Genomic DNA, 70,214 nt, shown 5'->3' on the forward strand with positions numbered 1-70,214 from the left:
GCACCAACAGTGGTGATCTTGACAAGTCCTTTCTATGACGTGCCTCAAAAAGACGTATTGTAGTCTAGGATTAAGAGAACACAACACATGAACACATCAAGATTTAGACACACATACACGAGGTAGATTCAGATAGAAAATGAAATGACTTTCTTTCATGATCATCGTCATAATTACAACTTTGTTTTGAGGGAAGCTTGACAGCTGCTATAAGCTGTTTAAAGGTGTAGTGTGTGATTGTTGTGTGAGATTTAGGTTGGCAGTACTTGAGATAATGATTTAAAGATGTTAGAGGTGTTTAATGATCATGCATATCCATTCAAATAAATTAACAACAGTTCCTTTATTTTTGGTTAAAAAGTGCTTGATTAGCACACAACAGTCAGAGATTTGTCATTAGAAAAGGCCAGCTGAAAGGCAGGTCACTTTTAAATGTGTCAATCTGGGATATTTTAAAATACTGAGCTCAGGTAGCAGACAATAACCCATGTAACTTAATTCATATTTCAAAACATAAAAACAGTTGCTGAATAAAATACCATTACTATGTCATTTTAAGTTATCTTGTAATCAAATATATGTTACTAGCGCTTTCACTAGTTAGCTTCCATCAAGCAGAAATGACCAATCATACTATAAAGAAAAACAACAATCTGTATGTCATTGAAAAGGCATCGGGGTTCATAGTTGAATAAAACTGTCATAATCACTGTTATGAACGGTTATAATCACTGCTGTCTCTGCCTCCAATTGTCATATGATTGAACAATCTGATTTCATCCACCAGGCGTGTTTGCTTAAAGAACATCAATGCTGTCTCACACTTTTAACTCTTCAAACATCAACCGAATGAGATTCATTCCAACTCACGACGGGCAGAAACATATCCATAACTGGAGATTCTTGATATTTCTGCTAGCTCAACAGGTAGGCCTATGAAATTAGGTCCATCATACTGTATGTCCAAGTGACTGGTTGTAGTCTCCTCCAGGAATGACCTTGAATAACCTCAATAACAGAGCTGGAAAGAGTTTCTTTTGTTCAAGGGCCTTGTTATAAAGTCTGGCTCACGCCACCGATGCTGTGAGAATTTTACTCCTATAAAAGACATAAAAGAATGTATCAGGCATTGAAAACACAATCTCCTGTGGGTGCATATCAAGAGGTGGTGAGATGCGTACAAATAGAACTGTAAAAATAAAGCATGCATATCCCATGACTTCATAGGTGCAGAGTTGTCTATGTAAATACAAGGGGTAGAAGAATATAACCCATACCAGTAAAGGAACTGCTTGGTCAGATCAGATGCAGCGTACAACTGAGTGGGACACAACAACATTCTTTCTCCCTCTCTTTAGCGTTGGATGCAAACCAACCAAAACATTTTCCTTAATGTGTCTACAAAAGAGACAGATCCTTCTTCCCCATCTTTAACACATGGTAGGGAATTGTAACATTTGTTTATGACTTGATGCTGTCAGTTTGTTTGTTGAAGACTTGACTTTTAAAACTCTCTGATTCCATTTCAATTCATTTGTTTTGCAAATACTTCTGAAAATAGGTCTTCCAGTTTGCATGTGATAAAATTTGAAATATAAAGTATTAAGTGCTAGATTTGAAATGTTATTGAAAAGAGTTCCAACAAGTAGACAATAAGTGAATTCAGAGCAGAGTGCAGGGCTTTAAGCAAGCGCAGGAATAACTTCTAAATGTCTTTAATAAGTATGCATTGGGAAAAAGTTTTTTTATCCCCTCGAAAGTTTCCCCTTAGACTCACTGGCTCTCTCTGACAAAGGGATTTCTTTCTTTCACAGAGCCCACCCCTCTCTCCCCCTCCCTCTCTCTCCCTCCCTCTTTTTCCCCGGCCTCTGTAACAGCTGCTGCTCAGTGCTGTATCCTGAGAGAGTGATGATCAGTGTATTTTTTTTTTCAAAGTGTTTTTTTGGAACAGATGGCCAGGGGAGAACTGGGGAATGTGCCAGTACCGCACTGGGGAATGTGCCAATTCCTGTAGCGAGTGAGTTCTCTGGGCCCCAGCTCGCGTGCCTTCACCCTGCCCTCTGCCCTGAGTGGCGCCAGCAGGACTTCCCAACTAGCGTTACGAACATCTGGTGTCTGGGACTGCCAGGAAAACAACCGCTCAGCTATTGAATGTGCTTTATGCTAGGGAAACACATTAGCTCCCAGTGAGGGAGAGAGAGCTAGAGGGAGCAGAGAACTGGGAGTGCAGGGAAAAGTTGTATGTGTGTAATTATGTTGGATATGTAATCTATGAACAAACACCTAATTCATCATTATGTTATTTTAGACAAGTTTTTTTATCTTTAAGAAAAGTGTTTAAATGTTTGCATCAACTTTGATGTAATTTGCAATTTACAAAATGTATAGATTACAATAGTTATTTTAAGTGAAATACAACTTGTTTACAGTTTTTAAGTTCAGGGTAATCAACCTATTGTGTGATGTTACTATGTTATGTTATGAGTTTTGGCAATAGGTGAAGAGTTGCTAAATGACATTTAAAACATTAAATTACAGATATGACTAAATGTGTGTTTAAAATGTAGATTAAATTATTTCATTTAACCTTTATATAACTACACAATTATAGATTCAATTATATTCATTTATAATGTTGTTTCACCATGAAAGATGGGAGGAAAAGGGGGATGGATGAGAGGGTGACAGAGGAGAGGACTGACAGGGGACAGATGAAGAACTGGGAGGAGGAGAGGACTGATGGGACAGTTTGAAGAACTGGGGGAGGAGAGGACTGACGAGACAGATGAAGAACTGGAAGGACAGTAATTGATAGATCAGTGTGAAGAAGTTAATGTGTAAATGAACGTTCTCCATACTTGGGTCTCATCCATGCATTAAAAACCTTGTTGATTTATAGAGAGGCCATGGAGATGTGTGGATCCAGAAGAGAGCTGGAGGAAGTTCAGCCTCAGTTTACATGACTCCCAGTGTCATAAAACACAAAGGCATCAATCACCCCTTTTATTCATCAGGGGCACTTTTTATTCTGTTCTGGACAAAAAACTGGCAAAACACCCAGTTCCCTTTCAAAAACGAGTTGATGATGATTTAATTTAATGGGATCCTTAGTAGGCAAAGGACTGCCCGTCTTAATTGGAGAGAGTGTATTCTTCCCTCTTTTGTTGTCGTTTTTGTTAGAAATACCATCTCTCTGTCTGTCACACTGCCCCATGTTTTTCTATTTGCAGCTTCCTGATCAGTCAAAGGGAAGTTTTCGCTGTATATCATTAGTAGATAGGGCAGATCTGCCGGTTTTGACTAGCAGGTTAGGGGAACTTACGCAGCAGGTTATCTTTCGGATACAAATGCCCAACTGACTGGAATAATTGACCTATAGAAATCAGGGCATTAAAATCAAACTGTTTGTGTTTTAACTAATAGAAACATCACCATGTGAAGATATTTGTAAATATGAATGCATATATTATAGTTACTTAGTTTTATTAGTTGTATTAGTAGTTGCAGCAGTAGTTTTATTCGTTCTAATAGTAGTTTTATTAGTTGTATTAGTAGTTGTATTCGTAGTTTTATTAGTCGTATTTGTAGTTGTATTAGTAGTTTTATTAGTTGTATTAGTAGTTGTAGCAGTAGTTTTATTAGTTGTATTAGTAGTTGTAGCAGTAGTTTTATTAGTAGTTGAAGCAGTAGGTTTTATTAGTTGTATTAGTAGTTTTATTAGTTGTATTAGTAGTTTTATTAGTTGTATTAGTAGTTGTAGCAGTAGTTTTATTAGTGTTATTAGTAGTTGTAGCAGTAGTTTTATTAGTGGTATTAGTAGCAGTAGTTGTATTAGTAGTTGTAGCAGTAGTTTTATTAGTGGTATTAGTAGTTGTAGCAGTAGTTTTATTAGTGGTATTAGTAGTTGTAGCAGTAGTTTTATTAGTGGTATTAGTAGTTGTAGCAGTAGTTTTATTAGTGGTATTAGTAGTTTTATTAGTTGTATTAGTAGTTGTAGCAGTAGTTTTATTAGTTGTATTAGTAGTTGTAGCAGTAGTTTTATTAGTTGCATTATTAGTTGTAGCAGTAGTTTTATTAGTTGTATTAGTAGTTTTAGTAGTTGTAGTTGTAGCAGTAGTTTTATTTGTTTTATTAGTAGTTGTAGCAGTAGTTTTATTAGTTGTATTTGTAGTTGTATTAGTTGTAGTTGTAGCAGTAGTTTTATTAGTTGCAGTAGTTTTATTAGTTGTATTTGTAGTTTTAGTAGTTGTAGTAGTAGTTGTAGCAGTAGTTTTATTAGTTGTATTAGTAGTTTTATTAGTTGTATTAGTAGTTGTAGCAGTAGTTTTATTAGTTGTATTAGTAGTTGTAGCAGTAGTTTTATTAGTTGTATTAGTAGTTGTAGCAGTAGTTTTATTCGTTTTATTAGTAGTTGTAGCAGTAGTTTTATTTGTTGTATTTGTAGTTGTATTAGTAGTTGTATTAGTTGTATTAGTAGTTGTAGCAGTAGTTTTATTAGTTGTAGTAGCAGTTGTAGCAGTAGTTTTATTAGTTCTATAAGTAGGTGTAGCAGTATATTTTATTAGTTGTAGGCCTATTAGTAGTTGTACAACAACTTTTTTATACTGTTAATGTTAGTTGTTTTATTTTAATTCTTATTATTTCATTGTTATTATTATTAGACAGTAGTTGCCATATTATTCTTGTGACTAAGTGTTGTTAGTTTGTTTAGTTATTTTTTGATTTGGACACTTGAAAACGAGAATGCATGTCAAGAGATTTCATCCTGCAAAATGTCAAATAAAATAAATCAATAATGCCATTCTGCTAAGTTTTCAATGCTATGATGTTATCAATTTACCAGTCCTTCTAAAATGTCTGATAGATTTGTTAGTATGTGACATGACAGTGTAGGAGGAAGGATGTTAAACGAGCAGAAAGAAAAGCTCCATTAATTTAGCTTTATTTTAAAGTCAAATATCGATGACCAATTATTTAATTGGCTTTGTATGGTCACCTGTTGCTCTTTATCAACGGCCTTGTTTATACGCATAGTTGAATCAACTGAAATATGTTTCATGTTATTGATATGCTATATTGCAATAAACACGTTTGAAGGAGAAGCTGGCTTTGACTTGGCTTTCCATTCCCTCTCTGTAACTACTGATGCCTCAGAGGCCATGCTCTTCTTTTGATAGCCTTTAACTTTAAAGCAAACGTATTGCAATGCTTCAGCAATGTCTCCAAACGTGTGCTTGAATACTTTTCACTTGCAGGAGTCCATTTCCATGTCAATGTCTCACCCCACCTAGTCATTGCAACATGAGGCCTTCAGCCAAAGAAGACATGCACAGGATAAAATCTCAGGCCAGACCGTCGTCGGACAGTAGCCTAAATACTGCACAAACCTCCCCCACCCCCGCCACCCCCCCCCCCCCCCCCCCCCCCCCTCCTCCTCTTCCATAGATCCAATTTACCTTTCTCTTCTTGGAGCGTCCCTCGGCCTGCAGGGTGCGGGTGCACTGCTCCACGCACTCTCTGAAGCTCATGTTGCCGTGATCTGGGGTGTAGTCCAGGTCTGCCAGCTGAGCTAGCGACAGGATGTAGTTACAGGCGATTCTTAATATAGCCAGCTTTGACAACTTCTGTCCATAGGAGTAGCAGGGCACCTGTATAGGGTTAAAGTTTGGTTAGGTTAAGGAGGCCCATCATACTGATATGAGAGGATGGTAGAACCAAGTTGAGGAAGTTTTCAGTTAAGCTACGGTATACATGCTCTTTAGATACTATTGCTGGTGTCAGTTGGTGTCATGTGACAGTTTTCCACCATATCTTTCTAAGTGCCAAAACAGCTGGTGATGACATGACCCAGTAAAATTGGTTCACAACAACTTCCCTGATTTGTTTTCAAAGGATAGATATTCCATGTTGGTTTTGGTCAACTAAGAGTTAGTTGTAGTTGACATTGATATTTCATAGTACACCTACTAGTATCAGACCTACTGGAGTACCTGGAGTGTGAAGAGCTTTGTCATTAAGAAGCCTGTTCCCTGTTTCATATGCATTTGACATATTTTTCTGTCATTGTGAGAGGTGTCATGTGGATATGATTTGCACTGATATTTTGATTGCATATAAATGACATGAATAGACTATTACATAGGCCTACAGAAGGGGAACATGTTTTTGGGGGGGCCAGACAAATAATTGTGTATGTAGAACAGAATAAGAATCAGAGTGACAATTTAACTGTTTGAACTGACCTGTCTTACAGACTGTTCTTTCTCATATCTTTAATGTAGCAAACTGAGCACATATTTTGAACATAATGTCAATAATACCAAATTGTAAATTGTTGACAGTAAAATTAATTTAATAAATTATCTATAGAAGGGGCCTTACAATTTATACTCAAGTGGGATATATTAGCCTACATTCATACTCAAGTAGGATATATTATGATGACATTCACAGTTATTTTCATAATTTCCATATCTCCATACAGTGGCATACTGAAATGGGCACTTAAGTGCAACAAGTTACACTGAGTTCAGCATGAACATCACATTTTGAACAAGAGGCGACATTGTACGGATTGTTTGTTTAGTGAATTAGGTGTTAATACCTGCTTTCTCAGCGCCTCAAAGGCTGCACTGATGGTATGCACCCGGGTCCTCTCTCTGGCATTCGCCAGTAGCCTCCGTGTCTGCTGAACGGCTTTGATCTCAGTGACGACGCCAGACGTTTCTCCTAGCCGTTTCTTTGGCGATTCAACCGGGTCGTTGCTATTGATGTAGGCTGTCTGAGAGGCTGAAGAGAGGGACTTCTCGGAGCGCTGGCACAGGACAATCCGGGACTGTAATGTGTGATCAGTCCCAAATGACTGTTGATGGCCATAACTTGTAACATGCGGGAATGTGCTGAGAAAAGAGTCTCTGCTTGTCGCTGTTGACTCGGATAAAGGCTGTGACTGTGATGATGGGAGCTTCCCAGTAACTGTTGATGGTGAAGCATTTATCCTCATGTCAAGAGCAGTATTCGGGTTTCCAGATGAAATAATGGATTTCTCCACAGATAGAACTGAACCAGGGTCCTGTAGTCTTTTTTGGACAATGTTTCTACATGTCTCTTCCATCAGTTCCCCCATAGAATCGTCGTCCATTATTGAATCATATTGGAAATGTTTGACTTCGTCACTGGTGACACGTTTGGGGTCCCGACCTTTCCGTTTAAACTTTTTATTCCCAGTTGAATCCTTTGCATTGATTGTCTTCCAGCCATCGCTGAGTAGATGTGGATTCCTCATTTCTACACAAAAAAGGCACTATTGAAAACCGACAGCACTGCCTTAAACAATATCGTGCAAAAGTATAATAATATTATATTGTAACTTAATCAATAAAATATAGCCGGACAAATCACTATGCAATGCAGCACTCTGATTACAAGCATCGACAAGCTTACTTTAAATAACACAAATAAAGAATAGACCGCATGTGCAGGCGCGTGTTTCTCCCGTGAATTCCGCGTCTTCTGGAGCCATCAAAATTGGCAGCATTTTTTGTGAATGTGCTCTGAGTTTCATCTGTTTTAGTTTTGCCTCAGTTTACATAGAAGCCCTTGTCGGTGAGATAAGTCGCCACGCCGCCTACAGCGAGAGACCGCCCAAAATATCTCTCGCCGTGCGTAATAACATATTAAACCACTGATTACGCGCATGGCTACTTGGTGACTTTTATGGACAGGCCAACAGAAGGACAATTATAATTGCATTTCAATATTTATCGTCATAAATTCAGTATAATAACACGTTTTTTGATTATTATTATATCACAATCTGTATGCCTTACAACTTAGGTCTAGGCTATAGGCCTCCTAGAGCTGGGGAGCATACCCATCATATTATTTTTGGTCTTCATTTAGCAAGCAAAATTTGTAGTTAAGTGCACTATGGTGCACATGGTAACCGCTAACAGTGTAACCTAGACCTTTTGATGTGTCTAGATAGCAAAGATAGTTTTTGGAACAGGGCAGACAACGGGGGACAGTCCAGGAAAAACCCACCCAAAACCACTCATACCTATAATTTACAGTGTTACATAACACTAACATGTGATAACAATATTTTTTGGGAACACATTTTTCATTTTGTCGTTATAATAAGTTTAGTAGCAAAAAAATGGTTGTGGAGATCTGTTGTAGCTAAATCGACTACAAAACCCACAATGCAATGCTCTCTCTATGGGCTGGCAAGCTAGCTAGCAAACGTAGCTACAAAATAATACCAAAGTCAATATCAGTAGCTAGTTAGCTCTAAAATCGCCTAAACAAACTGCACTGTCAATTTAGTGGACTACAATCTCACCATGTTCAACCTGCAGATATATGTTCCTCGCCGAATGTAGTCTGACATTCGCAAAGGTAATGCAATGCACCCTGGACTGTGGACACCCTGGACACCCATAAATGTGTTAGATCCTCTGTTAAATTACAAATTCGTCGTGGTAGGAATATCGCAAAAAATATGGTCAATGGCTCATTCGAGAGAAGACAACCTCCCGCGTTATGACATCGGCCAGTATTGACACCTGACATGTATGATAGAGGTTTTCGCGATCTGAAAGTCGTATTCTTATTAACCTCAAGTGTAGTGAGAGTGGCTTTATCGCAATCATAAACTATCAAACACATGGTTTGATGACATTCCGTTCCAGACATTTTTATGAGCTGTCCTCCCCTCAGCAGCCTCCATTGTAACACTATATATACAAAAGTATGTGGACACCCCTTCAAATGAGTGGATTTAGCTATTTCAGCCACACCCGTTGCTGACAGGTGTATAAAATCGAGGACAGAGCCATACAATGCTTTTCTTTCTAACAAGTCAGTTCCTCAAATGTCTGCCCTGCTAGAGCTGTCCTGGTCAACTGTGAGTGCTGTTATTGTGAAGTGGAAACATCTAGGAGCAACAACGGCTCAGCCGCAAAGTGGTAGGCCACACAAGCTCACAGAACGGGACCACCGAGTGCTGATGCTTGTAGTGCGTAAAAATCACCTGTCCTCGGTTACAACACTTACAACCAAGGTCCAAACTACCTCTGGAAGCAACGTCGGGAGCTTTGTCGGGAGCTTCATGAAATGGGTTTCCATGGCCAAACAGCCACACACAAGCCTAAGATCACCATGCGCAATGCCAAGTGTCGGCTGGAGTGGTGCCAAGCATTGGACTCTGGAGCAGTGGAAATGCGTTCTCTGGAGTGATGAATCATGCTTCACCATCTGGCAGTCTGACGGACAAATCTGGGTTTGGCAGATGCCATGAGAACGCTACCTGTCCAAATGCATAGTACCAACTGTAAAGTTTGGTGGAGGAGGAATAATGGTCTGGGGCTGTTTTTCATGGTTCGGGCCAGGCCCTTTAGTTCCAGTGAAGGGAAATCTCAGCGCTACAGCATAATGATATTCTAGACGATTCTGTGCTTCCAACTTTGTGGCAACAGTTTGGGGAAGGCCCTTTCCTGTTTCAGCATGACAATGACCCTGTGCACAAAGCGAGGTCCATACAAAAATGATTTGTCTAGATCGGTGTGGACGAACTTGACTGGCCTGTACAGAGCCCTGACCTCAACCCCATCGAACACCTTTGGAATAAATTGGAACATCGACTGCGAGCCAGGCCTAATCACCCAACATCAGTACACGACTTCACTAATGCTCTTGTGGCTGAATGGAATCAAGTCCCTGCAGCAATGTTCCAACATCTAGTGGAAAGCCTTCCTAGAAGAGTGGAGGTTGTTATAGCAGCAAAGGAGAGACCAACTCATGGGTCTTCCAAGATGGCGTAGCAGTCGGACGTGTGTCTTTGTCTTGTCCCGTCCTTTACCTTTACACCGGATCATCGCAGCTAGCTAGCTGCTATCCGAGTGGCTACTCCTGGCTAACGTCTCTCTGTCCCGAAGCAAGCACCAGTTAGCCTGGAGCTAGCCTCGTGCTAGGCCCATCTCCCGGCTAGCCAAAGAGGTCAACCAGCCAATTCTTGGGCTACAATACCTCTTTTGCCAATTGACCTGAACCCTTTACTGCCGACACAGAGCCCCGCCAATCCATCACGACTGGTCTGCCGATGTAACCGGCCAAGGTGGTCTCAATAGGCTCTTCCGTTGCGACATCGCCGGATGCCCATCTGCTATCCCCGGCCCGCTAGCTGTCTGAATCTCTGTGTCTCCAGCTCGCCTAGCGTAGCAGCGACTACAGAATTGGCTCCCTGACTCATCTAGTGCTACTCATTGGACCCTATAATCACTCGGCTACACATGCCTCTCCCTAATGTCAATATGCCTTGTCTATTGCTGTTTTGGTTAGTGATTATTGTCTTATTTCACTGTAGAGCCCCTAGCCCTGCCCAATATGCCTTAGATAGCCCTTTTGTTCCACCACCCACACATGCGGTGATCTCACCTGGCTTAACTGGTGCCTCTAGAGACAAAACCTCTCTCATCGTCACTCAATGCCTAGGTTTACCTCCACTGTACTCACATCCTACCATACCCTTGTCTGTACATTATGCCTTGAATCTAACGCACTAGACGACCAGTTCTTATAGCCTTTAGCCGTACCCTTATCCTACTCCTCCTCTGTTCCTCTGGTGATGTAGAGGTTAACCCAGGCCCTGCAGCCCCCAGCACCACTCCCGTTCCCCAGGCACTCATTTGTTGACTTCTGTAACCGTAAAAGCCTTGGTTTCATGCATGTTAACATTCGAAGCCTCCTCCCTAAGTTTGTTTTATTCACTGCTTTAGCACACTCCGTCAACCCAGATGTACTAGCCGTGTCTGAATCATGGCTTAGGAAGACCACCAAAAATCCTGAAATTTCCATCCCTAACTATAATATCTTCCCGCAAGATAGAACTGCCAAAGGGGGCGGAGTTGCAATCTACTGTAGAGATAGCCTGCAGAGTTTTGTCATACTATCCAGGTCAAGCTTCTACTTTTAAAAATCCACCTTTCCAGAAACAAGTCTCTCACAGTTGCTGCTTGTTAATAGACCCCCTTTAGCCCCCAGCTGTGCCCTGGGTACCATATGTGAATTTATTGCCCCGCATCTATCTTCAGAGTTCGTACTGTTAGGTGACCTAAACTGGGATATGCTTAACACCCCGGCCATCCTACAATCTAAGCTAGATGCCCTCAATCTTACACAAATTATTAAGGAACCTACCAGGTACAACCCTATATATGTAACCATGGGCACCCTCTTAGATATCATCCTGACCAACTTGCCCTCTAAATACACCTCTGTTTTCTTCAACCAGGATCTCAGCGATCACTGCCTCATTGCCTGCGTGCGTGATGGGTCCGCGGTCAAACGACCACCCCTCATCACTGTCAAACGCTCCCTAAAACACTTCAGCAAGCAGGCCTTTCTAATCGACCTGGCCTGGGTATCCTGGAAGGATATTGACCTCATCCCGTCAGTAGAGGATGCCTGGTTGCTCTTTAAAAATGCTTTCCTCGCCATCTTAAATAAGCATGCCCCGTTCAAAAAATGTAGAACTAACAACAGATATAGCCCTTGGTTCACTCCAGACTTGACTGCCCTTGACCAGCACAAAAACATCCTGTGGCGTTCTGCATTAGCATTGAATAGCCCCCGTGATATGCAACTTTTCAGGGAAGTCAGGAACCAATATACTCAGTCAGTTAGGAAAGCTAAGGCTAGCTTTTTCAAACAGAAATTTGCATCCTGTAGCACTAATTCCAAAAAGTTTTGGGACACTGTAAAGTCCATGGAGAATAAGAGCACCTCCTCCCAGCTGCCCACTGCACTGAAACACTTTCACCACCGATAAATCTACAATAATCAATCATTTCAATAAGCATTTTTCTACAGCTGGCCATGCTTTCCACCTGGCTACCCCTACCCCGGCCAACAGCTCAGCACCCCCTGCAGCAGCTTGCCCAAACCCCTCCCGTTTCTCCTTCACCCAAATCCAGACAGCTGATGTTCTGAAAGAGCTGCAAAATCTGGATCCCTACAAATCAGCCGGGCTAGACAATCTGGACCCTCTCTTTCTTAAATTATCCACCAAAATTGTTGCAACCCCTATTACTAGCCTGTTCAATCTCTCTTTCGTATCGTCTGAGATCCCCAAAGATTGGAAAGCTGCCGCGGTCATCCCCCTCTTCGAAGGGGGAGACACTCTAGACCCAAACTGTTATAGACCTATAGCCATCCTGCCCTACCTTTCTAAAATCTTCGAAAGCCAAGTTAACAAACAGATCACCGACCATTTCGAATCCCACCGTACCTTCTCCACTATGCAATCTGGTTTCCGAGCTGGTCATGGGTGCACCTCAGCCACGCTCAAGGTCCTAAACGATATCATAACCGCCATCAATAAAAGACAGTACTGTGCAGCCGTCTTCATCGACCTGGCCAAGGCTTTCGACTCTGTCAATCACCGCATTCTTATCGGCAGACTCAATAGCCTTGGTTTCTCAAATGACTGCCTCGCCTGGTTCACCAACTACTTCTCAGATAGAGTTCAGTGTGTCAAATCGGAGGGCCTGTTGTCCGGACCTCTGGCAGTCTCTATGGGGGTGCCACAGGGTTCAATTCTTGGGCCGACTCTTTTCTCTGTATATATCAATGATGTCGCTCTTGCTGCTGGTGATTCTCTGATCCACCTATACGCAGACGACACCATTCTGTATACATCTGGCCCTTCTTTGGACACTGTGTTAACAAACCTCTAAACAAGATTCAATGCCATACAACACTCCTTCCGTGGCCTCCAACTGGTTTTAAATGCTAGTAAAACTAAATGCATGCTCTTCAACCGATTGTTGCCTGCACCTGCCCGCCCGACTAGCATCACTACTCTGGACGGTTCTGACTTAGAATATGTGGACAACTACAAATACCTAGGTGTCTGGTTAGACTGTGAACTCTCCTTCCAGACTCACATTAAGCATCTCCAGTCCAAAATTAAATCTAGAATCGGCTTCCTATTTCGGAAACAAAGCCGCCCTTCCCTCATGCTGCCAAACATACCCTCGTAAACCTGACTATCCTACCGATCCTTGACTTCGGCGATGTCATTTACAAAATAGCCTCCAACACTCTACTCTGCAAATTGGATGTAGTCTATCACAGTGCCATCTGTTTTGTCACCAAAGCCCCCTATACTACCCACCCCTACGACCTGTTTGCTCTCGTTGGCTGGCCCTCACTACATATTCGTCGCTAAACCCACTGGCTCCAGGTCATCTATAAGTCTTTGCTAGGTAAATCCCTGCCTTATCTCAGCGCACTGGTCACCATAGCAACACTCACCTGTAGCACGCGCTCCAGCAGGTATATTTCACTGGTCATCCCCAAAGCCAACACTTCCTTTGGCCACCTTTCCTTCCAGTTCTCTGCTGCCAGTGACTGGAATGAATTGCAAAAATCACTGAAGTTGGAGTCTTATATCTCCCTCTCTAACTTTAAGCATCAGCTGTCAGAGCAGCTTACCGATCACTGTACCTGTACACAGCCGATCTGTAAATAGCACACCCAACTACCTCATCCCCATATTGTTATTTATCCTCTTGCTCTGTTGCACCCCAGTATCTCAACTTGCACATCATCATCTGCACATCTATCACTCCAGTGTTAATACCAAATTGTAATTATTTCACCTCTATGGCCTATTTATTGCCTTACCTCCCTACTCTTCTACATTTGCACACACTGTACATAGAATTGTCTATTGTGTTATTGACTGTACGTTTGTTTGTAACTGTGTTGTTGTTTTTGTCGCACTGCTTTGCTTTATCTTGGCCAGGTCGCAGTTGTAAATGAGAACTTGTTCTCAACTGGCCCACCTGGTTAAATAATGGTGAAATAAATAAATAAAATAAAAACTCCATATTAATAATGCCCATGATTTGTAATGAGATGTTCGATGAACATGTGTCCACATACTTTTGGTCATGTAGTGTATGTTATACCCACCTAATTTTTGCCTGCTTGAACGGCAATAGCTCAGATACACATGAAAACATGAAATGACCCAGGGAATAGGTAGAACATCGCTCAGAGATGCACAAAAACAATGGAACATTCAAAATGGGTGAACCTTTACTTTAAGTACTATGGAAGAAGTTAGTACAATGCTGCCACCTACTGCAGAAGAACACAAACAAATCAAATTTTATTGGTCACATACACATGTTTAGCAGATGTTATTGCGGGTGTAGCGAAATGCTTGTGTTTCTAGCTATAACAGTGCAGTAATATCTAACAATTCACAACAATACACACAATACACACAAACCTAAAAGTAAAATAATGGAATTAAGGAATATATAAATATTAGGATGAGTGGCATAAACTAAAATACAGTAGAATAGAATACAGTATATACATATGAGATGAGTAAGGCAAAAATATGTAAACATTATTAAAGTGACTAGTGTTCCATTATTAAAGTGGCCAGTGATTTCAAGTCTATGTATATAGGGCAGCAGCCTCTAAGGTGCAGGGTTACGTAACTGAGTGGAAGCCACCTATTGATGGCTATTTAACATGGCCTTGAGATAGAAGCTGTTTTTCAGTCTTTCGGTTCCAGCTTTGATGCACCTGTACTGACCTCGCCTTCTGGATGAAAGCGGGGTGACCAGGCAGTGGCTCGGGTGGTTGTTGTCCGTGATTATCTTTTTGGCCTTCCTGTGACATCGGGTGCTGTAGGTGTCCTGGGGGGCAGGTAGTTGGGCAGACCGCATCACCCTCTGGAGAGCGTGCAGTTGGCGTACCAGGCGGTGATACAGCCCGACAGGATGCTCTAAATTATGCATCTGTAAAAGTTTGTCAGGGTTTAAGGTGCCAAGCCAAATTTCTTGAGCCTCCTGATATTGAAGAGGCGCTCTAGTGCCTTCTTCACCACACTGTCTGTGTGGGTGGACCATTTCAGATCATCAGTGATGTGTACGCCGAGAAACTTGAAGATTTCCACCTGCTCCACTGCGGTCCCATCGATGTGGATAGGGGCGTGCTCCCTCTGCTGTTTCCTGAAGTCCAAGATCAGCTCCTTTGTTTTGTCGACATTGAGTGAGAGGTTATTTTCCTGACACCACACTCCCAGGGCCCTCACCTCCTCCCTGTAGGCTGTCTCGTCATTGTTGGTAATCAGGTCTGCTACTGTCATGGGTGAATAGGGAGTACAGGAAGGGGCTGAGCACGCACCCTTGTGGGGTCCCTGTGTTGAGGATCAGCGAAGTGGGGGTGTTGTTTCCTACCTTCCCCACCTGGGGGAGGCCCTTCAAGAAGTCCAGGACCCAGTTGCACAGGGCAGGGTTCAGACCCAGGGCCCCGAGCTTATTGATGAGTTGTATGGTACTATGGTGTTGAATGCTGAGCTATAGTCAATGAACAGCATTCTTACATAGGTATTCCTCTTGTCCAGCTGGGATAGGGCAGTGTGCAGTGCGATGGTGATTACATCGTCTGTGGATCTATTGGGGCGGTAAGCAAATTGAAGTGGGTCTAGGGTGTCAGGTAAGGTAGAGGTGATATGATCCTTAACTAGCCTCTCAAAGCATTTCATGATGACAGAAGTGAGTGCTAGGGGGCGCTAGTCATTTAGTTCAGTTACCTTTGTTTCTTGGGTACAGGAACAATGGTGGACATCTTGAAGCAAGTGGGGACAGCAGACTGGGATAGGGTGAGATTGAATATGTCCGTAAACACTTCAGCCAGCTGGTCAGTGCATGCTTTGAGAATGTGGCTAGGGATGCCATCTGGGCTGGCAGCCTTGCGACAGTTAACACGCTTAAATGTCTTACTCACATCGGCCACAGAGAAGGAGAGTCCACAGTCCTTGGTAGCGGGCTGCGTCGGTGTCTCTGTGTTATCCTCAAAGCGGGCGAAGAAGGTGTTTATCTTGTCCGGAAGTCACTCTCATGTAGGCCCTTTCTGCCATATTTGAAGGTATTACGAAATAGATCAGTTGGTTGGTACACACACAGAAGTCCAAAAAAGATTTTGAACAAATACAGCCTTTCATGTAATCCAAGATAACTATTTAATACATAAAAAAATGTAGGCAGTGACCTTATATATAGACAGGCTTTAATGTTATAAACATTTTCGGGAGTAAAGAGATCCAAACAGGCTTGGGCTCTTCTTTATTTTCTTTTTAACCCAAAGGCCTCCAGTTGTTCCTGGGCAGAGTGCCAGCCGCTGAGCGACCTGCTGCTGCTTCCTCCTGATATTAAATTCCTCTGGCATGTACTCTGCCCTGGCTGACGCCAGGCCGCCACCAGGTCTCAAGAGTAAATATTTCCAGCTGACACTGTTGCTGTGCTGCTCTGGTGAGGTAATTCATAGTTTTTTTGTAAGGATCGTACAGTTAAAATATAGTTTTCATCATACTCATTTGGAGGCACATCTGTGTTGTTAATTTGTTTTCCTCTTTCCAACAAATACTATATTAACTGTTACTTTGTCACATTACACTGGATTATCTTTTATTGGACTATTGATGAACAGGAGTGGATCTTGAACCAGCATTACAAAGTGTCATAAAGGTCAAGACCACTTGGCAGACAGAGGTTGTAATAAACTTAAAGTAGGCTATTCTGTCTCACTTTTTTGACCATGAGATTACCTTTTTAAAAATACATTATTTTTCATTTTACATACTGAAAGAATATATTGTGGCGTTTACAGGGTTCCCGATCTTATAACATTACTAGCTTAAATAACAAACGAATGGAGAGAGAATCATAGTTAATGCCAACAGCCGTTTTAATGTTACACTGCACAAGGTAATGGGGAGCTGCACAAAACAACCTAACTAGCCATACCGTAACTCACAGTCCAGCGGGAAGTATCTCCCCAGAGAGATAATCACGAGATAGCCAAATGGGGCTCTCCCCACTAGTTATATCCACACTAATTCAGGGATATTAACCACTCAAAGTTGGCCTTAGTAGGAGTGACCTACTCAGGCCCGTGGTCTGCCCACCCTACCCCAGAAGGGTCACTACAATATTTATTCACCATAACGTTTATGAACGCAGATTGGTTCTTGGTTTGGTTTTGCTAATTTATAATGCTACTGCTGCAGTGATAGGTTGACTATACTCAACAAAATAACCTGATAAGGCTCACGTGGTTGGGAAATTTACTTGAGAACGAACTACTCAAAAAGCAGCTGATTGGATTACCAATTTTAAAGAATCCATTTGATATATCCAAACTGGTGGAGAGAGTGCTGGGTAAAGTGAAGGCTGTGAGGATCACGAGAGGCGGGTTTGTTTCGATTTTTTGTTCTGAGGATCAGAGGGAGTGTGTTGCCTCTCACCCGATTTGAGAAGTTTGATGTGTCATGTGTGCCTCTTCGGAACAGGGCATTCCTCAAGGGGGTAATATCTTGCAGTCATGAAAAATATTCCTGGAGTGAATGATGCTCGTTGGATGAATCGTGTGGTGAATGAAGAAAAAGTGTAGACTATCTGTTCTTGTGTTTTTTAATATGGAGTCTCTCCCTACTCAAGTGCATTTGGGATATATAAACTACCAAGCCAGAACATGTGTTCCAAGACCATCATTGTAAAGCTTTTGGACATGTTTCAAGTGTTTGCAGAATGGAGAAGCCGAGATGTTCAAGTTGTGGAAAAGATCATATCATGTGTTTTAAAAGTGATGAAAATGTGACATGTTGCAATTGTGGTGAGAACCATGAAGCTATGTCTTTGGAATGCCCAACAAGGGTGAAAGAGAATGAGGTGTCCAAAGTCAGGGCTGTTCAGAGCATTTCATATGCAGCGCCTGTTAAAAGGGTTGAGGGTTCAAATGGTTCTCCTGAAGAGTCCATGGTGGTGGATAGGCCTTCACTGAAGGCTGCAGGGGTTGCCCTTCAACAGCAGGACCCAGATATGTTCAAGGTTAAGCAGGTGGACTTTGTGGTATTTATAGCTATGGTGATTAATGGCACTGCCAAGGTGGAGAGAAAGTCCAGGAAAATAGATATTGTGGATGCGGCGGAACGGTTCCTGACTCTGAAAGACTTCTCGGCAGAGGAGTTGCATGGAGTACTGTCACAAGCCGTACCACCCTCTCAAGTCATAGAGCCTGAGAAGGAAGATATGGAGATTTGAAGGAAGGAAGAAGTAGGAGTTTTTGTTTTGTCAATGTGTTTTTTTTGTTTTATTTTGGGTTAAGTTAGTTTTCCCTATCACATATGGGTTTTATTTTACCTTGGTTTTTTCAACCCAGTACACCTTTTTGGTTTGTAGTGTGCCATAAAATGCACAGAAGTTTGTTGCGACACCCAGGCTGCCGTCCAAACTCATGGTTGTCAGCGCTAAACCCTCAGCCCTTGAATAACGTTTTACATCGTCACGTCCGATTTGTCCCTCGCCCAAGCAATTATTAAAATATTAAGCTTTATTTAACTAGGCATTAAGAACAAATTCTTATTTACAACGACAGCCTACCCCGGCCAACGCTGGGCCAATTGTGCGCCGCCCTATGGGACTCCCAATCACAGCCGGATGTGATGCAGCCTGGATTCAAACCAGGGACTGCAGCGACGCCTCTTGCACTGAGATGCAGTGCCGTAGATCACTGCACTACTAGGGAGCCCTTAAAGTAAGGGAGAGTGATGATCAGATGCAAAGTCCTTTGTGGAAATCTTGGAAGTTGAGGTTAAAAACAACCAACTTAAAGCTATGAATGTACCTAGCAAGCTAACGTAGCTAGCTAGCACTCGTGTCAGGCAGCTAGCTACAGTTACCCATAGCTGGCTAGCTAGTTTTTTAGTTTGGTCATTTATTCCAATGCCTTTTAGTATTCCTAAAAGCTAGCTACGTTGATTAAATGTTTTTTATTTTATTTTTTATTAACAACAAATCAATACAGAAAGTACATAAGGGAACACAAGTATATATAGATTATATATAATGGACTACGTTGATTAAATGTGACACTTCGCGGCCACCGGAGTATGACGCTTAACTACAGTTTGCATTGAATTGTGGGTCATATCAAACACAAGTGGTCTAAATTCGTCACTCGTTCCCTTGAGCTAAATCGAGGACCGAGGGGGCAAAGTTAGTGAATTGGACCTTTACATAAGATGGAAATCAAACTGCATCCGGTTTCAACGGGGATTCCCCTAAATGAAAGGGTAGTAGAAATAACTTGTTTGGACTGCAGCACCTGACTTTTATTTTGAAAATTCAGGGGATAGCGAAAGTCGTGGCACAGGATGTTGTCATTTTTTGGTCTGGTTTCTTCCTATTCAGTTCTAGCTAGCTAATGTGTTAATAAAATTATCTAGACTGTTAACTTCACTAGATATAAATACATTGGTAACATGGATCGGCCAGAAGTAACGTTTTCTTTAGCCTACATAGTATTAGCGTTTTGCTTTGTATTCACTCCAAATGAATTTCGATCAGCTGGTTTCACCGTGCAAAATCTGTTTTCAGGATGGCTTGGAAGTGAAGATATTGGTTTCATTCAATATCATGTGAGGAGAACGAGCGTCACTTTACTAGTTCATTCAACTTTGCCACTTGGTAAGTCACTTAGCTAGCAGATAACTAGCTGCCAGGGGCCTAGTGAAAAATAGCTAATGACATGCAATACCCACATTGATCACTGTCCTGTCAAGTGATCATTCATACTAACTGATTGAATAGTTTTATTTTTTTACTATAGTATAACTAGTCTCTTTTATCTGTGATAATTCTGCCTAGCTAGTAGCTAGCCACATCATTCAAACGTCAAGTCTATTGACATTTAGGCAAACTTTCTGTTCTGTATCCAACAGGGTACTACATGGGAATGTGCATAGCTGCTCCAGAAAAGTATCTGGCCTATGTTCACTTAATAAGTGATGGCTGGAGGGCTTTCTTCACATTGTCACTGGCTCTTCAGCTCTTTAGCTGGGTGCTCGTCATCTACTGGTCTCGGCACAAATGGGGAAATCATCCAATATCACAGAACCTTAAAGCCCATGCATTGCCCCAGTCCGGCTGGGGGGCAGTTGCCTCCTCTGTCAACACAGAATTTCGCCGCATTGACAAGTTTGCAACGGGTGCTCCTGGTGCAAGGGTTCTCATCACTGACAACTGGATCATGAAGGTCACTACCTATTATGTACATATTGCACTGCAGCAAGACACTCACTTGACAGTCACAGACTCAAGGCAACACCAGCTCTCCCCTGACTCAGCCACTCCTGTTCAGATCCTGACACTCCGGGTCGCTAGCATCAACCCCAGCGTCAAGCCCTTTGACATAAGGTACAGTAGCTAACACGAGCTATAGGCTAAGCTTGCTGTTGTCTTGTCAGCTCATTTGAGAAGTAAACCGTAAACGCCAACCCCTTTCAAAACCTTAAATAGAACTACCATATTTCTTTCCCATCGTAACACCTGTTTAATGCAAATATTGTTTTTCTGATGCATAATGCTGTTGTACTATGTATGTGAAATACTCAGTTCTGAATTATGCACCTGCGTAGGCTCAATTCAACAGAATATGCAGAACTGCGAGAGAAGCTGCATGCACCAATCAGGAACGCTGCCAACGTGGTCATTCACCAGACTATGAGTGACCTCTTCTTGGAAACATTCAAATCCCAGGTGGAAATGAACCAAGTCTACCAGCTGACAAGCGGACAGGTGCACCGATGTTATATTGTCTATGGGTGAACAATTTAATGTATTCAACATTAAAGGTAGACTCAGCGATATGATGCAGAAAGTAAATGACACAGCGTGAAGTGAACCTGTGCACATACTGTGTGTGGTAGCCTAGTGGTTAGAGCGTTGGGCCAATTCCCGAAAGGTTGCTAGATCATATCCCCGAGCTGACAAGGTAAACATCTGTTCTGCCCCTGAGCAAGGCAGTTAACCCACTGTTCCTTGGGCGGCGAAGACGTGGATGTCGATTAAGGCAGCCACCCGCACCTCTCTGATTCAGAGGGGTTGGGTTAAATGCGGAAGACACATTTCAGTTGAAGGCATTGTTGTACAACTGACTTGGTATCCCCCTTTGACTGTGTGAGAGCAAAGCGCTCACCTCAATATCCGGTGTTGCTCGTGACATCATTTTGCTGAGTCTACCTTTAAATGAATTCTCCCAACATGCTTGATAAATGGTAATGAAAAAATGTGTTCTGCTCAGTGTAGTAGAAACTAGAAATATCATGCCCAATATTTCTCTGCCTGTTCTTAGGAGCTGGAGTCCTGCATTGGTTGCATGCAGGTGCCCGCCAACACCAAACTGTTACGGCTATGCCAGGAGGAAGGTGAAGGAGAGTGCCAGCAGTGCTACTGTAGACCCATGTGGTGTCTCACCTGTATGGGCAAATGGTTTGCCAGCCGCCAGGACCAGCAAAAACCTGAGACCTGGTTGGGCAACAGAGTGCCTTGCCCCACCTGTAGGGCCAAGTTCTGCATCCTGGATGTCTGCATTGTCCCCTGATTACTCAATACTGTTTTCTTCTCAGTCAATTCTAAAGATATGCATAGGAATCTGCTGGTGGCTTGGTGCGATGTGCATCAGATTGCTCTTGTGATTACTTTTCTAATTGTGCCTTGTCTCTATTGCATCATTAGTGCCATTACTCTGCTATGGGAAACCTTGGCATATTGTAGTTTTGTTCCAACTTTGCTCTTCATGATTTTGATTTGATCAAATATTTTCCCCTGCACAATATGGCTACAACATGAACTTTGAGCTTTGAAGCTGAGTAGATTGCTAAGTAGAGGTTAAATTTAGTCTCAGCAAAATGACGTTGCCATGAGCATCACCAAAGATATTGCGATGAGCGAGATGCAAGACTCGCACAGTATCTGTGCATGTGTTCGTGTCACACTGTTAGAGTGGTAGGTACGGACCAAAACAGCTGTGAAGTTTAGCCTCGCGAGTCAATGCTCGTAGTTGTTGTGGAAATCAACCCACTATGCTGTGTACTTTGTGCACCTACGTCATATCGCTGAGTCACTTATGCCTAAATGTTTGTCTGCCCCTTGAGTTATTACCTTGTGTGGTTTTCAACATCTTCCAGTTGATCGTTCTGATGAGACTCAAATGGGGCAAAATGTAGTAGGATCTGGACAGTACGGCACAACATATCTTTACTCTGTTTTACTGTCTCTTTTTCAAGGGTGCTGTAATGGAAACATTTTGTTTACCTTTGTGTTATCAGTCTTTCATTGGTCTGTTATGCAATTACGGAATTTTGTCAATTAGGGCTATGAAAATATATTAAATTAAGTAGTCAGTTGATGAAATGGGGAAATCTGATGTGGTACATGGTATATAAAATTGCCATATACCTAATTTCACAATTATGTTACCTTTATTAAAATAATACTACCCTCTATTTGTTTTGTTTGTTGCTGAATGTCCACTGCGTGATACCACATTTCAATGAGGATTTGTCAACAGACAATTAACTAACCTGACCTGGGAACAAAAAGGTTAAGAATTGTTGTGTGAGAATTGCCACAAAACATGTTTTTAACAATACCAAGAATGGATGAGGAAATTACTTAACTACATTGATCAGTAGGCCTAGTGATCCACCATGACGGTCTTGGGCGCCTCTTTGTGGCAATCAACAGTAATGGCGCATTCAATGGGAACTTGGGGACAAATCATGACGTCAGTGATATTCAAGTCAGAAAGTCGGAGTACTAGAAAGATGCCGGAGTTTCCGACTTGGATGAACATTCAAAATGATTTTCTCAGTTGGTGCTCGTTTTTTTTCGAGAGTTTCTAGTTGTCTTGAACGCACTGAAGTTGGAAGTCACAGATTTCCGAGATCCCAGTTGTTTTGAACGCGGCACCATTAGGTTTTTATCAAAGAAATGTATAAGCAGAACATGTGTTAGCGCCGCGTTTAAAATAATTTTGAACTCGGAAATGTCCGACTTCAGTGCGTTCAAGACAACTGGGAGCTCGATTTTAAAAAACAAGCTCAGACTGCGAAAATTATTTTTAACCATAGAGAATGATAGAGCCCTCTAGCGGACGAAATGCTGTCATCAGCATGGGCAGCGCCATTGGTGCTTCCACCATTTTAATGTAGTCAACAGGGTGAGACGTCCAACTTCATTGACTGATCTCTCCTGGTGACCCTGCTGGAGTCATGTCCAATCGGGTCATCAGGAGGGATCAGTTTGAATTGTACAGCAGGGCTCCTGCTGGAGCCAATCGTACAGAATACATGTTACTACTCATTGGCGCTGCCCATGCTGTCACAGATGCAAAGATGATTCTGCATTCACGTGGTAGTCGGATCTAGAAAACTGAAATGTATGCATAAGTATCTAATTCCCAATTAAGTGGGAGTTTCATGTCGAAAACTCTGGCATTTCTGTAGATCGCTAACTTTCTGACCAGAAGGTCACTGATATGATTTGACCCCATTTTTTCAGGGGTCCCAGTTGTCATGAATGTACCAATAGACAGTTGGGCCAATGCGGTTTCTGCATTATGATGTATTAAGGACACTTCAACAGTCTAGCCATGTTATGCCGCGACATTTCCGACTTGCTGATTTGTTGAACGCAGCACGTGTATAACTACTACCAGTTAAAAAGTTGGAAATTTCGGAGTTTCCTAGTATAGCACATTGACGTGGCGTTAGCTGCACATTAACAGTACATGGGGAATATACAAAAAAATGCTATAAAACTGAATGTCTAGAATGAGCATTATGACGCATTTACATGACACTACAACATTCTATGGCAGCCATGTTAGCTCTCCATTACCATTACATGGGGAATATTTAGACAATGCTATGTAACAGAATGTATAAATTAGAACAATATTAAAACTTATAAAAGTTTGCCTAGCTCCCTAAATATATGGCTCTATTTATAACTAAACCACTCACTGTTCTGTCTCCTAGCTTTGTTCTATCTGTGGTTTCGTAAACAAGCGCGTCAAATCCCTCCCCTTCTGTCACGTGACAACAACGGGCATGTTCGTTTGTACATGGCACGGTGCCCCGGAACGGCAGAGCTTGCGAAATTAGACAATTCCATTGGGTCTTTAAGCGATATCTCTACACTCATTGGGCACCGGGCCATGCGAAATGAATTATCCAATTGTTGACTGACGTCAGTGAAGCGCCATTCCTTAGCTTTGGCGCGTTTACGTCAAAATCAAAAGATCTCTGCTTAAGGGAAGTAGCTACAAGCCCTTCGTTCCTCTGTAAGTTTAGAAAAAAATGTCTTTTCGCCACAAATCCAGACGCACCGATGCTGAATATAACGGAGATGAAAATAGGTGAGTTGTCATGAGTTTGTAAGTGTAATTTAGCAACAAAAATCTATTTAAAAATCTATTTTGCTAGTTCGCTTTCTCGCGCCAGTCTTCTCCCGCGAAATCAGGAATTGTTGCTGGTCTGGTTAGCTAGCTGGCTAACTGTTTCTAGATACACTTTTCCAGCTAATGTGTGTTTCCTATCATGTTATAAGTATATGAGCATTTATTGCATTGCTGGCTTATGCATGCTTGACTAGTTTTGCTACGTACAGTAACGTAGCGTTTGCTAGACATCTAACCTTTATTTTGATCAGGTGTTAGCTAGCTAAGTTTACTGCTGGATAGCTAATCAGCTAACTTTAGCTTGCTAACTTGCCTTAACTAGTTACTGTAGCTAAATAGAAAGTGCAAATCATTTGTTTATCCAACTAACGTTAGCTAGCCAGCCAACTTTTTATAACAACTAATTTCCCTCAAAATGTAGCTAACTAATGTAACTGGTTTGAATACAACCGCTAACTAGCTACTAACGTTAGCTAGCTATATTAACGTTGGTTGACTAGCATAACATTTCGCGCTCATGCGTCGTATGGCGCCGAAGCAGCTATTGTACTGTGTTTGAAATATCTCATAAATAGTCAACTAGTGTACCTACTAGTGTCTCCACTGAGTCTGTAGTGATTGACAAGAATCAACTAAAACAAAGGGAACAATGAATTTTTAGTATTGTTTTAATGTTAAGTTCTTAGGGAAAATGATGTTCTTGACAATGGCATGATCTTTCAGTCTTGTTGATCCAAATATCATTGTTTCTAGGAATAGGGGCCCTTCAAGGTGGTCCAACTGCCGGAAACGGGGAGCTGATGGCAGTATGAGATCAAATGAGGACTTGGACTCGACGGGTACCAGTGATCTGAAGATTAACGCTAACCACAGACCTGTTAGGTAATATTCAGACTGCTCACTTGGGAGTTATCAAACCAATATTTTAGGTTGATTTTCTGTTGAGCCCTTGTGTCCCAAATGGCACCCAATTCCCTACATTAAAATAGGTGGTGTTGTTTAATGTCTTTTTCACACCATCAGCCATTTCCAATTTAAGGTGTTTTGAGACATCTTCTGGAGAGGAGGCTCATAATAACAGGGTAGCCAAGTGGTTAGAGCGTTGGACTAGTAACCGAAAGGTTGCAAGTTCAAATCTCCGAGCTGACAAGGTACAAATCTGTCGTTCTGCCCCTGAACAGGCACTGTTCCTAGGCCGTCATTGAAAATAAGAATTTGTTCTTAACTGACTTGCCTAGTTAAATAAAGATAAAATATAGAAATAACTGTACATTTCATTCCTCTTTCAGTTTTACCACTCCTGAAAGTGAAGGTCCAGTTCCTAGATGCGCGGATTGGGGGAGTGAAGTGGAGACTGACGAAAGGCGCTCAAGTGTCCGTCGTGATATGCAACGGTCAGCAGTCACTGCGTAGTTTCCCCTTTTAGTTAAATGTGCTTGTAAAAGCTTTCAATTGCTTATGGTATTGTTTCTTTTAGTTACAGGCGGAGGATACTAACATCAGATTTTGGTCCAAGGGAACGAAAGAACTCTTCTGGAAGGTATATTTGAAAATGTATGTCTCATACTGTGTTTTGCATGAGAGCCTGGTACCAGATTTTTGTGCTCTTGCCAACTCCATTGCTCGCTCATTGTCAAGCCAAACAAACAATGTGCGTGACAAGGAGTTGGCATGATAGCACAAACAGACTGGCACTCAGACTACATCCATTCATTGCATTAATTTGTTTCCTGTCTCTTCAGCTCAGAGTCCAGAGACTCTCCTGTCCCTGGTGAGGTCATGGAGGAGGACGAGGAAGTCCTGATGAGGAGGCAGAAACAGATCACCTACGGGAAGAACACACTCGCCTACGACAGATACATCAAGGAAGTACCCAAGTGAGTAAAATGGTGTTGGTTTTCATTCAGCTACCACCCTAATAGATCAAAGTTAATATTAACCCGTTTGTTTTCCATTGTTTTGCCAGGCACTTGAGGCAGCCGGGAGTTCATCCTAAGACTCCCAACAAGTTTAAGAAGTACAGCCGGCGCTCATGGGACCAGCAGATTAAGCTGTGGAAGGTGAAGATTCACGCGTGGGATCCCCCAGCCCTGGAAGGCAGTGAGCTGCAGGCCATGTAAGCCCCTCAAATATCCGGGCATTTAAAACGATCAAGCAAAAAAAAAAAAATGTTATATATATAATGTTTTTATGCCATTGAACTTTATACTCCCTTTGATATAGTCCTTCAATTGTAAGCACAAGTTGTTCTCCTGAAATTGGATTTGGGAAATATGTTAAAGCCATCCTGTCGAAAAAATTTATCTAGCTAGTCTCAGGGTATATCCTTCATGAGAGAACACCCTTGTGCCAGATGGCTTACTCAAACCAAGTTTGTAATACAGTTGTTCTTTGTTTCATGTATCATTTAGAGAGGAGGTTGACTTGGACGATGTCATGGATATTGAGCTGGACTTCCCTGAGCTGGATTCAGACTCGAGCGCACAGCCTCTTAAAGTCAGCAAGGCCTCTTCGTCTCAACCAGTATGTTCTTTAACCAGTCTTGGCATGTTTGAAGACAACTATTGGTCCATGTTCAAAAGCAATTTTGTGAAGCACTGTTGGACTCTTACCAAACACAATTGGAGTGACTTTGTGCCGCATTTTGTCATTATAAAACTAATCTTGATTTTTCTTGGTGTTCTAGGACTCTTGCCAAGGAACTCCCAGCAAGATGATGAAAATAGATGCATCAGTTGATCTTGACATGGCCTAACTGTTGTGCATTGAAAGACAATCCATGGCTATTACCCTAGCAGGAAAAAAAATATTGAATGCTTAATTAAAATTCCAGGATAAATTCATGATAGATTTAATTCAAGTCAGTGACCTGAATTGTATATAGTTACAATTTTCTTACGTTGTGCTGTGGATGCTTGCATTTTATAATTGTTAATGCCTTTATATGTTAAGAAAATAAATTTATTGTGAGTAGTTGGGAGTGGAAATTTGACTGCGTTTAGACAGGCAGTCCAAATCAGATCTTTTTTCTTTTTTATCAGATCAGCTCTGAAAAAGATCTGTGGTTGGTAAAATGACCAATTAGGAAAAAATATCAGAATTGGGCTGCCTGTGTAAACTGTTTTGAAATACAATGTTGTACTGTATTTTGAAGGGTTATGTTGACATTGGGATTTTTATAGGCAGTTTTTAAATAAATAAATGAGAAGTTATGCGTCAAGGTTATTATAGTCTATGATCAGTTTTCTGCATATGCATTTTCAGCGTTCTGCCTGGCTGTAGCTGCGAAGTGCATAATATATTCTTAGCTAGTTTTTCATAGTACATTAATGCTTATTACTTAAGAGAACATTTCGTTTATACTCGGTAGCTGTGATTGATGAATTGTGTAGGTCGGAAGCATGGAGGAGCAATAGATCTATGTGGACGAGCACCATAGCTCCGCCCTGTATTAACCATAACAACAAGGGACGCTCTCTTTTCATTGGCTGTTTGTATCTCATGATAGTTAGCTAGCTTTGAGCTAGCAATGCTATTCGTGGACCAAGCCCGCTACTTTCGTGAGCACTAGGATTAAAACTCAAAATAGGATTGGCTAAATTACTAACAGTTGACTGCTGTAATCCTCACAGCAAGTGTTGGTGTGAAACACGGAGGTATTCAAGTACAAATGTGATGTTTGTTTTATTACCTTTAACGGTAGCTAGCAACAATGGATGCTAATTTCTTCAATTTGGCCATCGCTTGTTAACTAGAAAATATTCGCTAGCTTGCTAGCGCGAGTCGTGGCAAACAACTTGGAGTAAAAAGCAATGTTGACAAATTAACTTGCCAACGCTAGGTGTCAAGAAGAGGAAGCATAGACTTACGAGCCAGCTAAATGGGGTTCTCTTACTGGGCCTTTACGTCGGATACTGATTTCACAGGTATTGTGTTATTGCCGTTTTATTATGGCAGTAAATAGCCTATACTTTTCAGATGGCCAACGCGTCAGCTACCATGTTAGGGTGTGTGTCACTGTGTGATAGAGTTGCTATGAATCTCACTAGTTTGGCAATGACAAGCAAGTGTGAAATCGTTTTCAAATAGACACTTGTACTAGTTATGTGAACGTTGGCTATTGTTGCCTTGCTATACGATAGTCCACTATCAGAGACCGCACAGATGGAGTATTTGGTGGCGACAGCTTGTCAAGGAATACTATCAGAAAACATCAGCAGGCGAGCATGACCTCATTCCTAAAGTTTAAGAGCTAGACGTGACCTGAAGACGAAATGTAAAGAGGGTGATCATGTTACCTTGACTAACGTTAAAGCTCAGTGCTGTTTCCTGGAAATGTGTTCTATTTATTCTGACTATGAGGGCATTTAATTAATAACTTTGTTTCCAACAGCAATGTGAGCCATTTTGGGAAAGACCCCTGAATGCTGCGTCCTGTTTGATATGGCTCAGATTTTATGCACCCACCAGGAAACCCAGAATGGGACCGCTTTGGAAATAGAGGGGCAGGGAGGTTTGGACAAGGCAGGAGGTAACCTTCTCTGTTTCCTAAAGTCTACACTGACATTGTGAATACGTAGTTTATTGTTACTTCGTGTTCTGTTTCAGAAGAGGAACACTGTTGCGTGGTTTGATACTACTCTTTGTCTCCATCCAGATAAAACAGAGACATCCCTTGTGAATGAGAACCCAGAACCCTTTTCTTCTGAAGATGAACAGGTAAGTGACTAACATTCTCAATTAAATATTTTGTGGTATGCTTAAGTCAATGTAAAAAACATTAAGTTCTGGTTTTATTATTGACCATTCTCTCTTATTTCAGAAGAGACTAATTGCTTTGTCAGATGATGACTTTCTTTCAAAGGACAAGCTTGATGGTATGGGCAACGCCTTCTTTGTTACTGTTTTGATAGTTGACACCTGAGCTTTGATAGTTACAACACCTGAGCTATGTAAATAGAAACAAATTGATAAGAGGACCATGCTGTTTGTGTGGCATTACAGTAGCACTATACTCCTGTCATCTTCAGCTTCTTGGTCCCAGAGTTGCCCCTTCACCAAGTCTCTGCAGAAGGCGGAGGCCCTGCTGAGGACTCGCTTCAACCCCAGCCTGAGGTGGCTACTGAGGCAGAAAAGTGATGATATGTGGGAATTTGAGAACCGGGATACCTTTGTAGCGTGCCAGAACCTCACTTCTCAGTCGTCTAGCAGGCTGCAGCGGCTAGACCAGGGCATGCTGGGTCTCAGTCCACAGTGCCAAGTGTTGCGGGGGCCACGGACAGGCCAGCTGCAGAGTTGCGTCAGGGGACTCGCTACAGAGGGAAGTTTCTACCACCACCCTCCAGCCGCTACCCTCAGCCAGCACTATGGGCAGCTGCAGTACCTACTGGAACAGCGGGCTCAGCTCCTTTTCCTCCATGAGTATGCCCGGCGCACCAGAGTCACCGCTGTGTATGTTGACAAACTGACTAGCCTGCTGGAGCGGGAGCTAGGTTTGTTGATGGACAGGAGTCGAGTCCTGGAGCGACCAAACTCTGCCTGGAGCTTTGGGATGGGAGGCCTGTGCCAGGAACTACGTATCCACGTGAGCCATTGGGATGCTCTATGTGCCAAAGCCCAGTCTGACGTCTGGCTGAGAACTGTTCTGTTCCAGAGGACAGAGACCCTTGCTGTCATGCGGCGGACACTGAGAGTGCTGGGACTTCAGGCCCTGGTTCTGATGGAACGTTGTATCTATACAGCCCTCTCCGCTCTGGCCTCAGCTCAGCTGGCCAGGGTGCCTAGAGATGCCTTAGAGGACCTGCTGGCTGGGGCAGAGGTCTTTAACCAGGTACTGGAGGAGCAGAGATTCCAGCATAGAGGCTCGCGGTGGAGAACTCAGACCCTGCAGCTGTCTGACTGGCCTGGGCTGTCTAGTAGGCAGCCCACCCGGAGGGGTAGCCTTCCTGCACCGTTCCCAGTGGTTGAACTGATGAGGATATTGGCAGAGCACAGGGGGCAGATCGCGGCAGAGCAGCTGTACCAATGGGCTTCCCAACAGAGCTTCCTCCACTCCCAGGTCCTGCACACTGGAGCCCCAGCCCCTACGTGGGAGAAATTAAAACTGTTATTCCCGCTGCTTTCCGCTCTACACCCCTCAGAGCCCAGTCCTGATGGGCTCACACTGGAGAACCTCCCTGGGCCCTCTTCAGATGAATCCAGGTTGGGAAAGCCCTGTCCCTGCTCCTCTGATCTCCCCTTTACAGCCTTCATCCGTCAGGACCGAAAGTCTCTAGAAATTCTCTTCCAGGCCCTGGTGTCCTCCACAGACCTGCTGGCTCCACACATCCCCAACAGACCCAGGCCGGAGTGGACCAACACCCCAGAACATTCTCCCAGGTGCTGTGAGGGAGAGTCCTCACCCACAGATGAGGCCAGGCAGGAGATAAAGAGACCCAAGTCAGTCCAGTCTGGGGCCTGTGTGGAGCTCTTTGGTCATTACAGGACAATGCTGTGGAGGGAGTTTGGCAAAGCCGTCATCCAGCGCTTCCACCAGCCACCAAAGAGAGACCCTTTGGGCAGTGTTAACCAGTGGAACGACCAGATGGTTTTCCAGCTTGTGATGTGGCTCAACCATGGCTGTAGAGGAGGTAACAAATGCTGCCTGTTTTTAATCAGTTGATGTGTGACTGTGACACACTTTCAATAAATAATAGTTGAATGCCTTGCAGAGCTCATCCCTGAGGAGTGTAGAGGAGTGGTTGATGACTTCAGCTTACAGCTCCTGTCCAACACTGCTTTTAGGCACTGGGACGAGGGTCAGTTTCTGTGTTTAAAACATCCTTAATACAGTGTAATTTGACATCCATCTGCATCATGTAGTTACAGTAATATAACAACACAATGTTTTTGGTTTCTGTTAAGCTATTGCCTCTCATCTTTGTGTGTGTGTTTCTTCCTCTCTTGCAGTGATGTGTGCATCACTGGGCTCAGGACTGAAAGATAATTGTCTTCCAGGAGTTGAGCGTGAGAACTGCATGGTGATGACATGTACCATGGAAAGACTCCTGCAGCTGTCCCCTCCACTCCTCACAGTGCTGCAGTGTCTTCAAACTTCAGCCCACCTGGTCCAAGGTAACCCCCATATCCATATGATTTAAACTGCTTATTAATCTGGAAATCACCTCCAAATATCCCTAGATCATTCTTCTTCTCTACCTCTTAAACATTCTACCAGGCCACATGGTAGTCATCTTGCTTTTCATCCTTCATCAGGTGACAGTAATGCTCGGACTATGAGGTCCCTTCACATAGGAACGCTGAGCAGAGCGGTGGCATCCGTCCGATCCTCTACCTTCTGGGTCATGAGAAAGGCCTACCAGTTCCTTTCCTCCTGGTCCCTCAACAAGTTCCTGCTCGTCACCCTAGGAGACCTCAAGGTGAGGATTCAATCTGATATGCTTCCCAAATGGCTTCCTATATAGTGCACTACTTTGAACTAGAGCTCTGGTCTAAAGCAGTGCACTATATAGGGAATATGGTGACATTTGGGACACATCTTCTATTTCCCTATTGAATGTATGTTGGCCTTGCTTCAGGTGGTCTCCATCTTTCTTCTTGTCTTTAGTGAGAAATCCTATCTTGACATTGAGGGATGCACCTACATAAGTGTGTTCTGTGCTTTAAGGTGCTGAGAGCATCAGTGGTGAGGCTACTGCAGCATGTGGAGGCCCTGAGTGTGAATGAAAATCATCATCTCAAGCTGCTGGCTGCACAGCTTACTCAGGGTGTCACAGATCTACAGGTGAGGGACAATATAATGGTTGATCTGTCAATTTCTAGACCAATGTTCCACCTGTCATCTCTTATAACCGATTTGAGTTTATTACTCAAATAAACTCAGTTAGTTCTATTATGTCTGCATTGTTGAAGGTATTCTCTGAACTGGTGCTCAGAATCTTCTCCATGGACTGTAAGAGGATGTCTGAGGAGATCTTTTTGCAGACCATGCCCTCAGCAAAGCACTGGAGAGTGAACTATAAAACAGGTAAATTACAGACTGTTGGAACTGAAATATCCTATATTCTAAACATAAGAAACATGTCCACTATTTGAGTTTTTTTCTGTTGTACTTTGTGTATGGAGCCAATGTAATTGATGCTTGTTTTTTCCTTCATCTTATTGTATCTGTAGAGTTCCCCAGCAGCCCTAGTGATTACGCTGCTACTGCAGCTCAGAGTGTAATAGGACAGGTACTGGAGGGGGTGCAGGCCCTGCCTGAGGAGGCTCGGATCCCCGCCCTGACAGAGGCCATGACAGCCTTTATGGAGGCCTGGATGGAGCACATCCTCAAGCAGAAGATCAAGTTCAGGTATGTGTACAGTATTCCCTGATTTTAGATTAGCAAATACAACCGTGCTGAATACCATAGAAATGCAATTACTAGAATGGGCATAGAATCTCTGACTTGGGAGCGCATACTAGTGATTCTATTTCTGTGATTATACTGATTATCATTACTGTTATCTCCTAACATGGCACTAGTAAGGGGAGTGATAGACTAACCCACTCACCAACTGTTCTGTTTCTCTCTCTCTCTCTCTCTCTCTCTCTCTCTCTCTCTGTCTCTCTGTCTCTCTGTCTCTCTGTCTCTCTGTCTCTCTGTCTCTCTGTCTCTCTCTCTCTGTCTCTCTGTGTCTCTCTCTCTCTCTGTGTCTGTCTCTCTGTGTCTGTCTCTCTGTGTCTCTCTCTCTGTGTCTCTCTCTCTGTGTCTCTCTCTCTGTGTCTCTCTCTCTGTGTCTCTCTCTCTGTGTCTCTCTCTCTGTGTCTCTCTCTCTGTGTCTCTCTCTCTGTCTCTCTGTCTCTCTGTCTCTCTGTGTGTGTGTAGTATCCAGGGGGCTCTACAGCTGAAGCAAGACTTTGACCTGATCCGGAACCTGATACGCTCGGAGGAATACAGCCTGTCAGAGGAGATCCACCAGAGGCTGCTCTCCCTCCGGGTCTTCCACCAGGTGGACAACGCCATCGTGTGCCTGCTGCAGCAGCCCATGGCCAAGCCCTACATGCCTTCGCGGGGCTGGGAGCCCTTCAGACGCTGCTGTAAGTGTCCACCGGGGGGGGTGCCTTCATCATTGATAACATGATTTTTAGTTGAATCCCACTAAAGTGGAATTATAAAAGTAATCCACACAGGCAAGTCAGACGTACCGCAACACTTTATAGCAATGTATTTGGCCTGTTTCTCCTGTTGACAATCTTGTGATTTCTACCCGTCAGGTCCAAGTAGTGCCAATATGGTGGACCAATCGTCTAGCAGTCTGAATAACTTTGAGAGCATGGACCTCCAGTCTGCATGTCAAAAGGCCCTGGCCCAGGCAGAGGGCTCTATGAGCCCTGAGCTGCTGGCCTCCACCCCGCAGGAGTCCTACCTGGCCGTGGCACAGCAAGAGTGGCTGGACCTGCGCATACACAATGGAAACCGCAGGAAGCTCCCTGGGCTGCAGTGCCTGACAAGGTCAGAGCCCTAACCCTCAGGTATTCTATCTAGAAACTCATTCCTCCTCCAGACCAGACACTGGAAATGAACAGCCTTTTGGCCTAAAGGCTGTCCTACAAGGCTGCTCATCTGGAAGACATTTTGCTCTTTGAATTAATAAATGTGTAAATGCGCTAGGGCCAGACAGCAAAATGATGGATGGTTAGAGTTTAGTTTACTAGGTTAGGAAGTTACTAGGAACATTTGGATGTTACATTTCCTAGGACTTCATCTGAACAAATCAAAGTCATGTCAATAGACTAGTATTGATGAAGTTATTTATGTTATCATTAGCTACAAAAGGTACAAAGCAATAACGTTACTGAAAAGTTATTTTGTTTCTTTTCAAAACAAAATTTCAAATATTGTGTGTATCCATGACATGTGCATCTACTTTAACATATTTTTCTAAATCCGTGCTAATGAAGTAATGGAAAGTAAAGATTTGTTTTTCATCTCTGGCTCCTGAGGGGTTTGTTTTGTCTACTTTTTAATCGCAGAAAAGGAAACATCAGGTCATAAAATAGATGATCATGGTTGATCTATAGATAGTAAAACCTCTCATAGTAAGATTACAGAATTATCGACATAATACATTGATGATGATACATTACAATATAGCAACTTCAAGAAGTGCATTTGATGCAAAAAACATTTACAGTTGATGAGTTGAAGTAGTGAGAACCTGGACTACCTGGCACCCATGACTAGAATTACAATCAGGGCGACAAGGAGACCACAGGCTAAGATGGTGGCCAAGACTGCCCACACGAAGCTGGATTTGGATTGGTCACACAGGGAGCTCCTCATGGCCTGTCTGGCCCTGCGTGCCCGTGAGCGGTCCTGGGGTGGGTACCTGGCCATGTTAATGCATTCCATGCCCAAGGACTTGATCAGGCACGCCCGGTGGTGGCTGAGCTGGTCGAAGGTGTGTTTCCCGTGGTACCTGCCCATTCCACTTTGACCTGTAGGGGGTCAGAGTTCAGGGAGCAGCAAGTGAGGTCATTATAAGATTGGTGAATTTTCCTAGTCTAATATCGTATGTGCTGGCCAAAACGATTAAAATACTTGTTGGTTATCGGTCTTACCTACGCCGCCAAAAGGAAGGGAGTTGAGCACGTAGTGCATTATGACATCATTGACTACCACCCCGCCGCTGCTGGTCTCAGCAATCATTCGCTTTATCACCTCATTGGCAAAAAGAGAAACAAGAATAGTATAGTCTGCGTGATCCTCCACACTCTCCTAATATGGAGTCCTATTGTTTCAACAGTAGTAGCTTACCTTCTTGTCAGAGGAAAAAACATACAGCGCTAAGGGCTTCTCTTTCCCATTGATGAAGCGAATTGCATCACCCACATCAGCAACAGTCACTATGGGCAACAGAGGTCCGAAGATCTCCTCCTGCATAAGTCTGGTATGAGGAGACGCGTCCGTTACCACTGTGGGAGCTGGAGGAGCAGATGGAGGGAAAGGTCATTGTTATTGACAGACACACAGGAAGGTCACAGGGACGGTACAGTCAGTTACATCGGCACATCACAGCACTGACAAAAGTTCATCCCAGAATTGATTCAATATGGATTTGTATACATATTGCATAAATAAAGAAGCTTGGCAAGAGTCCAGCCAATGATCTCCCCCATAAGGCTCCTCCCTACCAATATAACACTGTGATGGGTCGCTCTCTCCACCTAGTGTCACACTGCACCCCTCCAGCAGACCCATCACTCGACTAAAGTGGCGCAGGTTGATGATGCGACCGTAGTCTGGGGAAGATTTGGGGTCCGGGCCGTAGAACTCCTGGAATTAACAAAAGACAAGGATTAGATGCTCTCTAAAACGAGGATTAGATGCTGTCTAAAATGAGGATGCTGTCTAAAAAGAGGATTAAATGCTGTCTAAAACATGGATTAGATGCTGTCTAAAACGAGGATTAGATGCGGTCTAAAACGAGGATGCTGTCTAAAACGAGGATTAAATGCTGTCTAAAACATGGATTAGATGCTGTCTAAAACGAGGATTAGATGCTGTCTAAAACAAGGATTAGATGCTGTCTAAAAATGAGGATTAGATGCTGTCTAAAACGAAGATGCTGTCTAAAACCATACGCACAGTGTAATAGACAGATATAGAACCCTGATATATTGTCCATGGTAATAGACTACTCTGCTGGGTGAAGACAGATCTGGAACAGACCTGTAGTGTATTCCGGATGCCCTCCACCACTTTGTTCTGAATGCTGGGCTCACACAGGATGTAGTCAGGGGCGATGCACGTCTGCCCAACGTTGAAAAACTTTCCCCATGTGATTCGGCTATAAAAACAAACACATGACATATCAAGACATGTCTATATGAGCCATGTGACTATGGATAAAATGGGTTGCTGAGCAACGGTGCAAACTAGCAAATAGCTGTTACCGGCAGGCCACGATGAGGTCACAGTCCTTGTCGATGTAACAGGGGCTCTTGCCCCCCAGCTCCAGGGTGACAGGGGTCAGGTGTTTGGCCGCAGCCTCCATCACCACTTTCCCCACTGTGCTGTTCCCAGTGTAGAAGATGTGGTCGAAACGCTGCCTCAGTAACTCCTGGGTCTCTGGAACTCCACCTGTCACCACAGGATATAACTCCTGACAGGGAAAATAACCCAACATTAAAGTGATAGTTTACCCCAAAACCACAAATTTAGAATTTTTTTATTACTGATACAAGGTTAGCAAAATGTAAGACCTTGTCCAGATATTGAGGGAGCAGTGCTTTGAGGAGACTGGCTGAGTGCTCACTCAACTCAGAGGGTTTCACCACTGCTGCATTCCCTGTAGAGGAAGAATGAACAGTGTGTGAGAGGGTTGCTGAGAGAAAGTTAGAAAACTAAATATGCATCCATTACAGGATCAATGAGTTGGCCAGGTAACTTGACTAAATATTGGTATATAACCTTTTATTTTTGAAGATAAGCTTGAAATGGACATGGTCTAGTTGACTCAACAACCAAAAACACATCTCTAAGTTTGAGCCATCAAATAAGTGGTTATATCTGGTTGTTTATCAACGTTAGGTGGCTAACTCATTGATCCTGCTTTGTAGTATACCCCTCTGCTCCCCTTGTAGTGGGAACATTTGAAGGAATTTAATTCAACTAGGGCCTGGGGTATATACCAGCTGCGATGGCCCCGATCAGGGGCTGCAGAGTGAGGGCCCAGGGGTAGTTCCATGCCCCGATGATGAGCACCACTCCCAGGGGTTCAGGCAGGATGTACACCTGGTCTGTTAAGGTCATGATGTTCTTCTCCACATGGCGAGGGGCAGCCCACTGAGACAGCTTCCCCACCGCCAGGCTGATCTCATTCTCCAGGCCAATCAGCTCAGAGAGGGCTGTGTCATACTGGCTCTGTACAACGACAGGGCAGTGATGTCTGTCTGTATCGAGGCTATATGGATCGTTATTATTCACTTATCAACACACTCTGTGCCTAAACATGCTGGATTAGTCATTAAAATGAAGTAGGTGGTTGGACTTTACTAATATGGTAAGGGGTATCTCCCTCTTTTCTCCCTCAAAGTTATGAAAACTCAGACATTCACTTTGTTACTTTTATGATTTGTGAATCATCTATTTAGGTCGTATAAATGCATTACGATTTACGAAGGCTTTATTACGTCTAAAAAGCTTGGTGTATATGTACAGTATATCACAAAAGTGAGTACACCCCTCACATTTTTGTAAATATTTGAGTATATCTTTTCATGTGACAACACTGAAGAAATGACACTTTGCTACAATGTAAAGTAGTGAGTGTACAGCTTGTTGAACAGTGTAAATTTGCTCTCCCCTCAAAATAACTCAACACACAGCCATTAATGTCTAAACCGCTGGCAACAAAAGTGAGTACACCCCTAAGTGAAAATGTCCAAATTGGGCCCAATTAGCCATTTTCCCTCCCCGGTGTCATGTGACTCGTTAGTGTTACAAGGTCTCAGGTGTGAATGGGGAGCAGGTGTGTTAAATTTGGTGTCATCGCTCTCACACTCCCTCATACTGACTGGTCACTGGAAGTTCAACATGGCACCTCATGGCAAAGATCTCTCTGAGGATCTGAAAAAAAGAATTGTTGCTCTACATAAAGATGGCCTGGGCTATAAGAAGATTGCCAAGACCCTGAAACTGAGCTGCAGCACGGTGGCCAAGACCATACAGCGGTTTAACTGGACAAGTTCCACTCAGAACAGGCCTCGCCATGGTCGACCAAAGAAGTTGAGTGTACGTGCTCAGCGTCATATCCAGAGGTTGTCTTTGGGAAATAGACGTATGAGTGCTGCCAGCATTGCTGCAGATGTTGAAGGGGTGGGGGGTCAGCCTGTCAGTGCTCAGACCATACGCCGTACACTGCATCAAATTGGTCTGCATGGCTGTCGTCCCAGAAGGAAGCCTCTTCTAAAGATGATGCACAAGAAAGCCCGCAAACAGTTTGCTGAAGAGAAGCAGACTAAGGACATGGATTACTGGAACCATGTCCTGTGGTCTGATGAGACCAAGATAAACTTATTTGGTTCAGATGGTGTCAAGCGTGTGTGGCAGCAACCAGGTGAGGAGTACAAAGACAAGTGTGTCTTGCCTACAGTCAAGCATGGTGGTGGGAGTGTCATGGTCTGGGGCTGCATGAGTGCTGCCGGCACTGGGGAGCTACAGTTCATTGAGGGAACCATGAATGCCAACATGTTATACATGACATACTGAAGCAGAGCATGATCCCCTCCCTTCGGAGACTGGGCCGCAGGGCAGTATTCCAACATGATAACGACCCCAAACACACCTCCAAGACGACCACTGCCTTGCTAAAGAAGCTGAGGGTAAAGGTGATGGACTGGCCAAGCATGTCTCCAGACCTAAACCCTATTGAGCATCTGTGGGGCATCCTCAAACGGAAGGTGGAGGAGTGCAAGGTCTCTAACATCCACCAGCTCCGTGATGTCGTCATGGAGGAGTGGAAGAGGACTCCAGTGGCAACCTGTGAAGCTCTGGTGAACTCCATGCCCAAGAGGGTTAAGGCAGTGCTGGAAAATGATGGTGGCCACACAAAATATTGACACTTTGGGCCCAATTTGGACATTTTCACTTAGGGGTGTACTCACCTTTGTTGCCAGCGGTTTAGACATTAATGGCTGTGTGTTGAGTTATTTTGAGGGGACAGCAAATTTACACTGCTATACAAGCTGTACACAAACTACTTTACATTGTAGCAAAGTGTCATTTCTTCAGTGTTGTCACATGAAAAGATATACTCAAATATTTACAAAAATGTGAGGGGTGTACTCACTTTTGTGATATACTGTATATGCCCTTTGTTGATACATTTGAGGGTACAAAACATTAAGAATACCTGCTCTTTCCATGACATAGACTGACCAGGTGAATCCAGGTGAAAGCTATGATCCCTTATTGATGTCACTTGTTAAATTCACTTCAATCAGTGTATAGGAAATGGAGACAGGTTAAATAAGGATTTTTAAGCCTTGAGACAATTGAGACATGGGTTGTATATGTGTGCCATTCAGAGGGTGAATGTGCAAAACAAAATGATTAAGTGCCATTGAACGTATGGTAGTAGGTGCCAGGCGCACCGTTTTGGTCAAGAACTGCAACGCTGCTGGTTTTTTCACACTCAACAGTTTCCCGTGTGTATCAAGAATGGTCCACCACCCAAAGGACATTGAGTCAATTTGGCACAACTGTAGGAAGCATTGGAGTCAACATGGGCCAGCATCCCTGTGGAATGCTTTTGACACCTTGCAACTCAATGTTAGGAAGGTGTTTTTAATGTTTTCTACACTCAGTGTATGTCTATTTATCAACAAAAAATGATTCAATGACTTCCAAACTCTCACCCTGTTGAGGTCCTGCTTGAGCGCTATGGCAATCTCTCCTTGTCTTTCTGTGATCAGCCTCTGAAGGGACTTTAACTGTTGAACTCTGAACTTCAGGGGTTGGGACCTCCCTGTGAGAAAAGCATCCCTGGCAACGTCCACAGTCTGCTTCTCCATGTGTACGTCTATCTATCACAAACAGACACCTGTAGCCTGCAACCGTAATCACAATGAGACAGACGCTAAAATATGCACACCTACAGCAGTAGACCTAATCCTTTTGGTTTGAAAATGTACTAAAATATACTACATTTACTGTGATATGCCTGACCAACTAATAAAATCCAACTTTATTAAAAGTGCATTTCAACATCATAATAATGCTATTTTTCTGATAGGCAGAGGTTTGAAAATTGAGCATAACATAGGGTAAAGTGCAATACTTACATGTGAATGAAAGCAGTAGCCTACACAAATCCTAATGTTGCCTGTTGTGTTGTCATCAACACCCATAAATATAGAGATGGTCTGTAAAAAAAGATTAAATCCCAAATCTATTCACTGTTCGATGAGTACTACAAGGGTTGCTGCATATCTATTGAGAGGAAGTTGTTATATAGGCTACCCAGGGTCATATAAAATCATGACCTAGTTCTAGTGAATGTTAAATCTATTTAAATCAAATTTTATTAGTCACATGCGCCGAATACAACAGGTGTAGATCTTACAGTGAAATGTTTACTTACGAGCCCCTAACCAACAATGCAGTTGAAAAAAATAGGGATAAGAGATAAAAGTAACAAGTAATTAAAGAGCAGCAGTAAAATAACAATAGCGAGACTATATACAGGTGGGTACCTTTACAGAGTCAATGTGCGGGGGCACCGGTTAGTTGAGGTAATATGTGAGTCACAAAAGAGCAGGCCTCTACTAAAGCCTCGGGCTCACCGGACACTGACTCTGATCCCCCCGACCTAGCCAAGGTAATGGCGGCGATCATTAAGTCTGAACAGACTTTGCTGGCTAAGGTGGAGTCACTATCCACTGACCTATCCGCACAAATAGCTATTCTCACCACCGAGGTCAACACAAAGATCGAGTCCGTTAAAGACGACTTGGCAAAACATGACACCCGTCTAAATAGCTTTGAAAGCGGTGCAAATACTTACTTCGACAAAGTGGTGACACAGGAAGAGCAAATCACCCGGACTGGCTGCCTTAAGCAATCTTTGGGAGTTCCAACTGATTCCGTTGCATATTTGCTGACAGTACATTTCGTACTGATTCATTTACAGAAAATGTTATATAGTCCATCCCTGCTTCCGTGAAGTCTTATCCCTTCTGCAGATTCTTATTAACCAGGGGAGGGGGAAGGAACACATAATTTCACTTTTCAACAGTCATTTGTTCATATACAAGACTTGTGTGAAGATACATTTTATTTAAATGTTAATAATTCATTAACTTTTATTTTATTTTACTCTTGAAAACCTTAATTGCACAATATCAAAACACCCTGTACTGTATGAGGTTTGTGATTGGACAGATATGGAAAAGTTATAAAAAGAATGACCAAGTTCTAGTGTATAATAACCTGACACTTCTACGGAAGCTTCTTCCTGATACCTACCTCACTGACGTAACTTTGGGTGTCACCATGGACAATTGCCAGTTCTTTTTATCACTTGAGATATCAGAGGCAGCCTGTTAGTTTAATCATTACCTTAGCTCTCTAATAATTAGCACGTGCCATTGGGGGCATCAGTACCACTATAAGAATCTGGCCTTGCTGGACAATCCCAACATCATCCTAGGAACCAGTGCTGGTCCACAGACCAGAGGTTGAGAAACTCTGAGCTAGACTGTCTGTAGTCTCTTCAAAGCAGCTGTGAAGAGACTAGACTGGCTACCTTAAGCAATCTTTGGGAGGCCCAACTCATTCCGTTGTATATTTGCCGACAGTACATTTCGTTCTGATTTATTGACAGAAAATTCTATATCGTCCATCCCTGCTTCCATCAAATCAAATGTATTTATAAAGCCCTTCTTACATCAGCTGATGTCACAAAGTGCTGTACAGAAACTCAGCCTAAAACTCCAAACAGAAAGCAATGCAGGTGTAGAAGCATTAACATTGCTTCCATGAAGTCTTATCACTTCTGCAGACTCAGATTAACCAGGGGAGGGGGAAGGAAGTGATCTGTATTACTTGGTGTTCAAGTCCAATATACCACAGTAAATTTGTTTTCAGTTTGGATATTTGTTTGATATTTGGAGTTTGCTAATCAATACCTCTTCGACAGAAGGTCCTAGGATGATTAGGGTGATATATCTAGAATCAGATGACGCTAGAGAGCAAGGTACAGCCTTTTTTTCCTTCTCTGTTCCGTTTTCAAAAAGTGACTTTATATTGGTTTCAATGGGAGAATATTATGCATGGACGGCAAAGGGACTGTCTTAAAAGTGAAATCAGCCAAACCTGGTGTTTACAGAAAAACTGTTTTTTTGTCTCAATTAAATGATCTAGAGATCTTAAACCAACTTTGTTTTTCCCCACAACAATTACATTTAAAAATGTTAACCTGTTTATATTTCATGGATTTTATATGAAAATATCAACTCAAAAAGCATAAATGGGAAGCGGCGCTGGTGAGCAGCAACATGTGAAGATGCGTTTTCTTGGTGCTCCTGTCCAGGGCGAACAATTTACTATTAATACTTGACTAACATCTCCCCTACCGTGTTAATTTTGTAATATTTAATTTGGAATCAAACCCAATTTACTAATTTGGCAATTTTTTCTGAAATTTTTGGCCTTTTCATCGTGAAATGTTGAAACAACCACGGCCACGAGTCACAAAAGAGCAGGCCTCTACTAAAGCCTCGGGCTCACCGGACACTGACTCTGATCCCCCCGACCTAGCCAAGGTAATGGCGGCGATCATTAAGTCTGAACAGACTGTCTTGGCTAAGGTGTCACTATCCACTGACCTATCCGTACAAATAGCCATTCTCACCACCGAGGTCAACACAAAGATCGAGTCCGTTAAAGACGACTTGGCGAAACATGACACCCGTCTGAATAGCTTGGAAGGCGGTGCAAATACTTATTTCGACAAAGTGGTGACACAGGAAGAGCAAATCACCCGGACTGGCTGCCTTAAGCAATCTTTGGGAGTTCCAACTCATTCCGTTGCATATTTGCTGACAGTGCATTTCGTTCTGATTCATTTACAGAAAATGTTATATAGTCCATCCCTGCTTCCGTGAAGTCTTATCACTTCTACAGATTCTTATTAACCAGGGGAGGGGGAAGGAACACATAATTTCACTTTTCAACAGTCATTTGTTCATATACAAGACTTATGTGAAGATGAATTTTTTATTTAAATGTTAATTCATTAACTTTTATTTTATTTCACTTTTGAAAACCTTAATTGCACAATATCAAAACATCCTGTACTGTATGAGGTGAACATGCTACGTGATTGGACTTTACTACAAATATGGCAAAGTTATAAAAATAATGAGCAAGTTCTAGTGTATAATAACTTGATGCTTCTACGGAAGCTTCTTCCTGATACTTACCTCACTGACGTAACTTTGGGTGTCACCATGGACAATTGCCAGTTCTTTTTATCACTTGAGATATCATAGGCAGCCTGTTAGTTTAATCATTACCTTAGCTCTCTAATAATTAGCATGTGCCATTGGGGGCATCAGTACCACTATAAGAATCTGGCCTTGCTGGACAATCCCAACATCATCCTAGGAACCAGTGCTGGTCCACAGACCAGAGGTTGAGAAACTCTGAGCTAGACTGTCTGTAGTCTCTTTAAAACAGCTGTGAAGAGACTAGACTGGCTACCTTAAGCAATCTTTGGGAGGTCCAACTCATCCTTTGCATATTTGCTGACAGTACATTTCATTCTGATTTATTGACAGAAAATTCTATATTGTCCATCCCTGCTTCCATCAAATCAAATGTATTTATAAAGCCCTTCTTACATCAGCTGATGTCACAAAGTGCTGTACAGAAACTCAGCCTAAAACTCCAAACAGAAAGCAATGCAGGTGTAGAAGCATTAACATTGCTTCCATGAAGTCTTATCACTTCTGCAGATTCAGATTAACCAGGGGAGGGGGAAGGAAGCAATCTTCATTACTTGTTGTTCTAGTCCAACTACCACAGTAAATTTGTTTTCAGTTTGGATATTGGTTTGATATTTGGAGTTTGCTAATCAATACCTCTTCGACAGAAGGTCCTAGGATGATTAGGGTGATATATCTAGAATCAGATGAAGCTAGAGAGCACGCTACAGTCTTTTTTTTCTTCTCTGTTCCTTTTTCAAAACGTGACTTTATATTGGTTTCAATGGGAGAATATTATGCATGGGCGGCTAAGGGACTGTCTTAAAAGTGCAATCAGCCAAACCTGGTGTTTACAGAAAAACTGTTTTTTTGTCTCAATTAAATGATCTAGAGATCTTAAACCAACTTTGTTTTTCCCCACAACAATTACATTTAAAAATGTTAACCTGTTTATATTTCATGGATTTTATATGAAAATATCAACTCAAAAAGCATAAATGGGAAGCGGCGCTGGTGAGCAGCAACATGTGAAGATACGTTTTCTCGGTGCTCCTGTCCAGGGCGAACAATGTACTATTAATACTTGACCAACATCTCCCCTACCATGTTAATTTTGTAATATTTAATTTGGAATCAAACCCAATTTACTAATTTGGCAATTTTTTCTGACATTTTTGGCCTTTTCATTGTGAAATGTCGAAACAACCACGGCCACGAGTCACAAAAGAGCAGGCCTCTACTGAAGCCTCGGGCTCATCGGACACTGACTCTGATCCCCCCGACCTAGCCAAGGTAATGGTGGCGATCATTAAGTTGAACAGACTGTGCTGGCTAAGGTGGTGTCACTATCCACTGACCTATCCGCAGAAATAGCCATTCTCGCCACTGAGGTCAACACAAAGATCGAGTCCGTTAAAGACGACTTGGCAAAACATGACACCCGTCTGAATAGCTTGGAAGGCGGTGCAAATACTTACTCCGACAAAGTGGTGACACAGGAAGAGCAAATCACCCGGCTTTCATCAGATGTCAAACTAACTTCCAAGGTCGAAGACCTCGAGAATAGCCTGGGGAACGGTCGCATTTTTGGCGTGAGAGAGGAACTCGAGACCTTAAGTGGATTGCAGCCTACCCTCTCCATAGCTAAATTGCAATAGGAAATTCCAGATCTTGATTACACCCCCACCCTTGACCGTGCGCACAGAAGCCTACACTCTGCACTGAAGAATGGGGAGCTGCCCAGACCCATCGTAGTTAAATTCCACTACCTTCAGAAGGAGGATGTCTTCCGAGTGGCTCCCATCTCCTACGACAGCCAGAATATTCACATTTACCCGGACTACACGGCGGCAGTCATGAAGAAGAGGTCAGCCTTCAACGAGGTGAGGGGGCTCCTACACTGCTGTCTGGGCACCAAGTTCGGCATTCTTTACCCAGCTGTACTGAAGATCACTATTCCTCCGGCGAGCAGAAGACATTTTTAGACCCAACCAGGGCCAAAGAATACATTGTCGCGCACCGACATCCACAGGAGGACAGGCGACATACGACAAACTAGCCATTGTAGGCCCATACTCTGCTCCTGCGCTAGCCATGCTAACGTGACAAAGGACCAACTAGTGAACTCATATCGTGATTAGAAACGTGCCTCCACCCTGCTGCCAAAAAGGACGATTATTCTTCCAGTAACTTAACGTTATGAACAATGATGGTATGTATAGGGTGACATGTTCTCACAAGGACAATATAGTTTGAATAGTATTTTATTTACAGTACATTGCACAATTAGCTTTTACCAACTAGCTGCAGCTGTACAGCCTTGGTGCTAGGTGGCGCGTTACTAATAAGCCTTGTCGCTACCTAAGGCTAGCCACTGAGCTCTCTTTCCATGCCTTAATAGGATACCCTAATAACATACTGTGAGCATGTTTAATACGTGTTCCCAAAGGACCACGTGTATTATTCTTTACTATTTGACTGGTTGGTCTGCCCTGGTGCTTAGTGGCAGCTGGCACGAGAGCGCAGGTTGTATAGCCGAGCGAACACTGCAGGACGGGTATTAATTACCAAGCGTTTGCCAGTCATTTTTCGATGTTCTGGCTTGTTAGGATGTTCAACCGAGGGGTACATTTATACAAGTGTTGAATTATACTGGGTTTCTTTTCCTATTTACTTATTTCAATGTTTTTTATAAATATTTTTTTTCCTTTAGTCATCTCAAGTGGATGGGGTTGGTGGGGAGAACATACAGTATACCTCCTTTTTTATATATTGTTTTACTATCCTTCAAATATGCATATTTTATTACTCTGACCTTTCAGCACACTGGCCATGTGATCATACTAATATTAATTTCTAATTACTATGACTATGCCTAATTCACATACTCTAGGTTCCACTTGCTTTATCAACTGGAACTTAAAAGAAATTAACCATATGGTCAAGCGTAGCCGAGTGTTTGCTCATTTTAAGTCTTTAAGTCTGGACATAGTTTTTCTCCAAGAGACCCACCTCCGGTCCAGTGACCATGATATACTAAAGAGAGGATGGGTAGACCAAATATTTCACTCCAACTTTGGTGCTAAGGCCAGAGGGGTAGCCATCCTTATCAGAAAAGGCACCCCGTTTGTCTCCTCCAAAGTAATTTCAGATACTAATGTCATATATATTATAGTGATGGGGAAATTGTTTTGCACACAGGTTATTCTGGCTAACTTCTATGGTCCTAATTGGGATGACGCTAATTTTTTCTCTGACCTCATGGCAACACTTCCCGACCTTATCTCTCATCACTTGAAACTGAGCCAAGATTTCAATTATGTATTGCATCCAAGTCTAGACATATCTAGACCGAAGCCCAACAATGTAATTTCAAAATCAGACGCAATAATCAACTCATTTCTAGAATCCTATAATTTGTCTGATCCATGGAGGAGGAGCATTCCCACTGCTGAACAATACTCATTTTTTTCTCCAGTCCACCACTCATAGTCAAGCATTGGCTTTTTCCTGCTTGACAATATCATTCTTCCTTTTGTAACTAATAACCAATATCACAGCATCTTTATCTCAGACCATAGACCTGTCCAGCTAGATATCCGCTTTCCGGACAGTACTGTGTCAACGCGCGCAGTGACTTGACCCACTACTACTATCCTGGAGTGCGTTTAAAAAATACATATCATAGGGCGGCGCACAATTGGCCCAGTATCGTCAAGGTTAGGTAGGGTTTGGCCGGCAGGAATATCCTTGTCTCATCGCGCACTAGCGACTCCTGTGGCGGGCCGGGCGCAGTGCACGCTGACCAGGTCGCCAGGTGTACGGTGTTTCTTCCGACACATTGGTGCGGCTGGCTTCCGGGTTGGATGTGCATTGTGTCAAGAAGCAGTGCGGCTTGGTTGTGTTGTGTTTCGGAGGACGCATGGCTCTCGACCTTCGCCTCTCCCGAGTCCGTACGGGAGTTCCAGCGATGAGACAAGACTGTAACTACTACCAATTGGATGCCACGAAATTGAGGAGAAAAAAGGGGTAAAAAATAAATAAAAATAAAAATATAAATTCATATTGATGTCTTTTTACAGATCAACTGCACCCCTGACGCGTCTCACTCTAGTGTGTGGGAGTCGGTAAAAGCATATCTAAGGAGGCCAAATTATTTCATACACAGCGTATGACAACAAACAGCGCACTAAACGCTTATCGGAGCTATCTCAACTCATTCTAGATGTGGACAACAGATATGCCTCTTCAACTCCTGAACTCTACAAAGAGAGACTGTTACACCAATCGGAATTTGACCATCTCTACACTAAACAAACGGAGTAGCTTCTGTTTAAGTCGAGGCATTATGAACACGGAGAGAAAGCTGGCAAGTTGTTATCTCACCAGCTTCGACAATCCGCTGCCAGCAGCACCATACCTGAAATCTGTGTTGCAGCTGATTCAACTTCAACCAATCCCAAAGAAATCAACAATCATTTTAAGCAATTCTACTCTACTCTTTACACTTCAGAGGCTCTTCCTGACACATCTCGTATGCATGCATTTCTAGACAATCTGGACATCCCCTGTCTCAATTCAGAACAAACCAACATGGATGCCTCAATAAGTGATAATGAAGCTACTCTGGCAATCAAGTCCATGCAGAGCGGTAAAGCTCCTGGGCCTGATGGCTTCTCTAATGAATTTTATAAAGAATTCTCCTCTAAACTATCCCCTATACTTAGCTCAATGTACAATGAAATCCTTTCTAGTCAGAAACGACCACAGACACTTACCCAGGTGACTATTTGATAAGATGGCGCCGAAGAGGATGGCTGACGTTTTACATGCTCCAAACCAACTCTGCCATTTTGTTAGTTTTTTTGCATTGTTTGTAATTTATTTTTAAACTTATTTTGTACATAATGTTGCTGTTACCGTCTCTTATGACCGAAAATAACTTCTGGACATCAGAACAGCGACTACTCACAGCAAACTGGAAGAAGCTTTTACCTTTAATGAGTCCGACGAGAAGGATATACCGCTTTCCCGGGAACAGGCCCAAATTCCCGTAATTCCCGTAATTCGCGTGAAGAAAAGGTGGGGGAAAAGGGGGCGCAGGTCGGGCTGCCTTCTGAGAATCCGTAGGCGAGCGAGTAAACTCCCACTGCCATCCGTCCTGCTGTCTAACGTGCAATCATTGGGAAATAAAATGTATGGCCTACGATTAAGATTATCCTACCAACGGGACATTTAAAACTGTAATATCTTATGTTTCACCGAGTCGTGGCTGAACGACGACACGGATAATATAGAGTTGGCGGGATTTTCCATGCACCAGCTACGTCTGGTAAGACAGCTACGTCTGGTAAGACGAGGGGTGGGGGTGTGTGTCAATTTGTCTATAACAGCTTGTGCGCGATGTCTAATATTAAAGAAGTCTTCAGGTATTGCTCGCCTGAGGTAGACTACCTTATGGTAAGCTGTAGACCACACTATCTACCAAGATAGTTTTCATCTATATTATTCATAGCCATCTATTTACCACCACAGACGGATGCTGGCACTAAGACCACACTCAACCAACTCTATAAGGCCATAAGCAAACAAGAAAATCCTCATCCAGAAGCTGCGCTTCTAGTGGCCGGGGACTTTAATGCAGGCAAACTTAAATCAGTTTTACCACATTTTTACCAGCATGTCACATGTGCAACCAGATGAAAAAAAAATTCTAGACCGCCTTTACCCCACACACAGAGATGCATACAAAGCTCTCCCCCGCCCTCCATTTGGCAAATCTGACCATAATTTTATCCTCCTGATTCCTGCTTACAAGCAAAAACTAAAGCAGGAAGTACCAGTGACTCGCTCAATACGGAAGTGGTCAGATGACACGGATGCTACGCTACAGGACTGTTTTGCTAGCACAGACTGGAATATGTTCCAGGATTCATCCAATGTCATTGAGGAGTATATCACCTCAGTTATCGGCTTCATCAATAAGTGCATCAACGACGTCGTCCCCACAGTTACTGTACGTACATATCCTAACCAGAAGCCATGGATTACAGGCAACATCTGCATCGAGCTAAAGGCTAGAGCTGCCGCTTTCAAGGAGCGGGACACTAATCCGTACACTTATAAGAAATCCCGCTATGGCCTCAGACGAACCATCAAACAAGCAAAGTGTCAATACAGGGTTAAGATTGAATCCTACTACACCGGCTCTGACGCTCGTCGGATGCACAGTGATGCAAGCCTACTAGACGGAGCTAAATGCCTTTTATGCTTGCCTACACTGAAGGCAAGCAACACTGAAGCATGCACGAGAGCACTAGCTGTTTTGGATGACTGTGTGATAACGCTCTCGGTAGCCGATGTGAGCATTCACAAAGCCGAGGGGCCAGACGGATTACCAGGATGTATACTCAAAGCATGAACGGACCAACTGGCAAGTGTCTTCACTGACATTTTCAACCTCTCCCTGACCGAGTCTGTAATACCTACATGTTTCAAGCAGACCACCATAGTCCATGTGCCCAAGAAAGCGAAGGTAACCTGGCTAAATGATTACCGCCCCGTAGCACTCACCTAGGTAGCCATGAAGTGCTTTGAAAGGCTGGTCATGGCTCACGTCAACAGCATCCTCCCGGACATCCTAGACCCACTCCAATTCGCATACCGCCCCAACAGAGCCATAGATGACACCATCTCAATCGCACTCCACACTGCCCTTTCCTACCTGGACTAAAGGAAGACCTATGTGAGAATGCTGTTCATTGACTACAGCTCAGTGTTCAACACCATAGTGCCCACGAAGCTCATCACTAAGCTAAAGACCCTGGGACTAAATACCTCACTCTGCAACTGGATCCTGGACTTCCTGACGGGCCGCCCCCAGGTGGTAAGGGTAGGCATCAACACGTCTGCCACGCTGATCCTCAACACTGGGGCCCCTCAGGGGTGTGTACTTAGTCCCCTCCTGTACTCCCTGTTCACCCACGACTGCGTGGTCAAACATGACTCCAACACCATCATTAAGTTTGCTGACGACAAACAGTGGCGGGCCTGATCAATGATGAGACAGACTATAGAGAGAAGGTCATAGAACTGGCAGTGTGGTGCCAGGACAACATCCTCTCCCTCAATGTGAGCAAGACAAAGGAGCTGATCGTGGATTACAGGAAAATTAACATTGACGGGGTTGTAGTGTAGCTGGTCGAGAGTTTCAAGTTCCTTGGTGTCCACATTACCAAGAACTATCATGGTCCAAACACACCAAGACAGTCGTGAAGAGGGCATGACAAAATCTATTCCCCCTCAGGATACTGAAAAGATTTGGCATGAGTCCCCAGATCCTCAAAAAGTTCTACAGCTGTACCATCGAGAGCATCCTGACCGGTTGCATCACCGCCTGGTATGGCAACTGCTCGGCATCTGACCATAAGGCGCTACAGAGGGTAATGCGTACGGCCCAGTACATCACTGGGGCCAAGCTTCCTGCCATCCAGGACCTATATAATAGGCGGTATAATAGACTCCAGTCACCCAAGTCATAGACTGTTTTCTCTGCAACCGCACGGCAAGCGGTGCCGGAGCGCCAAGTCTTGGAACAAAAGGCTCCTTAACAGCTTCTACCCCAAAGCCATAAGACTACTGAACAATTAATCAAATGCCCCCCCCCCCCCCCCCCCCATTTGTTTTGTACACTGCTGCGACTCGCTGTTTATTATCTATGCATAGTCACTTCACCCCTACCTACATGTTACCTCAACTCACCTGTACCCCCGCACACTGACTCGGTACCCCCTGTATATAGTCTCGTTATTGTTATTATATTGTGTTTTTATTATTTTTTACTTGAGTTTATTTGGTAAATATTTTCTTAACTCTTCTTGAACTGCACCTTTGGTTAAGGGCTTGTAAGTAAGCATTTCACGGTAAGGTCTACACTTGTTGTATTCGGCGCATGTGACAAATAAAGTTTGATTTGATTTGGGTTTTGCTTAAAAAGTACAAGAATCACCTAGACTGTGGCTCATACCGCCCTATAAGCCTTTTGTGCTGTGATTATAAAATTCTCTCTGAGGTCCTCTCATGCCGTTTAGAGACAGTGATGCCTAATATAATTAACTCTGACCAAAGCGGATTTATCTCAGGTAGGCAATCTTTCTAATATATGCGCCGGCTATTTAATGTTCTTTATTCTGCCCACTCAACTCAACAGCCAGAAGTTGTCATCTCTCTTGATGCTGAAAAGGTTTTCGACCGGGTTGAGTGGGGATATCTATTTACAGTACTAGAGAGATTTGGGTTTGGCCCATTTCCTTTCCTGGATTCATATTTTGTACTCGTCCCCAGTGGCTTCTGTTCGCACCAAGAATGTTACCTCCAGCTACTTCCCTCTTCACAGGGGGGCCAGGCAGGGTTGCTGTTTATCCCCTTTCCTATTTGATATGGCTATTGAGCCTTTTGCTATTTCCCAGCGGGCGGAGGAGAGGATTAAGGGAATACTAAGGGGCGACATAACTCACAAGGTGTCTTCATATGCAGGCAATCTTCTTTTATACATCTCTAACCCTGTGGAGTCTTTACCCGATCTCTTGGACATGCGACAAGGTTTTGGGACATTCTCTGGTTATTAGTGAAACCTAAAAAAATTGTGCTCCTCCCCATTAATCAGTTGGCAGAAGGAATTGGGTATGCCAACTTCCCATTTAAGGTGGCGTATCAGGTCTTTACTTATTTGGGGATAAAGGTCACACGCTCATTTAAGGCTCTGTTTAAACACTCCTGAAGCGTACTAAGCAGGATTTCATAAGGTGGTCGTCTCTTCCCATTTCACTAGCAGGTCGCATTAATTATGTTAAGATGATGGAACTACCTAAGTTTTTGTACTTATTCCAAATTATTCCCATTTTTCTGCCAAAGTTGATGTTTAAACAACTGGACAGCTACATTTCCAACTTCATTTGGAATAAGTCAAATCCATGAATGAGAAATGTATATCTAGAGAGATCAAAGCCTGCAGGGCCTTCCCATTTTTTTTACACTACTACTGGTCAGCAAATACAGTTGAAGTCGGAAGTTTACATACACCTTAGCCAAGTACTTTTAAACTCAGTTTTTCACAATTCCTGACATTTAATCCTAGTAAAAATTCCTTGTTTTAGGTCAGTTACAAGCACCACTTTATTTTGACAATGTGAAATGTCAGAATAATAGTAGAGAGAATGATTTATTTCAGCTTTTATTTCATCACATTCCCAGTGGGTCAGAAGTTTACATACACTCAATTATTATTTGGTAGCATTGCCTTTAAATTGTTTAACTTGGGTCAAACGTTTTGGGTAGCCTTCCACAAGCTTCCCACAATAAGTTGGATGAATTTTGGCCCATTCTTCCTGACAGAGCTGTTGTAACTGAGTCAGGTTTGTAGGCCTCCTTGCTCGCACACTTTTTCAGTTCTGCCCACAGATTTTCTCCAATGCCTTGACGTTGTTCTCCTTAAGCCATTTTGCCACAACTTTGGAAGTATGCTTGGGGTCATTGTCCATTTGGAAGACCGTTTGCAACCAAGCTTTAACTTCCTGACTGATGTCTTGAGATGTTGCTTCAATAAATCCACATAATTTTCCTCCCTCATGATGCCATCTATTTTGTGAAGTGCACCAGTATCTCCTGCAGCAAAGCACCCCACAACATGATGCTGCCACCCCCATGCTTCACAGTTGGGATGGTGTTCTTTGGCTTGCAAGCCTCCCCCTGTCACGTTCCTGACCTGTTTTCCATTGTTTTTGTATGTGTTGAGTTGGTCAGGGCGTGAGTTGGGGTGGGCATTCTATGTTATGTGTTTCTATGTTGGGTTAAATGTGTTGCTTGATATGGTTCTCAATTAGAGGCAGGTGTTTGACGTTTCCTCTGATTGAGAACCATATTAAGGTAGGCTGTTCTCACTGTTTGTTTGTGGGTGATTGTCTTCCGTGTTTGTGTTCGTCACCACACGGGACTGTTTCGTTTGTTTAGTCTGTTCCCGTTCGTGCGTTCTTCGTGTTATGTAAGTTCTCATGTTCAGGTCTGTTTAACGTCGTTTGTTGTTTTGTAGTTTGTTCAAGTGTATTTTCGTCTTCATTATTATTATTAAAATCATCATGTCTACATACCTCGCTGCGTGTTGGTCCGATCCATGCGACGTCGACAGCCGTTACAGAATCACCCACCTAACAAGGACCAAGCAGCGTGAAAAGCAACAGCAGCGATCGCAGGATTTCTGGACATGGGAGGAAATACTGGACGGTAAAGGTCCATGGGCTCAACCTGGAGAATATCGCCGCCCTCGTGAAGAGCTGGAGGCAGCTAAAGCCGAGAGGCGGCGGTATGAGGAGGCAGCACGGAAGCAGGAGAAGGAGCTGGGCTACACTACGTGGGAGGAGATCGACAGGTGGGCGATCGACCCAAGGAGAGTGCCGGAGCCCGCCTGGGATTCTCTGGCACAGTGTGAGGAGGGATTCCGGCGAATGGAGGCAGCACGACGACGCGGTAGGAAGCCTGTTAGTCAAGCCCAAAAATTTCTTGGGGGGGGGGGGGCTAAAGGGTAGTGTGGCGAAGTCAGGTAGGAGACCTGCGCCAACTTCCCGATCTTACCGTGGAGAGCGAGAGTACGGGCAGACACCGTGTTATGCGGTAGAGCGCACGGTGTCTCCTGTACGTGTGCTTAGCCCGGTGCGGGTTATTCCACCTCCCCGCACTGGCAGGGCTAGATTGAGTATTGAGCCGGATGTCATGAAGCCGACCCAACGCATCTGGCCACCAGTGCGTCTCCTCGGGCCGGCATACATGGCACCAGCCTTACGCATGGTGTCCCCGGTTCGCCTACATAGCCCAGTGCGGGTTATTCCACCTCCCCGCACTGGTCGGGCTACGGGGAGCATACAACCAGGTAAGGTTGGGCAGGCTCAGTGCTCAAGGGAGCCAGTACGCCTGCATGGTCCGGTATATCCGGCGCCACCTCCCCGCCCCAGCCCAGTACCACCAGTGCTTACACCACGCACCAGGCTTCCTGTGCGTCTCCAGAGCCCTGTTCCTCCTCCACGCACTAGCCCTGTGGTGCGTGTCTCCAGCCCATTACCACCAGTACCGGCACCACGCACCAAGCCTCCTGTGCATCTCCAGAGCCCTGTTCCTCCTCCACGCACTAGCCCTATGGTGCGTGTCTCCAGCCCATTACCACCAGTGCCTACACCACGCACCAAGCCTCCTGTGCGCCTCCAGAGTCCTGTGCGTCCTGTTGCTGCTCCCCGCACTAGCCTGAAGGTGCGTGTCCTTAGCCCGGTACCTCCAGTTCCGGCACCACGCACCAGGCCTACAGTGCGTCTCAGCCGGCCAGAGTCTGCCGTCTGCCCAGCGGCGCCTGAACTGCCCGTCTGCCCAACGCCGTCTGAACTGCCCGTCTGCCCAACGCCGTCTGAACTGCCCGTCTGCCCAACGGCGCCTGAACTGCCCGTCTGCCCAACGCCGTCTGAACTGTCCGTCTGCCAAGCGCCGCATGAACTGCCCGTCTGTACTGAGCCTTCAAAGCCGCCCGTCTGTCATGAGCCTTCAGAGCCATCTGCCAGACAGGAGCCGCTAGAGCCGTCCGCCAGACAGGAGCCGCTAGAGCCGTCCGCCAGACAGGAGCAGCCAGAGCCTTCCGCCAGACAGGAGCAGCCAGAGCCTTCCGCCAGACAGGAGCAGCCAGAGCCTTCCGCCAGACAGGAGCAGCCAGAGCCTTCCGCCAGACAGGAGCAGCCAGAGCCTTCCGCCAGACAGGAGCAGCCAGAGCCTTCCGCCAGACAGGAGCAGCCAGAGCCTTCCGCCAGCCATGAGCAGCCAGAGCCGCCAGCCAGCCATGAGCAGCCAGAGCCGCCAGCCAGCCATGAGCAGCCAGAGCCGCCAGCCAGCCATGAGCAGCCATGAGCCGCCAGCCAGCCATGAGCAGCCAGAGCCGCCAGCCAGCCATGAGCAGCCAGAGCCGCCAGCCAGCCATGAGCAGCCAGAGCCGCCAGCCAGCCATGAGCAGCCAGAGCCGCCAGCCAGCCATGAGCAGCCAGAGCCGCCAGCCAGCCATGAGCAGCCAGAGCCGCCAGCCAGCCATGAGCAGCCAGAGCCGCCAGCCAGCCATGAGCAGCCAGAGCCGCCAGCCAGCCATGAGCAGCCAGAGCCGCCAGCCAGCCATGAGCAGCCAGAGCCGCCAGCCAGCCATGAGCAGCCAGACCCGCCAGCCAGCCATGAGCAGCCAGAGCCGCCAGCCAGCCATGAGCAGCCAGAGCCGCCAGCCAGCCATGAGCAGCCAGAGCCGCCAGCCAGCCATGAGCAGCCAGAGCCGCCAGCCAGCCATGAGCAGCCAGAGCCGCCAGCCAGCCATGAGCAGCCAGAGCCAGCCAGCCAGGATCCGCCAGAGCCAGCCAGCCAGGATCCGCCAGCCAGCCAGGATCCGCCAGCCAGCCAGGATCCGCCAGCCAGCCAGGATCCGCCACTCAGTCCGGAGCTGCCACTCAGTCCGGAGCTGCCACTCAGTCCGGAGCTGCCCCTCAGGCCGGAGCTGCCCCTTAGTCCGGTGCTGCCCCTTAATCCAGTGGGGTTAATTTGGAGGGTGGCCATTGGGAGGAGGCTACGGAAGCGGGGATTGACTATGGTGGGGTGGGGACCACGTCCGGAGCCGGAGCCGCCACCGTGGACAGATGCCCACCCAGACCCTCCCCTAGACTGTGGTTGTGCGCCCGGAGTTCGCACCTTGAGGGGGGGGGTTCTGTCACGTTCCTGACCTGTTTTCCATTGTTTTTGTATGTGTTGAGTTGGTCAGGGCGTGAGTTGGGGTGGGCATTCTATGTTATGTGTTTCTATGTTGGGTTAAATGTGTTGCCTGATATGGTTCTCAATTAGAGGCAGGTGTTTGACGTTTCCTCTGATTGAGAACCATATTAAGGTAGGCTGTTCTCACTGTTTGTTTGTGGGTGATTGTCTTCCGTGTTTGTGTTCGTCACCACACGGGACTGTTTCGTTTGTTTAGTCTGTTCCCGTTCGTGCGTTCTTCGTGTTATGTAAGTTCTCATGTTCAGGTCTGTTTAACGTCGTTTGTTGTTTTGTAGTTTGTTCAAGTGTATTTTCGTCTTCATTATTATTATTAAAATCATCATGTCTACATACCTCGCTGCGTGTTGGTCCGATCCATGCTCCTCCTCGTCTGAGGAGGAGAACGACGTCGACAGCCGTTACACCCCCTTTTTCCTCCAAAAATAACGATGGTCATTATGGCCAAACAGTTCTATTTTTGTTTCATCAGACCAGAGGATATTTCTCCAAAAAGTACGATCTTTGTCCCCATGTGCAGTTGCAAACTGTCGTCTGGCTTTTTTATGGCGGTTTTGGAGCAGTAGCTTCTTCCTTGCTGAGCGGCTGTTAAGGTTATGTCGATATAGGACTCGTTTTACTGTGGATATAGATACTTTTGTACCTGTTTCCTCCAGCATCTTCACAAGGTCCTTTGCTGTTGTTCTGGGATTGACTTGCACTTTTCGCACCAAAGTATGTTAATCTCTAGGAGACAGAACGCATCTCCTTCCTGAGCGGTATGACAGCTGCGTGGTCCCATGATGTTTATACTTGCGTACTATTGTTTGTACAGATGAACGTGGTGCCTTCAGTCGTTTGGAAATTGCTCCCAAGGATGAACCAGACTTGTGGAGGTCTACAATTTTTTTTCTGAGATCTTGGCTGATTTCTTTCGATTTTCCCATGATGTCAAGCAAAGAGGCACAGAGTTTGAAAGTAAGCCTTGAAATACATCCACAGGTACACTTCCAAATGACTCAAATTATGTCAATTAGCCTATTAGAAGCTTCTAAAGCCATGACATCATTTTCTGGAATTTTCCAAGCTGTTTAAAGGCACAGTCAGCTTAGTGTATGTAAACTTCTGACCCACTGGAATTGTGATACAGTGAATTAAAAGTGAAATAATCTGTCTGTAAACAATTGTTGGAAAAATTACTTGTGTCATGCACAATGTAGATGTCCTAACCGACTTGCCAAAACTATAGTTTGTTAACAAGAAATTTGTGGAGTGGTTGAAAAACTAGTTTTAATGACTCCAACCTCAGTGTATGTAAACTTCCGACTTCAACTGTATGTCTAAATGTGTTTATTGGGTTTCCACATTTGAAAACAAGGATGGTCCATCTTGGGCCATTATGGAGCTACAGTCAAGCATTCCAACTTCTCCTGTCTCTGTCACGCCCTGACCATAGTTTGCTTTGTATGTTTATATGTTTTGTTTGGTCAGGGTGTGATCTGAGTGGGCATTCTATGTTGTATGTCTAGTTTGTCTGTTTCTGTGTTTGGCCTGATATGGTTCTCAATCAGAGGCAGGTGTTAGTCGTTGTCTCTGATTGGGAACCATATTTAGCTAGCCTGTTTTGTCGTTGTGGGTGATTGTCTATGTGTAGTGTTTGTGTCAGCATGATTGGTATTTAGCTTCACGGTTGTTTCTTTGTTATTTTGTAGTGTTCAGTTTTTTCCATTAAAATGACGAACACTTGCTGCGTATTGGTCTTCCAATCCTGCAAACTTCTCCTCCTCAGATGAGGAGGACGAAGACAGCCGTGACAGTCTCGCTCCTGTGCTCCCCACTGCTCATGAACCTTGGCACCCATGTTTTGAATGCCATTGTCAAGAACTCCCTTAAAATCTGGTCCCAATTCCGAAATCACTTTAGCCTTAAACAAGCAAGCGGCTTCTTTCCATTGACATCTAATCATCTCTTCCTAGCGTCACAGATTGACACAGCATTCCAGTTCTGGCATAGGAACGGCCTGGTGTTTTCTTGTGACCTATTTGTTGACAACACATTCGTCTCATTTGATACTCTGAGGGTTGACCATAATATTCCCAATACAAATTTTTTAGATATCTGCAAACTCACAGCTTTTCCCTTCATTTCCACTCTAGCCCACTAAGTGTCCAGTCGAGAGGTGCTTTGATCTTAAAATAGGGGGGCGTTATTTTCACTTTGTAAAAAATCGTGCCCAAATTAAACTGCCTCGTACTCAATTCTTGCTCGTACAATATGCATATTATTATTACTATTGGATAGAAAACACTCTCTAGTTTCTAAAACCGTTTGAATTATATCTGTGAGTAAAACAGAACTCATTTTGCAGCAAACTTCCTATCAGGAAGTGAAAAATCTGAAATCGAGGCTCTGTTCCAGGGCCTTCCTATTAATTTGCCTGAAATCTATGGATCTACATGCACTGCATACGCCTTCCACTAGATGTCAACAGGCAGTGAGAGGTGGAATGGGGTGTCTAGCTTGATCTGAGGCCGAACAAGAGCTTTTGGAATGACGTGTCTGGAATTTTCATTGTCTTGGAAGGCGCGAGAAGGAACCCCAGATTGCGTTCTGAAAAGCTTTCGGTATAGACGTTAGATATCTCCGGCTCTGATTTTATTTGATATATGTGATAAAAACATCATAAAGTAGTTATTTTAAACCGAGTTATCAGTTTATTGAACGTTTATTGCGATTTTCGGAATTTTCTTTTCTTTGCGTTATGTGAAGTTGGGCACGTTTGCGCCACATGGCTAGCTTTGGCTGCTAATTCGACAGGAGAAGAGGACATTCTACAACCAAACAACGATTATTCTGGACAAAGGACTCCTTGGTAAAGATTCTGATGGAAGCTCAGCAAAAAGTAAGAACAATTTATGATGTTATTTCGTATTTCTGTTAAATGTTTTGTCATATTTTCCGCCCTTATTTTGGGCGCTGTCTCGCTATAACGTAAGCTCTATGTCGTACTAAAGTTATTTTTAAAAATCTAACACAGCGGTTGCATTAAGAACTAGTGTATCTTTCATTTGCTGTACAACATGTATTTTTTTGTAAAGTTTATGATGAGTTATTTGATTAGATTAGGTGACTGTCCAAGATTTCTCCGGACAATTTTGTGCATTTTGACTACGTATTCATATTGTAAAACCACGATTTGTACCGCTAAATATGCACATTTTCGAACAAAACATATATGTATTGTGTAACATGATGTTATAGGACTGTCATCTGATGAAGTTTGTCAAGGTTAGTGAATTATTTTATATCTTTTGCTGGTTTTTTGCGATCGCTACCTTTGCGGTGAATGAATGCGGTTGTGTGGTTGGCTATTGTAGTAAGCTAATATAATGCTATATTGTGTTTTCGCTGTAAAACACTTAAAAAATCGGAAATATTGGCTGGATTCACAAGATGTTTGTCTTTCATTTGCTGTACACCATGTATTTTTCATAAATGTTTTATGATGAGTATTTAGGTATTTCACGTTGCTCTCTGTAATCGTTCTAGCTGCTTTGGTGATATTTGTGATTGTAGCTGCAATGTAAAACTATGATTTATACCTGAAATATGCACATTTTTCGAACAAAACATAGATTTATTGTATAACATGTTATAAGACTGTCATCTGATGAAGTTGTTTCTTGGTTAGTGACTAATTATATCTTTATTTGGTCGAATTTGTGATAGCTACCTATGCGGTAAAAAAATTGTGAAAATATGCGGTTGAGTCTTTTGCTATTGTGGTTAGCTAATAGAAATACATATTGTGTTTTCGCTGTAAAACATTTAAAAAATCGGAAATGATGGCTGGATTCACAAGATGTGTATCTTTCATTTGGTGTCTTGGACTTGTGATTTCATGATATTTATATGCTAGTATTTACTTGTGGCGCTATGCTAGGCTATGCTAGTCAGCTTTTTTACTGATGAGGATGCTCCCGGATCCGGGATTGTGACCAAGTAGAAGTCTTAACCCGTATCTGAAGGGCACAATCTCCAGATTATTCAACATAATATAGAACATTAATCCACCTTCCTTGGCAAATACAAAATCTGCGTGGGAATAAGACATGGGTGTTCACTACCATTTTTTAAGTACTTCCCCTAGACCAGAATGCTACCACACATCAGGTGCTAGCTTGCCGCCTTGTCCTCTTTTACTGGAAGTCTGCAAAGCCGCCCACTTTTATGCAGTGGGTTAAGGAGGTGATGTCATCTCTGCCTCCTGAGAAGGTTAGGTACGCTGTGCTTGTGTCCCGACAAAAGTTTGACTTAACCTGGTCCCCATTAATACAATATGTGGAGAGCCTGTCCTTTTACTTAGTGTAACTTGCATATTTTGGTAAGCAGTCATGTCTGTTCTAGTGGCCATTTGTGCTGAAAATAATTTGTATTTAACTTTTTACGTTTTTGTTTCTATTACTGTTTTTCTGTTTGTTTCTGTCCTATTTAATTTACTTTAATAGCATATCCTTGTATGATTCCTTGGTTGGTGGGTGGGTGGGTGGATTGGAGGGAAGGTGGATTGGAGGGGTGGGTGGTTGGTCGGGAAGGAGAGATTGGAGGGCGGGAAGGAGAGATGGATGGATGGGAGTATGAGTGGTTGGGGTGGTGCTGTTTTTGTTCTCATATTTGAAAATCTATAAATAAAGTAAAACAATGAAAAAATAACAGAAATAGGCCTATGATCTTTCTCATTCATACGCAACCTACTGAATCCTACTGTAGCCTACTGTAACCTACTGAATCCTACTGTAACCTACTGAAGCCTACAGTAACCTACTGTAATCTACTGTAACCTACTGTAACCTACTGAAGCCTACTGTAATCTACCGTAGCCTACTGTAACCCACTGTAATCTACTATAACCCACTGTAATCTACTGTAACCTACTGTAGCCTACTGTGATCTACTGTAGTCTACTGTAACCTACTGAAGCCTGTTGTAACCTACTGTAATCTACTGCAGGGTACTGTAGCCGAATGTAACCTACTGTATCCTACTATAGCTTACTGTAACCCACTGTAATCTACTATAGCCTACTATAGCCTTCTGTAACCTACTGTAATCTACTGTAACCTACTGTAGCCTACTGTAACCTACTGTAGCCTACTGTAGTCTACTTGCATGACCCGAAGAGCTAAAATCACTTGTAGCAAAGTCACTTATGTCCCTAATCCATGACACACCAATAAGAATTCCCATTTGGAAGTTCCCTGATTATAAATTCATATTTAATGTCATAATTATCATTTTTAAATGTTTACGATCCACATATGCTAGAGATCTATAGACAAGTGTGATGTGTTCCCTGACCTCTTGTCACGCCCTGGCCTTAGTTATCTTTGTTTTTCTTTATTATTTTAGTTAGGTCAGGGTGTGACATGGGGGATGTTTGTGTTTTTGTCTCGTCTAGGGTGTTTGTATTGTCTAGGGGGTGTTTGTAGAGTTCATGGGGTTGTGTTCAGTGTAGGTGTTTATGTAAGTCTATGGTTGCCTAGATTGGTTCTCAATTAGAGACAGCTGTCTATCGTTGTCTCTGATTGGGAGCCATATTTAGGCAGCCATAGTCATTAGGTAGGTTGTGGGTAATTGTCTATGTGTAAGTTGCCAGTGTCTGCACTTATTTGTTTTGTATAGCTTCACGTTTGTTGTTTTGTTAGTTTGTAAAAGTGTTTGTTTCGTCTTCATTAAAAAGGAAGATGTATTGTTATTACGCTGCGCCTTGGTCCTCCTCTCTTTCTCCTAACGACGATCGTGACACCTCTATTATCAAAGCAAATTACTTTATCAAAATTCCTCCCCTTTTTACAAATATTTCTCCTATTACAGCTGTGGTTATTCATTCACATACAAATAAATTATTCTATAGCTTCCAGTCCAAATATCATATACATCTAAAACCCCATGGATAGATTTCCCCACTGTATATTTGGCCCCACTGTATATAAGTTCTGTCTGTGTTAATCCTGTTGACCAAATATAGGTCACTTGTGTCTATGTCGAAGATGTTGTTGAGTTCAATTTAATTTATACTTTGACCTCTTTCAGGTAACCTCAAGATGCTTGACTCACTACAGCTGCTTTTAAAGAACTTCCCAGTTATTTGTGTTCTGCATTCCAAATGTACTGCACTTTTGAATGTCTAGTTGGACATATCTAATAGTGTCTAATAAAAACACAGCAATGTATGCAAAGCATGCATCTGTTTGAAGGTTACTGTGTGTGTGTGGTGCAGTTTCTCTTGATGTCCACTATTCTCCATCTCACATCAGGCCTTGTGGGTGTCTGATGGTGTCTCAAGGTTGTCTGATGGTGTCTCGAGGGTGTCTGAGGGTCCAACCCCCCCAGAAAAAAGTATCCATAACTGTTATAGAGGTCTACCGTCCTCCCTCGGCTAACCTTTGTACTCTCGAGGAGTTAACTAGTTTGTCTTCTTTTATTAAATCAGAAGTTATTATCCTGAGTGACCTAAACAATGATTGAGAAATTTAGGCTTCAGACAATCTAAAAGACATGTGTGATGATCTAAACCTAACCCAGCTGGTGACTAAGACTACACGGCCCAACCCTAAAGATCCTTCAAAGTCAACTCTGATCTTATTTTAACGAATACAGATAAATATGTTTCTACTGGTGTCTTCGCACAAGACATAAGGGACTATTGCCCAGTTGTTTGTGTTAGAGATGTGAAACTACAAAAATCCAAGTCTCATGCCATCACAAAGAGGAACTTTAAAAACTTTAGTGAACATGTTTTTTTTTTTGTTTTGTTTTTTTTTACAATTTCTTCCACACCGAAGATATCATCCACTAATAGAGGGTTAGTAAATGCCCAGTGCACTACTTTTGTGAAAAAATGTGAACTAAATGTATTTGAGTCTGTTAATTATACACACACACAAGCATGAACCTTTCACCCAGAAGCATGCTCCAAACAGAACAACAGCCTTACCCCTGGTGTGCAGGATAGAACACTTTGCTCTGTCTCCAGTTAAGCTAAGAGGAACCAGTTAGTTTCTGTCAGCTCTTGGCTGAGCGCCCAGACATCATGGGGTCATGCTACACACACACAACAGTTACAACAGCCCTATACTAATGCACACACACTTTTCTATCTTATATGATTTAGTTTATTTGACAATCTCAATGCCTAGGCTTAAAGAATGATATTTTAGTACACAAGCATTAGTCAGGTTTAACAGAAAATTCCCTCACATTCCCCACTTAAGAAACTAAGTTTATTCTAAACTTTCAGTTAAACCCTTACAGCGTTAAAAATAATCATACAAACAATAAAGTTAAAATAAAAGAAAGAGCAATAAAACCCCTCTAGTGCTCGCCACTGCCATACATGGTAAATAACCTAAACAACCCATACATGGTAAATAACCTAAACAACCCGTACATGGTAAATAACCTAAACAACCCGTACATGGTAAATAACCTAAACAACCCATACATGGTAAATAACCTAAACAACCCATACATGGTAAATAACCTAAACAACCCGTACATGGTAAATAACCTAAACAACCCGTACGTGGTAAATAACCTAAACAACCCATACGTGGTAAATAACCTAAACAACCCATACGTGGTAAATAACCTAAACAACCCATACGTGGTAAATAACCTAAACAACCCATACGTGGTAAATAACCTAAACAACCCATACGTGGTAAATAACCTAAACAACCCATACGTGGTAAATAACCTAAACAACCCGTACATGGTAAATAACCTAAACAACCCGTACATGGTAAATAACCTAAACAACCCGTACATGGTAAATAACCTAAACAACCCGTACATGGTAAATAACCTAAACAACCCGTACATGGTAAATAACCTAAACAACCCGTACATGGTAAATAACCTAAACAACCCGTACATGGTAAATAACCTAAACAACCCGTACGTGGTAAATAACCTAAACAACCCATACGTGGTAAATAACCTAAACAACCCGTACGTGGTAAATAACCTAAACAACCCGTACGTGGTAAATAACCTAAACAACCCATACGTGGTAAATAACCTAAACAACCCATACGTGGTAAATAACCCATACGTGGTAAATAATCCCTTTCTGCCATCAGCACAGTCTTCTCTACATCAAATAGTTTTTACACACAAGTTTCATTAAAACACACAGGACAATCGTCACGCTGGCACCGGGCACAATGATAAGGGTCAGCATGGTGGAAATGACCATCGACTCTGGGACCACGTCTTCCCTTTGAACACCATCTGCAGTTGTCCCTCTTAGGACTACGTTTACAGACCAAATGAGCCATCAGGTCAATTTGAGCCCTGTGCTCAGGGTTTGGATCATTATCATCCTCAACGTAGCCTGGAATTGGGAATGGGTCAGGGAAATCAGACATGTACCCATCAGTGCTTTCCTGATCATTGTCAGGTTCCTCACCTTCCTCACCTTCCTCATCATCAGACTCCGCTTGGGCTCAGCCCTTCAATAATGGTGTGGTTACTGTATTTGGTCCTAGAGCTGTACCAACCCATCGCACCAGAACAGCTTTAATGCATGTTATTACTATAGTGCAAGCACAAAACATGAGGCATAAAACAATCCCAACCGGAAGGAGAATTTGAAGGAGCATAGTACCACATGGGCCTAATGTATTGTGGAACCATGATTTTGTCGAAGTACCCGCACTCTCAGAGGGGGCAAATGAGTGCACCAATGCCTCAAGCCTTCTTGCATGGCAAGAATAGTCTCAACGGCTTTGCAGCACAATTTCTTAACACAAGTTATAATCAGAATTATTGTAATAAAAAAAATAACTTTGCCATAAATCAACCAATTAAATATTGTAGCTCCCATAACACCAAATAATGACTGAACCCATCCAAACAGATTCAAATCCCCACTGAGCTCTTTCAGATTTTCCACTACAATAGTGAAGTTACCCTCACCCTGGGGTATGAATGTACAGCAATGGTCACCTATCATATGGCACACTCTTGTGCAAACATTCTGTCCCCATATGTACTTAGCCTACGGCTACAAATACATTTTGCACAATTAATCATTCTATCTAATTCATAACACGTTAGTCACTACTGCTAGTCCACTTACATAGTTATAAACATACTAAAACATGCTCAGGTCAATTGTACTGTATCATCCAGAAAGCCATATGTATTGATGTGCTTTAACATTAGAATTCTGATAACATGGTAAAATAGAACCTCTACTATCAATGTTATTTATCTCAAATGTAGTGCTCCACATTGAGTCTATCACTCAAATTCAAGACCCTCAATTTAGCACACACCAATACAGTTAGATTATACATTTACAAACGGGATCATATATAGACAGTTTGTACTACTTATTACTTTTTATCATTACACCCCCCGTTTATCCCCGTCTTACACTGTCGTGAGTGGCATGTTAATGACAGATCGGTATCTCAATGCATTCTTAGCCTAAATAACTATACATTTAGCAGTGTGTAAACCTCCTCAATCAACCTGATACCCCAAAACAACAATTTTAGACAAGTAAATAAATGATGACAGTTGACCAATCCCATAACCCCGAGAAAGGCCAGATCAGAACAACAATTCAGTTCAGTTTATATCTGATTCAGGAAATCCTGACAAATGATCTACTATATGACATATTATTACTTCGGACCAATATTATTAATACAAATCTCTAAAACAAATGTCAAAGTGAATAACAACACATTCTGTTGAAACAATTTTTCCAAATTGGTTATGCTCCCCTTATCACACTGTCATCCTCATCGCAGTCATAGGATCAGGAAATTACCCGATCATCCAGCAGACCCAATCTGGTGAGATTTATCTAAACAAAACAGAACAAACAATGCAACAATACACTCCTTCATATATCACTCTATACATCCCTACATATCACTCAAGGTGTGTAAACTTCAATCCAAAAACCTCAAAACACTGGTAATTCCCCCATTTTGACACGACTCACCATAGTGACTAACGTGTAAAAAACAACAAGAAATAAACAAATTAAACAAATTAAAATAACAAAATCGAATTAGAATCACTACCCATAATAACTTCATAAAGAAAAATAATTATACCCATAACTTGATTCAAGGAATAGAAAAATAGACTAGAGACAGGACTATCCATCTCGTGGTCCGAATCACACATATAACTATTAATTATAAACTTCTCCGTAAATATTAGTATTATAAATGACCTTGAAATCAGTATTACAAATTACCTTAAATCATCAACCAACCATCTCTTGGCTTTCCAGTGAGGGCGATCAAACCACACTAGAAAGTCAGGACAGAGGTCAGAGGTCATTCAAACCCTTCAAATAAGTGTTTCTTTCTGTAATAGATTAATTATTTAAAAACAGTCAAACATTTCATACATGTCAAACATTTCATACATGTCAAACATTTCATACATATCAAACATTTCATACATGTCAAACATTTCATGTCATACATTTCATACATGTCAAACATTTCATACATGTCAAACATTTCATACATGTCAAACATTTCATACATGTCATACATTTCATACATGTCAAACATTTCATACATGTCAAACATTTCATACATGTCAAACATTTCATACATGTCAAACATTTCATACATGTCATACATTTCATACATGTCATACATTTCATACATCTCATACATGTCATACATTTCGTATCCAAGGTTACAGTTTCTTCAGTACATTCCTTATCAAAAGAATACACATGTTCAATTAAAACTCAGAAAATAAAACTTCAGAAAATGTCATTTGTGTACCCCTTTCAAGATACCTCGGCTCTAACCCGTGAAAAACCCACAGAAAACAAATAAAATAACCCCACACAATAAATCAGACATGATATTGAAACACTAACAAACATTCATGTTGTAGGGTAAAAACAAACAACATTTTCATTGCCTTATTTAATGTGGGAGCTCCCTTAACATGCATATTGTAGTGGACTTCCATCAGTCCTGGAAGATAGAATCCTACTGAAAACACATCAGATAATACTGTGTCCCATTATGAGGAATAGACACCTTCTAAAGTAAACAGTACCAGAGCCCCTTTCTGGTAATCCTGTCATTTTAACCTGTTGCATTGATTTAGTCAAAATATAAAACCTGTTTTAACAAATCAGCTCAATACTCATCAGCTCAATATTCAGTACTAAAACATTCACTTCAGATACTTTCCACTGTTCCATGTAATGGAAACAGAGTATCGTTTTAAATGACATTACCTTCCTGCTCAAATTCACTGGTGTTACCTAAACTACAAAACTGAGCAATAATAATCAGAAACTGTCAAAGAATGTTTCTGATTCAACTATTCAGACCTCTGCTTCATTGCGTCCCTTACAGCCTGATATAGCCCAGCGAGCACGACTCGCTTTCACCTACGGAATTAAACATGGCATTATTAGAGTCTATCCAAAAACCACTAATAACATATTTACATTCACATTATTAGAAGGCATTGTTTTAATTTAAATCCATCCTAACAATATTACTCTATATTTTTAATACCAACCTCTGCTGGATATTCCCTTTCTGCTTCATACTTATTAAACCTCTATTATTATAAGATTAACATGTAATGTGCCAAATCCACAAAATACATCAGCCAATTCCTAAGGGAAAATATACATTTCGATGGGATTTAAAATAGTTCACAATACATGAGCCTCTTTCTGCCCACAACTTCAATTCAGTCAGTAACATGGACCCAATGCTATTGAAATTACGAGTAAATTCCGCAAATAACCCAATTATAATGGTTTGTAGTCTTGACATCTGGCACATAATAACGACACAATTACCAGAAAATAGCCTTAACGTTCATCCAAGTGTTTCTTTCCAAAGATTTCACGTGCAAAGGGGATTTAGCAGTCAACGACTTGAATGAGCGCAGTTGCACTTGGCCAAATCAATTCCTGTAATTAATTCAGTAATTATATATTTACTCTGACACGTCGCGACCCACTATTAACAGGTTCGGGTCGCGACCCATACAGTAAGAAAGGCTGACCTAGATGGGCAGAGAGTTCATGCAGAGGGAGAAGGCATTAAGTGTCCCAATTGTCCCAATGCATTTTAACATCGGTGGGGCCTGAATGCAGGTGGCCAAAGAGATCCTGGACAAAGGTGAGATTGTCTATCACTTTCAAAAGATCTGACAATGTAAAGCTGAAGGATTGTAGCCTAGTCTACATCATACACTTCTCCTTGTGTCATTACCATGTGATGGGATATAAGGTGCTACAGTACATTGTCCTGGATCCACTTTATAGAATATTACTAGTGTTTGATAGCATTATTGTTTTACCTACCATGTTTGTTAGCTAATTCTCAAGGTCAATGTTTGAATTTAAGTATATACAGTACCAGTCGAAAGATTGGACACACATACCCATTCAAGGGTTTTTCTTTATTTTTACTATTTTCTACATTGTAGAATAATAATGAAGACATTAAAACTATGAAATAACACATATGGAATCATGTAGTAACCAAAAAAGTGTTAAACAAATCAAAATATATTTTATATTTGAGATTCTTCAAAGTAGCCACCTTTTGCCTTGATGACAGCTTTGCATGGGGGGTCAATGAATATGTTGTAAAAGCGTTACAGTGAAAATGGTTAACTTTGTTAAAGCAAGGCCCCTGAACTATTATGTATTTTCTGCACTATGCAATGATATGGGCAGCGACCATGTAACGCCTTTACAACATACAGAAGTGCACTGGTTATCAAAGGGCAAAGTTTTTGAGCTTAAAGATTTCTTTACTGTCCATAATTTTCACTTGTCTGACTGCTTGCATGATGCCAAGTTTCTCACACAACTGGCCTATCTGGGTGATGTTTTTTCTCACCTGAATGATCTGAATCTAGGATTACAGGGACTCTCGGCAACTTCAATGTGCAGGACAAAATTGAGGCTATGATTAAGAAGTTGGAGCTCTTCTCTGTCTGCATTAACAAGGTCAACACACAGGTCTTTCAGTCATTGTATGATTTTTTTGTGTGCAAATGAACTCAAGCTTACAGACAATGTCAAATGTGATATAGCGAAGCACCTGAGTGAGTTGGGTGCGCAATTACACAGGTACTTTCCCGAAACGGATGACACAAACAACTGGATTCGTTATCCCTTTCATGCCCTGCCTCCAGTCCACTTACCGATATCTGAACAAGAGAGCCTCATCAAAAGCCCTGGGTAAAGCCAATTGTAGCAACCTTAACCTAATAACTAGCGACCTCATCAAGGGGTTTGGAACCCCCCGGATATGTTACAGTATAGGCTTATTAACACCCATAGATAAAAAAGAAAAAAAAAGAATATGACTGAAAAATGCTTCATGAGCATAGTTCAACTGTCACACCCCACCGTAACCCAAATAGAAGCTTATTTGAATACATTGTTTTTAAACAATGTAAATGTAAACAAACACCATATAGCTTCAAATAAATAGAATGCTGAACTCATGGATGGTTAGTCATTGCATCCATCTTTGTTCATGAATTTAAGAGTGTTTATATTTCTCCACCACTATCCCTCAACTGTTTAACAAAACAGAGGTGGGGTAACCACTTTGTGCTTGTTGTTTGAATTGCAGATTGCCCCTTTAAACTAGACTACAGGAAATAATACCACAGAGACCTAGAGTGGTCCTCCAGCTCAGTTGGTACAGCATGGTGCTTAGCTCTTGCAATGCCATGATAGCGGGTTTGAGTCCCGGGACCACACATAAGTTGCTATGCATAAAAGCATTTGCCAAGTGTAATATATTTTTATGATATATTAGCATGATTTGTACAAGGGGTGGAATTTTCTTCTGGATATAATTATTTGAAAACAAATTTAGCTGACCTGGACATTTGTAAACAGTAGGCTGTAATCAGCAATAGTTGGTTTATTTAGTGTTTTTTAACAAACACTTGGCTTAACAAACACTCTGTTGCCAACAAAAATACATTATTAACCCTCGGATGACACCTAGTGGACAGAAAAAGCAGCTCAAGCACCACTACTAACATAATGA

At 42.9% G+C, this 70,214-nt stretch overlaps 5 protein-coding genes across 12 annotated transcripts; 3 read left to right on the top strand and 2 right to left on the bottom strand.

The window, feature by feature from the left end:
• Positions 1-325: 325 nt before the first annotated feature.
• On the bottom strand, positions 326-8,431 carry atoh8 (atonal bHLH transcription factor 8). 3 transcript variants are annotated; one of them, XM_039012490.1, is made up of 4 exons: positions 8,345-8,431; positions 6,605-7,287; positions 5,457-5,648; positions 326-1,098 (listed from the first exon to the last, which is right to left on the bottom strand). In XM_039012490.1, the coding sequence occupies exons 2-4, from the start codon at positions 7,283-7,285 to the stop codon at positions 1,093-1,095; spliced, it is 879 nt and encodes a 292-aa protein (XP_038868418.1). In that variant the 5' UTR covers positions 7,286-7,287; positions 8,345-8,431; the 3' UTR covers positions 326-1,092. The 3 variants fall into 3 exon arrangements, with proteins under 3 accessions (XP_038868418.1, XP_038868417.1, XP_038868416.1); XM_039012489.1 differs by lacking the exon at positions 8,345-8,431 and adding an exon at positions 7,444-7,607; XM_039012488.1 differs by lacking the exon at positions 8,345-8,431 and having other exon boundaries at positions 6,605-7,606.
• Positions 8,432-18,571: 10,140 nt separating this feature from the next.
• On the top strand, positions 18,572-22,372 carry tmem129 (transmembrane protein 129, E3 ubiquitin protein ligase). Of its 4 annotated transcripts, none has more exons than XM_039012493.1 (5): positions 18,572-18,621; positions 19,464-19,553; positions 19,808-20,282; positions 20,504-20,663; positions 21,220-22,372. In XM_039012493.1, the coding sequence occupies exons 3-5, from the start codon at positions 19,816-19,818 to the stop codon at positions 21,466-21,468; spliced, it is 876 nt and encodes a 291-aa protein (XP_038868421.1). In that variant the 5' UTR covers positions 18,572-18,621; positions 19,464-19,553; positions 19,808-19,815; the 3' UTR covers positions 21,469-22,372. The 4 variants fall into 4 exon arrangements, with proteins under 4 accessions (XP_038868421.1, XP_038868422.1, XP_038868419.1 ...); XM_039012494.1 differs by lacking the exon at positions 18,572-18,621 and adding an exon at positions 19,065-19,159; XM_039012492.1 differs by lacking the exon at positions 18,572-18,621 and adding an exon at positions 19,238-19,256.
• Positions 22,373-24,012: 1,640 nt separating this feature from the next.
• LOC120062490 (stem-loop binding protein) lies at positions 24,013-27,542 on the top strand. Of its 2 annotated transcripts, none has more exons than XM_039012500.1 (8): positions 24,013-24,288; positions 25,084-25,212; positions 25,620-25,724; positions 25,814-25,870; positions 26,073-26,207; positions 26,297-26,446; positions 26,742-26,853; positions 27,017-27,542. In XM_039012500.1, exons 1-8 carry the CDS (start codon positions 24,230-24,232, stop codon positions 27,083-27,085), a joined length of 816 nt encoding a protein of 271 aa, XP_038868428.1. In that variant the 5' UTR covers positions 24,013-24,229; the 3' UTR covers positions 27,086-27,542. The 2 variants fall into 2 exon arrangements, with proteins under 2 accessions (XP_038868428.1, XP_038868427.1); XM_039012499.1 differs by having other exon boundaries at positions 24,015-24,288; positions 25,808-25,870.
• A 96-nt stretch (positions 27,543-27,638) lies between these two features.
• On the top strand, positions 27,639-34,305 carry ccdc142 (coiled-coil domain containing 142). Of its 2 annotated transcripts, XM_039012495.1 has the most exons (13): positions 27,639-28,256; positions 28,724-28,861; positions 28,988-29,049; positions 29,153-29,207; positions 29,361-30,959; positions 31,041-31,127; positions 31,279-31,443; positions 31,585-31,748; positions 31,997-32,113; positions 32,242-32,356; positions 32,503-32,680; positions 33,197-33,408; positions 33,586-34,305. In XM_039012495.1, exons 2-13 carry the CDS (start codon positions 28,774-28,776, stop codon positions 33,834-33,836), a joined length of 3,093 nt encoding a protein of 1,030 aa, XP_038868423.1. In that variant the 5' UTR covers positions 27,639-28,256; positions 28,724-28,773; the 3' UTR covers positions 33,837-34,305. The 2 variants fall into 2 exon arrangements, with proteins under 2 accessions (XP_038868423.1, XP_038868424.1); XM_039012496.1 differs by lacking the exon at positions 31,041-31,127.
• LOC120062489 (aldehyde dehydrogenase, dimeric NADP-preferring-like) lies at positions 34,106-41,037 on the bottom strand. The gene is made up of 11 exons (XM_039012498.1): positions 40,881-41,037; positions 40,159-40,239; positions 39,733-39,924; positions 37,006-37,237; positions 36,577-36,662; positions 36,268-36,476; positions 36,044-36,161; positions 35,506-35,647; positions 35,129-35,295; positions 34,933-35,032; positions 34,106-34,809 (listed from the first exon to the last, which is right to left on the bottom strand). Exons 3-11 carry the CDS (start codon positions 39,886-39,888, stop codon positions 34,535-34,537), a joined length of 1,485 nt encoding a protein of 494 aa, XP_038868426.1. The 5' UTR covers positions 39,889-39,924; positions 40,159-40,239; positions 40,881-41,037; the 3' UTR covers positions 34,106-34,534.
• Positions 41,038-70,214: the final 29,177 nt, after the last annotated feature.

This window comes from Salvelinus namaycush, chromosome 17 (genome assembly GCF_016432855.1).
Source record: "Salvelinus namaycush isolate Seneca chromosome 17, SaNama_1.0, whole genome shotgun sequence".
NCBI lineage: Eukaryota > Metazoa > Chordata > Actinopteri > Salmoniformes > Salmonidae > Salvelinus > Salvelinus namaycush.

Coding starts and splice junctions, on each gene's coding strand:
- atoh8 (XM_039012490.1), bottom strand. CDS start 7,285: ATGAGGAATCCACATCTACTCAGCGATGGCTGGAAGACAATCAATGCA. Junction 5,649..6,604: donor TTGAGGCGCTGAGAAAGCAG/GTATTAACACCT, acceptor AACCCTATACAG/GTGCCCTGCTACTCCTATGG.
- tmem129 (XM_039012491.1), top strand. CDS start 19,349: ATGGATCGGCCAGAAGTAACGTTTTCTTTAGCCTACATAGTATTAGCG. Junction 19,554..19,807: donor TCATTCAACTTTGCCACTTG/GTAAGTCACTTA, acceptor TGTATCCAACAG/GGTACTACATGGGAATGTGC. Junction 20,664..21,219: donor ACCAGCTGACAAGCGGACAG/GTGCACCGATGT, acceptor GCCTGTTCTTAG/GAGCTGGAGTCCTGCATTGG.
- LOC120062490 (XM_039012499.1), top strand. CDS start 24,230: ATGTCTTTTCGCCACAAATCCAGACGCACCGATGCTGAATATAACGGA. Junction 25,213..25,619: donor GCTAACCACAGACCTGTTAG/GTAATATTCAGA, acceptor TTCCTCTTTCAG/TTTTACCACTCCTGAAAGTG. Junction 25,725..25,807: donor GTCCGTCGTGATATGCAACG/GTCAGCAGTCAC, acceptor TGTTTCTTTTAG/TTACAGGCGGAGGATACTAA.
- ccdc142 (XM_039012495.1), top strand. CDS start 28,774: ATGGCTCAGATTTTATGCACCCACCAGGAAACCCAGAATGGGACCGCT. Junction 30,960..31,040: donor CAACCATGGCTGTAGAGGAG/GTAACAAATGCT, acceptor AATGCCTTGCAG/AGCTCATCCCTGAGGAGTGT. Junction 31,128..31,278: donor TTTTAGGCACTGGGACGAGG/GTCAGTTTCTGT, acceptor CCTCTCTTGCAG/TGATGTGTGCATCACTGGGC.
- LOC120062489 (XM_039012498.1), bottom strand. CDS start 39,888: ATGGAGAAGCAGACTGTGGACGTTGCCAGGGATGCTTTTCTCACAGGG. Junction 35,648..36,043: donor GCATCCGGAATACACTACAG/GTCTGTTCCAGA, acceptor TGTTAATTCCAG/GAGTTCTACGGCCCGGACCC. Junction 34,810..34,932: donor CCTTCCTTTTGGCGGCGTAG/GTAAGACCGATA, acceptor GACCCCCTACAG/GTCAAAGTGGAATGGGCAGG.